Source organism: Sus scrofa, chromosome 13, assembly GCF_000003025.6.
Source record: "Sus scrofa isolate TJ Tabasco breed Duroc chromosome 13, Sscrofa11.1, whole genome shotgun sequence".
NCBI lineage: Eukaryota > Metazoa > Chordata > Mammalia > Artiodactyla > Suidae > Sus > Sus scrofa.
This window is the reverse complement of record NC_010455.5, coordinates 91,800,421-91,872,509: the sequence shown is the minus strand read 5'-3', so window position 1 is coordinate 91,872,509 and position 72,089 is coordinate 91,800,421. Positions and strand designations below refer to the sequence as shown.

General features: G+C 36.3%; 1 long non-coding RNA gene across 1 annotated transcript; it reads left to right on the top strand.

The window, feature by feature from the left end:
• LOC110256258 lies at window positions 40,366–46,974 on the top strand. The gene is made up of 3 exons (XR_002337606.1): window positions 40,366–40,989; window positions 42,907–43,005; window positions 46,918–46,974. It is a non-coding gene; the product is annotated as an uncharacterized LOC110256258 (long non-coding RNA).

Sequence of the window (72,089 nt, the reverse complement as noted above, 5' to 3'; positions counted from 1 at the left end):
ATTTTTGTTTTTTTACCATTTTCAGGGCTTCAGAACACTAAATCCATGTGGATTTAGTTTGGGTTTAGTAGAAATTTCAAGCTAAAGTGGTTTGTATGCTTCTGAGTTTTTTTCCTCCCTCCTTTTTTTCCTCCCCTCTCTAAGAATGACATTTGACTCTAATCCCTAACAACTGGAAACAGAGCTGACTTTCATTTGTCTCTTAAAATGATACTTTGGAGATAATTACAGAGCAACCCAGGACTGAGTAGTTTTAGAGAAAAGCAGTGTGAATGTTAAGTTACTCAGCAAAGTGTAGCAATATTATATCAATACATTTAGTGGGGCCTGGCACAGAGGTTCTCTAGGACTTCCAAGTGATGCTAAAGTATTTTAAAAACCTAAAGCCCAGGAGCTATGTGCACCGATCTCAATCTCACACAGAAGGCTGATAAAATAGCTCTTAAGATTGCAAATCAAAAAAAGATCAAAGATGCACTCTGAAGAGTCTAGAAACAATGTTTTCTTGAATCTTTGTAAATAAGACATACCTGAAAAAAACCCAAATTAATTTCAGCTCTCTCTTGTCTTGCCACTTCTCAACCTCCCTTACTATCCATGGAAAATTCACTCATTCCATAACACAAAAGACCTATTTAACTCCGACAAAATTGCCCATCTCCCATATGAAAATAATATTTTCCAAAACACCACTGTAAAGGGATAACACATGTCAAAGATAAAAACCTTTATTAATATTTAGAGACAGTGCAACAGAATAGTCCCAGGAAAGCAAAATACATATATGCTTATTATTGGTGGGTCTCTCTTAGTTTTGCCTTGTTATTTTTTTTTTCTGCTGTATAGCATGGGGACCAAGTCACACTTACATGTATACATTTTTTTTCCCACCCTTTGTTCTGTTGCGATATAAGTATCTAGACATAGTTCTCAATGCTACTCAGCAGGCTCTCATTGTAAGTCCATTCCAAGTTGCATCCAATAACCCCAAGCTCCCAATCCCTCCCACTCCCTCCCTCTCCCCCCAGGCAGCCACAAGTCTGTTCTCCAAGTCCATGATTTTCTTCTCTGTGGAAAGGTTCATTTGTGCTGTATATTAGATACCGGATATGGGTGACATCATATGGTATTTGTCTTGTCTTTCTGACTTATTTCACTCAGTATGAGAGTCTCTAGTTCCATCCATGTTGCTGCAGATGGCATTATGTCATCCTTTTTCGCGGCAGAGTAGTATTCCATTGTGTATATATACACCACATCTTCCTAATCCAATCATCTGTCGATGGACATTTGGGTTGTTTCCATGTCTTGGCTATTGTGAATAGTGCTGCAATGAACATATGGGTGCATGTGTCTTTTTCAAGGAAACTTTTGTCCATATATATGCCTAAGAGTGGGATTGTGGGGTCATATAGTAGCTCTATGTATAGATTTCTAAGGTATCTCCAAACTGTTCTCCATAATGGCTGTACCAGTTTACATTCCCACCAGCAGTGCAGGAGGGTTCCCTTTTCTCCACACCCTCTCCAGCACTTGTTATTTGTGGACTTATTAATGATGGCTGTTCTGACTGGTGTGAGGTGGTATCTCATGGTAGTTTTGATTTGCATTTCTCTTATAATCAGAGATGTTGAGCATTTTTTCATGTGCTTGTTGGCCATCTGTATATCTTCCTTGGAGAACACTCTATTCAGGTCTTTTCCATTGGGTGATTGGCTTTTTTGCTGTTGAGTTGTATAAGTTGCTTGTATATTCTAGACACTAAGCCCTTGTCCATTGCATCATTTGAAACTATTTTCTCCCATTCTGTAAGTTGTCTTTTTGTTTTCTTTTGGTTTCCTTTGCTGTGCCAGAGCTTGTCAGTTTGATTAGGTCCCATTGGTTTATTTTTGCTTTTATTTCTGTAGCCTTGGGAGACTGACCTGAAAAAAAATTTGTTGAAATTTTTTGTTTGTTTTTGTTTTTTTGTCTTTTCTAGGGCCTCACCCAATGGCATATAGAAGTTCCCAGGCTAGGAATAGACTTTCTTTTTCCCATATTATGCTCTTGCCTCCTTTGTCAAAGATTAATTGACCATAGGTGTTGGGGTTTATTTCTGGGTTCTCTATTCTGTTCCATTGGTCTGTCTGTTTTGATACCACACTGTTTTGATGACTGTGGCTTTGTAATATTGCTTGAAGTCTGGGAGAGTTATGCCCCTGCTTGGGTGTCTGTTTTTCAGGATTGCTTTGGTGATTCTGGGTCTTTTGTGGTTCCATATAAATGTTTGTATTGTTTGTTCTAGTTCTGTGAAAAATGTCATGGGTAATTTGATAGGGATTGCATTGAATCTGTAGATTGCTTTGGGTAATATGACCATTTTTACAATATTAATTTTTCCAATCCATGAACATGGAATATCTTTCCATTTCTTTACATCTTCTTTAATTTCTTTGATTAAAGTTTTATAGTTCTCGGCATATAAGTCCTTTACCTCCTTCGTCAGGTGTATTCTGAGGTATTTGATTTTTTGAGGTGCAATTTTAAAAGGTATTGTTTTTCTGCATTCCTTTTCTAATATTTCATTGTTGGTATATACAGAAATGTGACTGATTTCTGAATGTTAATCTTATATCCTGCAACTTTGCTGAATTTGTTAATCAGTTCAAATAGTTTTTGGTTGTGTCCTTAGGGTTTTCTATGTATAGTATCATGTTGTCTGCATACAGTGACAGTTTTATCCCTTCTCTTCCTATTTGGATGCCTTTTATCTCTTTTGTTTGTCTAATTGCTGTGGCTAGGACTTCCAAAACTATGTTGAAGAGCAGTGGTGAGAGTGGGCATCCCTGTCTTGTTCCAGATTTGAGTGAGAAGGCTTTCAGTTTTTCCCCATTGAGTATTATATTTGCTGTGGGTTTGTCATAAATGGCTTTGATTATATTCAGGAATGTTCCCTCTATACCCACTTTGGTGAGAGTTTTTGTCATGAATGGATGTTGGACTTTGTCAAATGCTTTTTTTGTGTCTATTGAGATGATCATATGGTTTTTGACTTTTCTTTTGTTAATGTGGTGTATGACGTTGATTGATTTGCATATGTTGAACCATCCTTGTGAACCTGGGATGAACCCTACCTGGTCATGGTGTATGATATTTTTGATATGTTGTTGGATTCGGTTGGCTAAGATTTTGTTGAGGATTTTTGCGTCTATATTCATCAAAGATATTGGCTGATAGTTTTCTTTTTTGGTGGTATTTTTGTCTGGTTTTGGAATTAGGGTGATGGTAGCATCATAGAATGTCTTTGGGAGTGTTCCTTCTTCTTCAACCTTTTGAAAAAGTTTAAGGAGGATGGGCACAAGATCCTCTTTATATGTTTGGTAGAATTTGCCTGTGAAGCCGTCTCGTCCTAGACTTTTATTTGAGGGAGTGTTTTTATGACCTCTTCAATTTCATTTCAAGTGATTGGTCTGTTCAGTTGGTTTGTTTCTTCTTGATTCAGTTTTGGCAGGCTGTAAGATTCTAGAAAATTGTCCATTTCTTCCAATTATCAAATTTGTTGCCGTATAGTTGTTCATAGTATTCTCTTATGGTTTTTTGTATTTCTGCAGTATCCATTGTGATTTCTCCTTTTTCATTTCTAATTTTGTTTATTTAGGTTCTTTCTCTCTTCTTAGTGAGTCTAGCCAGGGGTTTGTCAATTTTGTTTTCCTTTTCAAATAACCAGCTCTTGGTTTTATTAATTTTCTCTATTGTTTTTTGAATCTCTATTTTATTGATTTCTTCTTTGATCTTTATAATTTCCTTCCTTCTGCTGACTTTAGGTCTTTTTTTGTTCTTCTTTTTCTAATTTGTTTAGGTGGAGGGTTAAGTTGTCAATTTGAGATCTTTCTTCTTTTTTGAGAAAGGCCTGTATTGCTATAAATTTCCCTCTGAGCACTGCTTTCGCAGCATCCCATAGATTTTGAGAGGTTGTGTCTTCATTATCATTTGTCCAAGGTATTTTTTAATTTCCTTCTTGATTTCCTCATTGACCCATTGGTTTTTTACTAGCATGTTGTTTAGTCTCCATGTAGTAGGTTTTTTTCTCATTTCGTTTCTTGTGGTTGATTTCTAGTTTCATGCCATTGTGGACAAAGATACTTGAGATAATTTCTATGCTCCTAAATTTGTTGAGGTTAGCTTTATGTCCCAATATGTTGTCGATTCTTGAGGATGTTCCATGTACATTTGAGAAGAATGTGTATCCTGATTTTTTTGGATGTAGTGTCCTGACGATGTTAATTAAGTCTAACTTTTCTATTGTTTCCTTTAGGATCTCTGTTGCTTTGTTGGTTTTCATTGTCCATTGATGTGAGTGGGGTATTAAAGTCTCCTACTATGATTGTATTCCCATCAATTTCTCCCTTTATGTCTGCTAATATTTGTTGTATGTATCTGGGTGCTCCTGTGTTTGGGGCATATTTGTTGATGATAGAATATCCTCTTCTTAAATGGATCCCTTAATCATTAAATAGTGTCCTTCTTGCCTTGCTATTTTTGATATTTTTTTCCTCTGAGAGATATAACTAGGGTTCAAGAATATATTCATGACTTTTCTGGTCTGAGTTAAAAATCCTTAATGCCCTATAATTACCCTCTTTATAGCATTTTATATGCAAATATAAAATTGCATGGAGTTCCCATCGTGGCTCAGTGGTTAACGAATCCGACTAGGAACCATGAGGTTGCGGGTTCGGTCCCTGGCCTTGCTCAGTGGGTTAACGATCCGGCGTTGCCATGAGCTGTGGTGTGTGTTGCAGATGTGGCTCAGGTCCTGCGTTGCTGTGGCTCTGGCTCTGGCGTAGGCCGGTGGCTACGGCTCCGATTCGACCCCTAGCCTGGGAACCTCCATATGCCACAGGGGCGGCCCAAGAAAGAGCAAAAAGATTAAAAAAAATAATAATAATTAAAAAAAAATAAAATTGCAATTAGTCTCTTCCCTAGAAAGCAAGAATGGTAAATTTTATGGGCTTTAGAATAGGGAAAACAGGTGCAGAAATCAGAACATTTCTTGCTGAATAGGAAATTGTGCAATTGATTAAAAAACTATGTTTAAAGAGAAAATTTTAAAGGTTTTTTTAATACAAGAGAAACTGTACCAAAGCCAGCTGAGTGACCTAGATTTCCTTTTCTGTCACATAAAATTCATTTGTCAATATAAAAAGCCCATATTGTAGTCATTATAAATAAGTGAAAACAAGGTTAATAGAGCATGTGCTCTAGCCCTCATTTATTTCCATACCTCAAGGTTCCATTATTAGTTTTTCCCTTTTACAGGAAGGAGGGCGGAAAGGAGGTATGAAGCAAGGAATTAAGAAAGAAGGAAAGAGTAAACTGTTATGATTGTAATCCAGAATTTCGTGCCCATATTTAATGTTCAAAAAGCCATGAATTTCCTGTTTTACAGCTATCTCTAATATCAACTAGCTAGGACTTGGTATTTTTAGCAAATCTTTTCTTATTTTAGAATAGTACTTTTTGTCCTGGATAGGGCTGAGAATTACCTACAAAGCTATATAAAATGCAGATACTCAGAACCCACCCCAAGATTATTGAATCTCCAGAGATAGGAAAGAAGAATTTGTATGTATTTTTGGGGTTTTTTTTTTGTTTGTTTTTTTTGTAACAATTTTTAATTGAAGTGTCATTAATTTACAATGTTTCAGGAGTAGAGCAAAATTAATTCAGATATATACAATTCTTTTTCAGATTTTTTCCATTATAAGTTATTACAAGATATCAAATATAGTTCCTTGTACTATATGGTACATACTTGCTGTTTATGTATTTTATATATAGTAACACTGCTAATCTGTATCTGTAGTATCTGTTAATCCCACAGTCCCAAATTTATCCATTCTTCCTCCCTACAAGTTTGTTTTCTATGTCTAGTGTATGTATACATTTTAAAATAAAGATAAAAGCACAAGGGATTCAGATATATATCTTGGTTAAAAATGTAGCACTACTAAAAATCCAGAGAACCAAATTAAAAAGGATAACACATAAGAGAATTCAGCAAAGTAAGTGAATATAAAATTAATGTACAGAAATTTTTAAAAACCCATGGATAAAAACAACCAGTTAAGAAGATACAGTGTTAACAAAGTAGTCACAAATAAAATATCAGCAAAAATATAAAACATTTAGGAATAAAATTAAATAGAAGCCTTCAAGATCTCCCTAGAAGAAACTTTAAAATTCTCCTGCTGAACACAAGAGAAAACAAAAACAAAGAGAAAATCCGTGTCCTCAGGAAGGAAAAATCAACACCATGAAAACATCCAGCAGGCTATTTTAAAAATAAACAAGCTGATTATGAAGTTCATATAGAAAACTAACAAGAAAACATCACTAAAGAAATTCTGAAAAGGAAGAGTATTGAAGGATTATCAGATTTTCAGAAGTTAAAGCATATTATAAAATTATAATAGGAGTTTCTACTGTGGTGCAGTGGGTTAGGAATCTGACTACAGTGGCTTGAGTTGCTGTGGTGGCACAGGTCTAATCCCTAGCCCTGGCACAGTGGGTTAAAGTGTCCAGAGTTGTTGCAGCTGTGGCACAGGTCACAGCAGCAGCTCAAATTTAGTCTCTGGCCTAGGAACTTCCATATGCCATGGGTTAGGCCATTAAAAAAAAACAAGTGTAATAATTAAGCCAGGGGGTTCCCTTTGTTGTTCAGTGGTTAACGAACCTGACTAGGATCCATAAGGATATGGGTTCCATTCCTGGCCTTGCTCAGTGGGTTAAGGATCTGATGTTGCCATGAGCTGTGGTGTAGGTCACAGATGCAGCTCAGATCCTGTGTTGCTATGACTGTGGTGTAGGCTGGCAGCTACAGTTCTGATTCAACCCCCAGTCTGGGAACTTCCATATACCGCAAGTGTGGCCCTAAAAAGCAAAAAAAAAAAAAAAAAAGTATATGAATGTCATAAAGCTACAACAAAAAGCATATAATCATCTATGAATACTGACAGTGGGAAAGGAAATCCAATAATAGGTGAAACACACAAACAGATTTGATATACAATAAAAGTATTATTTCAAATCAGTGTAGAAAATACAGTTTATTCAGTAAATGCTGTATTCATCAACATTAAAAAAATGTAAACCCACTAGATGGACATATGGGAGGAACATTTAAAATAAACTTGAAGTAGGAGTTCCCGTCGTGGCGCAGTGGTTAACGAATCCGACTAGGAACCATGAGGTTGTGGGTTCGGTCCCTGCCCTTGCTCAGTGGGTTAACGATCCGGCGTTGCCGTGAGCTGTGGTGGATGTTGCAGACGCGGCTCGGATCCCGCGTTGCTGTGGCTCTGGCGTAGGCCGGTGGCTACAGCTCCGATTCAACCCCTAGCCTGGGAACCTCCATATGCTGCAGGAGCGGCCCAAGAAATAGCAACAACAACAACAACAACAACAAAAAGACAAAAAAAAAATAAAATAAACTTGAAGTAAAAATTTTCTTTCTAATTGTAACAAAACTAAGAAGTTAAATAAAAATTAATAAATTCAACTACCAAAAATTTTATCAAAGCTGAGAAAAAAATCTGTAGAAAGCAAAATAAAATGTCTACAATTCATGTCACAATGTGCTATCTTCATTAATAGATAATACAATGTTACAAATCAGTAAAAAAAAAAAAAAAATTCAACAACCCAAGTGGAATTTTTGGTGAACCACATGCAGAAGAAAAACAATTTAATAAAATAAAACCCCAGATAACTCTTAACCACATGCAGCTACGGATATTTTCCTCTTGCCAGACTAGCCAAGATTACAGTGTTATTTTCCAAAAAAACCCAAAAATTGCTGGCCAAGGTGTGAAAAAAACAGGCATTTTCATATATAACTAGTAGGAGTATAAGTTGAAACATCCACTGAGAAAGGTGATTTAACAATAGCAGTTTAAATAAAAAATGTGCATATCCTTTGGTCCAGAAATGCTACTTCTGTAAATATAACCTGATTTATATTGGGAACTTATATATGCAGAAGTTATTCATTGTAACATTGTTCTATAAGATCAGAAGTTTGAAAACAACCTAAATGTCTGTGACAAAGGGTCTAGCCAAATAAATTGTGGGTACACATCTATGCAAAGGAATAGTTAGCCACTATTTAAAAGAACAAGGTGCATCTATGTAAATTGTTATATGAAAAATCAAGGTGCCACACGTAGTGTTTATACTGCTAATGTATTTTCACATGGCATACATACTTTTTTTGTGAAATTGAATAGCTCCAAAATATACATGAAATTGGTACTAGTGATTTCCTCTTGGTAGAAGGATTAGGTGGCTACAGAGAAAGAGTTGGAGGAAGATTTACAGTTCATTGTATACAGTTTTGAATATTCTAGAACATTTATTCAATTTTTAAAAAATGAATCAGAACTCTCAAAATCAGTCTCCTGCCCAAGGGTTTACCAGTTTGTTTTTAAGACACAGACCCTTTAAAAAGAAGACAATACCCGAGGCAGAACTGCCCAGGAAAGGCCAAATTGGCCTGTTAAAACAGTAGTCTTGAATTACACACACTCAGCTACTGTGGTTGACTGCCTTCATTATTGTTGGCTGGTCTTCTTTCAGTTCTCCTGGATGAAATGATTTCCATTCCTCCTGGCTTTTTAACTACCTTAAGCAGGCATATCTGGAATCCCTAAGTCAGCTGGTTTACTCCCTCCAGTGATAACTTCATTCTCATCTACATCCATGAAGGACATAAACAGTACCTTATCCCACTATCTGCCTTGGATTTCTCTTCACAGTCCTTTCGGCCCAGCCCCAGCTCAGTTTCCCACCTTCTACTCCCCTTCCACCCACATCTACAGATTAATTAGGCACATCTGGAAGGCAATAACCTCCTCACCCCACCCTCTAATTTAGTTACTATCCCTGCAGCCTCCTTTTCTCTAGGGATAGATGTTAACTTCTCAGTTCAGAGGAGAAGAACTTCATGCAAGGCAATGATATGTGTACTGGTATGTACAGTATGAACAATGGATCAAAAAGGTGGGAGGTAGGAGAGGAGGTGGTGAAGGCAGTTTGAAGTCTTTTGCTAAGGTCTAGAGAATGGCAAACAAGTACTCAGAGAGTTGGGAGTGAAAACAAAGTGGGTGAATTTAAAAAAAATTTTTGAGACTAAGATTTTCTTACATCTGGAATAGTGGGGGCAAGGATGAAGGAGGACTATGATCCTTGGCTTCTGGCTTGAGAACTACATGGAAGTTGGTGCTTTAGTGATCAACGGGGCAAAGCAAGACACAAAAGGGCAGAAGGACAGCAGGGGTTTAAGATGCTTTGATCTGCAGAGAAGTAGGATATTTGGATATAATAGCCAATAGTATTGATGATTCATATGTACTCTAGATCTAAAAGCTTTACATATTGTTATGGACTAAATCTTTATGTCCCCCCCAAATTCATATACTGAAGTCCTAAGCCCCAATATAATGGTATTAGGAGTCGAAGCCTTTGGGAGGTAATTAGACCATGAGGGTGGAGTTATGAATGGGAATAGTGACATTATGAGAGACATGAGAGCTTGCCTTTCCTTTCTTGTCTGGAAGATACAGAAAGAAGTAAGCCATCTGCAAACCAGAAAGGGGTTCCTCATCAGACAATGGATTTGCTGGTATCTTGATCTTAGAATTTCCAACCTCAAAAGACATACCTTTCACCAGTACTGTAAGAAGGAAATGTTTGCTGTTTAAGCTACTCATTCTGTTAGAGCAGCCCAACCTAACTAAAACATAATTCAAGCTACATAATAACTCCTGGTGAAATAAGTGCATAAAAATGTAATCAAATGTAATATGCTTGTCATAATATGAGGGCAAGGGGTAGAATCTCAAGTCTTAAGTAATGAGTCAGAGTCTTATTTTTCAGATGAAAAGCTGTGTGTCTAGCATAAATCTAGTAACCATAGTTTCCAAAATATGGCTGAATTTATGAGAACTGAAGAGTATTCTAAAAACTTTAAAGCACAGAGTGGCCATCATCACATGGGGAATAATGAGTAGGTTCCTTTAAAGAAGGCGTTTCCCTTTTATTCCCAGAATCTGGAACATAGTAGACACTTAAAAAGGGCTTAATAACATTGAAAAAACGCACAGAAAGACTCATTTGGAAGGCAAGTAATTTTGAGGAAAAAAAAAAAGATACTACTTTCCTTTTATTTTTAATGTCACTAGGTTTACAAAGTTTGCAGTCTCAGAGTTAAGACCATTTTTAAAAAGTTTTCCTCACTAGCCCAATGCCAATACCAGTCAAACAAAACAAACCTTCAGTTCTGCTAACACTGCTTAAACCATGGGTTTAGGGCCTATTAACTAAGCAGAATTCAACTTTTGAACTACATCATGTAGTGACTACATGTAGTAATAAATGTGCAATAATGTTTGACATTTAGAATGGTAGTACACAGAGCTATAAATTTCAGATTTATAAGGGGAACATGAAGATTTTTAATTATAACAGCTTCATTAAATTCATGACGTGTATTCAACTACAAGGAACATTTCTTTCTTATAAATAGTTATTTGGAAACCAAACAAATATAATTATCACAATATTCTTTAAGAGGAAATGGATTCTCCAAGAGAAAGAATGCCATCTTTTATTTTTCAGGTACAGAAACACTTTACTGATTTTCCACAATATGTTTTCATTAGGGTCAGGAGAAGCTTGGATTTTAACCTGTTCTCTTCTAAAAAGAGATGGAAAAAATATTTAATGGAAAACTACAAAGACTTTTGTAAAAGACTTTCTCCACCAATGTTTAAAGTATTTTCAAAGTGTCATTTATATTTTGATAAAATTTGATAACATTCTTCTTTGACATGGGGAAAAAGGAAGTGGTAGAATGGAAAAAAAAAATGAAAACTAATGAAAATGAATAGACTGAATCTATGCTTAGCCCATCTCCAGGGTGTCAGGTTGAAATGAGACAACCCTCAATGAAATCCCCAAGTACTCCATGTCTCTGTGGATTCTCAGTATACTGCATGTGCCCAAGAGTGGAAAAAGAAAATAATATATACAAATAGAAAAATGTATAATTGGTAATTTTTTTCTTCTTGTGAAGGTAGCAAATAAAGGTATTTTCCTCCACTCCTTTTCTTGAGGCCCACTAAATAGATCAAAACAATGACAAATAAGGAAGGAAACATCATCTTCAATAAGTCAAGGAAATGGCCATGTTTTCAATGCTTGATTCAGGACACACATCTGCTAAATTGTGAAGGATAAGGAAAGAAATTGTCAGACTTGGAGCAGGATACAATTCTCCCTCAAAATAAGTGTCATGGCCCTGTAGGGCTTATCCAATAATTCTGTCATAGGAAAATGAGTGATAAAGGCATGACCATGGGGATTAAGAGTCACAGGGTGATACTATATCACATGGAGCAGAGCTGAAGGAGAAACCATACTGACACCCTTTTTTGTTCCTTTTAGATTGGAGAGAATGAGGGGAAGTAGGGTGGAATGGAATGGGTGGGGTGAGAAGGCATACAGAGAGCATGCAACTTTTGTTATGAGAACATCAACCTCTTAAATGGGAAGCTGTACTCCAGCATAAAGGAAGTAAAATATTTGATAAAAGATTGTTTGCTACTACACATCTAATGAGTAACCAAGAACTGGTTTAGTTATAGAATTAACTGCTCCATAAGAAAACAGGCTAACTTATGACAGGCCCCTGGAGAAAGCTACTTTTAATGCTATGAGAACATTTTTCTGATGTGAGTTTGGGGGTAATGGGGAGGAACAGGACATAAACAGGGGGTCAAGATATGCTGGTTTCCCCAAGACTCTCTAGGTTTCAGCACTGAGAGCCCTGCATCATAAAAAATCCTGGAAAGGCAGCTGCCACATCCCTATGTGGTGGCAGAGGAAACTTTGGCAGTGAAAGCATTGAATTTTATTAAAATGTCCAAAAATATTGTGCCTTGTGAAACTAATTTTATTACTCCATTAGCTGCCTCCCTAAAACTCTCCTCTGAAGAAGTATTAGTCATCATTAAATAAATAAAGCCCTGCTGCTCCTCCCCTGTACCCCATGAGTACGAGCAGCTCACATGACTGATAGCCCACGCCTGCATTTATATACTAATAGGGGTTCAGCCAAAACTGTAAACCACAGTTAAGCCGAGATATGTGCTTTCTTCAGCATATGTCAATCCAAGGAGAAAGAATTGTCCAGAAGGCTTTGAATTGAGGATCACAGTGGTGATGAGAAAGGGCTTGAGGAATTATTGGTAAGAAAGTTAAAATGATTGACTGCAGGGTCCCAGCTGGGGAGGGAAGGGCATTAGGAAGCTGAGAAAATGCAAGTGCAGGTAACAATCAAGAACACCAGGCAATGGAAGAGCAAATTAAGTGGGTTGAAAGTTTTGGTTAAAGGATGGAATGTCAAAGTTCAAGGTTTCAAAGATAAAAACAATTAAAATTGATGAAAGGGCTAAAGTATTCACATGAAATACCTTGCTAAAATTGAATGAAGAAAAATGTCCTTGAAGTAGGTAATTGAAATAATTCCTGAGAGATTGGATGTCATTGTGGGTGCTGAATTTTGCTCAGAATTATACCAAAAGACACCCTGAGTCATGAAGATCTCCATGGGATTTGAAGAACTATCAAGACAATTGTTTCTGACACAAACTCTCAATATGGTTCACACTAAAATTCTAATTAGAGCAACTCTTAAATTTGTATTGGGGGAACAAAGATGATATATACTGAGAATATAAATTTGGGAGCTGTTTTAACTTATTACTATATGCAGTACTCATAAAACTGCATTAAATATCAAATGCTGAAATAATCACTGTAACTCAATGTGCAAGATTTCCTGGCTTTGGGATGGTTGAGCAGAGGCCTCAAGGATAGGACAGCCAAAGAATTACTTAACTGCTTAAATATCAACAAACCTGATCTTGAAGTGAAGCCAGTCACTTCAGCCACAGGATAAAAGGAAGTTTATGGAAAAAATTGACTAAATGATTGCCATATGAACCATTTGGAAACAAAAGGCAGAAATATCTATGCGCATGTGTGTGTGTGTGCACATGTGCGAGCACGCCAGCGTGTGCAGACATGCACACACGTACATGTTGTTGTTGTTCTAATGTTGTCAGCATGAGCTGGGTGTGAGAAAAGAAACAAATTCATTTTATTTATACTTGAATCTTTCAACTTTTCTGTATAGACATTCCTGGATGTCTTTGTAGCTGCTTGTCCTCAAGTCTTGTTCCATTTGCCTTGTTTCATGCAATTTGTTCATATCTCTCATTATGCTCTCAGTGTAAAACATTAACCAGAAATTACAGACATTAAAAGAGAGCTTTTTCCAGAAACTGAGAATCACTGTAACTTTTTTCAAGAAAGTTGTCTTAATAAAGAATAGCAAGCATGTTTGCTGTGTACCAAACTCTGTTCTACTTCGTATTTATCAATTTATCTTAATTCTCACGGTTAACTTATGAGGTAGATATAATCATTACCATCATTATATCAATTTGGAAACCAGGCATGCAGAGTTAAAGTAACTTGCCCAAGATGAAGTCTTGATTTGAACCTGGGCAGTCTGGCTCCAGGGTACTTGTTCTTAACCACTAAACTAGTGATCCTCATAGTGTGGTCCCCAGGCATTTGAATTCCTGGATATCATATCAGATCTACTGATGCTTTGGAGGTGGGGCCTAGGAATCTGTATTTCAACAAAGTCTTCAGGGGACCCTGATGCAGGCTCATTTGAGAAACACAGCAACACACGACCCTGCTCAGAAGGAACAACATGTTAACAAATGTACATAGATCACAAAGGCTGTGCTGATGAATTTCCACTCATACCAGAGGCTCAGAATAACTGTTGTTTCAGAAATTCTGGATTGAATTTCTACCATCAGGCTCTGAGTTCTACTAAAAAGAATTTAGTTTAAAACCCACAACAGGGTAATGTTCATGGCGCAAGCTGTCAGTATGTGGCCTAGAGAGAAAAAATATACTTCCTTCTTGTCCAGCATGGTTTCCACATCTGCCCATTTTTAATTTTGATTGGAATGGTTTTGGCCAACTAGCAGTGTGTTTTAAATCAGAGTCTGGTCCAGGTAAAAAGTCACCCATCTTTTTCAGAATGGCCACAATAGACACAGCCAGATTCATCTGGCAGAACATCTGCATTGCAACCCCAGGTGACATTCTGCCAGTTCATTGCAATTTCTATCACTGTGAAAAAGTGACTCTTCATCATTTTCAGAGTTTCAACAAAGTCTTTCCAAATCAAATTAAGAGATAAAATGTCATTGCCTCTGGCTGAGGTCTATATTTTTTCTAATATTCTTTTTTTCTCAAATAATATTTCTGCAAAAAGACTGAGAAGTAAACCATCAGTTTACAGTCTGCTTCTGGCTAGTGGAAATATTGGAGTATTTTTTCTTCTTAAACTTTATATCTCATGTCTTGACCTCTGTCCTAAACTCCAGGCTTGTATATCTGTCTACTCAATATCTATTTAAATGTCTGATAAGCAACTCAAATGTAAATGTAATAAAACAACCACTTAATTTCTAGGCACTCTCAACAAAATCCTTCACCATTTTCCCCAATTTTAGTTAGAAAAACAAAACAAAACAAAAAAATCATCTTACAAATGGCAAATGATTGGACCAAAATCCTGTCTTCATTTTTCTTCCTTTCTCTCACAAACTATATCCAATCTGTCTGAAATGTTATTTGGCCAAATATATCCAGAATTGGACCACTTCTCATTCACATCACAAAATTACCCTGATCCAATCTATTTCCTTTTTCTCACCTGGATTGCTTGTTTCCTTGGTGGTTGTCATTCTCACTCTTGCCCCACAAGTCTATAGTCCATAAGGTAGTTAGAGTGACCCCTTTAAAACATGAGTCAGATCATGTCATTCTTATTTACTGAAACTTTGCAATGGCTGCCAAGAATTGGGAAGAGTCTAAGATCTGATTTTACAAGTTAATAAATTAGCCTATTACTGATTCATGGATACTGGCAGAAGACATAAGACTCCTGGGTCCAAAACAAGGATTTAATTACAGTTTAGCAAGCAGCATGAGTATCAGCATATTTGTATCAGTCCCACATATCCTCCAGGTTCCAAGTAGGCAACACAATGGGCCTAGATTACATGCACAGACAATGGATCTCATTGTAGCAGAGGAATACTGAGGTCAAGAAGCCCACCGTTTTATAGGAAGCATTGAGCAAAACTGCTTTTTGTCTTGGAGGAAGATATTGCTTCATCCTTCAAGGTTGGTTATTACAAACACAGCCCCGAGAAATGGCCTGGGTAAAGAGTGATCAGGGCCCTGCATTCTTGCTATACTTACCAAAACATATAGAAGCATAGGAGATCCATGGAAGACAATTTCCCCCAACAGTAACTTCATATGTTAATCAGAATGAAAGTCACAGTCTTTTTGTAAGGATCTGCAAGGCCCTACACTATTCCTCCACCCCCATGTCTTTCTGCCTTTGCAAAGTCCTATCTCTCTACTAAGCATTCACCCTATCTTAGTCATACCAGCTTCCATGCTGTTCCTCACACATGCCAGCTACATCTGCTCAGGACTCATGGACTTACTGTTCTTACTTACTAGAATGCTTTTCCTCTAGATATTTTTAGGACTTCGCTCGTATGTTACCTTCTCAGTGAGGCCTCCTTTCCTGACCACCACACTTATAACTGCTACTTTGGAACCTCCTGGAACTCCATATTCCCCACCCAGCTTTATTTTTTTTTTACATTGCACTTATCAGCACCTGACATATTATGACATGCGATATATAATTTATGTGTATTTGTGTGCATACGAATATATATATGCAACATATATAACCTGTGTATGTCTATTTTTATTAACATCTCTCCACTTCTGGATCACCAGTGTCTAAAACCAATACTAAACTCACAATAGATGCTTAATAAAGATTTATTGAATAAACTGTTTCTGTATATTTTAAATTTTTTCTAAAATAATCAGTTTTATAATCAGAGAAAAAATATTACTCTTTACATGCAAGAATTTCCTAAATGCAGGATTTTATTTATATTCCCAAACAACTCAGTCCCACCCCAGCTGTGTCCCTGGCTAAGGTAAGAATTGCTAATAATAGTCAACTTTACCAAGCATTTTCCATATGTTGGGTGCTTTATAAATTAGCTCATATAATTTTCTCACCTTTTTAAGGCATTATCCCCACTGTGCTTACGAGAAAACTGAGGCTCAGTTAAGTAATTTGTCTAAGATTACAGAGTTTATAAGGAGTGGAATTGGGATTATGAATGTAGACAGATCTGGTTAAGGAGGGCCCATACTTGAGGGCCTATGCTTGGTCATGCCTTCCTCAAAATGTTCTAACTTACCCTCAAGTGCCTGGGACCAATTGGGCCTGCAGTGCTGTCTGAGCAAAAAGCCCTGAGCCTGGATGGAGGACCACATGGATCCTGGATCTATTTCTTCTCTTCCAAATGCTCTCCAACTCTCTATCCTGCATTGAGATCAACTAGATCCTGAGGAGCTTCAGAACTCACACTTAGATGTAACAAGAGCATGGCCAAGAAGTGGGTTCCAGGACAGCAGTTGGACAAGAGGATCACTCCCCTGACTTTGATGAGATCTGGTGAGATTGGGCCACAAGAGTGGTTGACTTGGTGACTCTTACTGCACTCACAGGCCAAGTCCCAGGCTTAGGGCTACTGAGGGTCCATTGCTGACACTTGGCCTTGAGCCATATGTGTGATTCCTTGCATCATCATTTGCCTATCTGTGTTTGAACCATGGTGTCACTTAACTGTTTAGAGTACCTGAGGATGGTGGGGGCATCAGTCTTTTACCCTGTGTGTCCCTGCCATTGACACCCAGAAAGCTCACCCCATCCCTTCCTCAGTGTCAACATCATGTATCCAGCTTTCCTCTGGGAATTCTAGAGACTGTGGTTCCATAATGCCAGCTGGCCTTGTCATCACTGTCCTTGCTTGACTCTGATTGGTATAGATAGTGTTCTCTCCTGGATCAGTTTTAATCCATGCCAAATAAGGAATGGACATTTCTTGTGCAAGTGGGACTGCTCTGTCTGCCCTGCCCTTGGGATTCACATCTCTCCTCCCCAGGGGCAACAGCACATGGAAGGCATAGATGGGATCCACATTGACAAGGATGGTTTTCTCAGAATGCAGTAATTGCAACCAAAAAGTTAAAAGACATAGTTGGGTGATAGGTTGCTTTAGTTTACGCTGTAAAATTCCAATACACTTAACGTGAAGAGAAAATGAGCTTTGTTCTCACATTTTTCTGAATACTCTGGGCAAGACTTGTACTTGCATCACAAATACATGTGTGGCACCACACAGAGCAGGGTGATAATGCTTAAGAGTCATTGAAAGCCAATGTTTATGAGAGCCACAATACTAATGATGCTACATCATTCAGTGGCTTAACTAGTAATTAAATAAATGATATTAAGGAACACAAAAGCAAAATGATCTCTATTGTTTCAATGCAGACACATCCCAAAAAGCCATGGCATTTTGAGTAACAATAGCCTTGCTACTTTTTCTCATGGTCAGAGGATAGATATGAAGAGCTGGCCCCTAGAAATGGACAAGCAGAGATTGGTACCTGAACACAAACAAACCTTCTGCGGCCAACCTTTTATTTAATGTCCAAATAAAATTTCAGCACAATCTAGTCACACTCCTCTTTGTCATTGGTCACACTTCTTTAATATAAGTCAGAAAGAGAAAGACAAATACCATATGATATCACTTATATATGAAATCTAATATATGGCACAAATGAACCTTTCCACAGAAAAGAAAATCATGGACTTGGAGAACAGACTTGTTGTTGCCAAGGGGGAGGGGGAGGGAGTGGGATGGATGGGCTGCTTGGGGTTAACAGACGCAGACTCTTGCCTTTGAAATGGATTAGCAATGGGATCCTGCTGTGTAGCAATGGGAACTATGTCTGGTCACTTATGATGGAGCATTATAATGTGAGAGAAAGAATGTATACATGTATATGTAACTGGGTCACCATGCTGTATAGTGGAAAATTGACAGAACACTGTAAACCAGCTATAATGGAAAAAAATAAAAATAATTATATAAAAAATATATTTCTTAAAAATGATGTTTTTAATCTTAGTATTGCTGTAGCCTGTTACTCTGTTGAGATTTACACAGCAATAAATAATATGATTGCTATTTTATTTCAGTATGACGCTTCCTCTGTAAACCCCCCTAAAAGCTTCAAATAATTAGCTATGTATCTCCTAATATTTAGATCCCTGCTGGCCAACAGCTCTCAATTCCTCATCAAATAATCACCATCTTCATTTTCCTGTTCTCTTTTCTTTCTTTTTTTTTTTCTTTTTTTTTTTTCTTTTTTTTTGCTTTTTAGGACTGTACTCGCAGCATATGGAAGTTCCCAGGCTAGGGGTTGAATCAGAGCTACATGTGCTTGCCTATACCGCAGCCACAGCAATGTAGGGATCCAAGACACATCTGTGACCTGTACCACAGCTCACAGCAATGCTGGATCCCCGACCCACTAAGCAAGGCCAGGGACCAAACCCTCATCCTCATGGACACTAGTTAGATTTTTTTCAGCTGCACAATAATGGGAACTCCCCATTTTCCTATTTTCTACACTGTTTAGCAATCATTTATTTCCCTTATTTTCTCCTGTAAATAAAAAGCTAAATCAGAAACAAATTTTATCACTTTCTAACACCCTAATCTTCCAACTACTTTAGTCAAAATTACTAGAGGACTTTTAAAAATATAGGTCCTAGGCCCTACCCAGATCTCCTGAATCGGCCCCATTGGAAATATGGCCCAGGTTACACATTAAAAAAAAAAAACAAAACCAACCCAGGTTGATTCTTTCACATGTCAGTACTTGAGACCACCAACTCAACCACAAGGAAAAAACAAAACAGTAAGGATAGCAAAAACACCATCTGTGTCATCAAACTTTATGAATTTATAGGGTCAAGTATAAAGGCCACCACAACCATACAGTGTTACTCCAGCTGATGAAACAAAATTAGCTAAGTACAACTCTGCTACATACAGTTGTGTGCATTTGCTGTGATGTTACAACATGAAGTCTGTGCCCTGAAGCCTGAATATCTTTTGTGTTCTTGTCTAATTTCCATGTCCTTACCATCAGACTCCTCAGGAAAGACTTCTCTGGCTCCTCCTGCCTTTCCATCAAAGGCCTGGTCTCCTTTGGGGTCACCCTTTATTTATACCCCTTTTGATGGTGACAATGACACTGTATTTCTAATTATTACTTCATGAGACTGTCTTGCCCTCCAAACTGTGAAGGTTTTCAGAGCTATATTTGTATCTCCAACAATTTATCATTGTACGTGTTCCACACTAAATAACAAATATTTGTTGAATTAATGAATGAAAAAAAACCAAGAAGTACAGACTCTAGTGATTTGGCAAGGTTTTAAAATGAATAAATTCAAGTCATCTAAATGATGCTTTAGAACAAGAAATGTTATTTGAATCTACTCCCAAATTTTGTCAATTTCCTTATGGAAAACATGTGCTATGTTCAATGTCAAAGGAGCTTTAATGCAGGGTCATATCTTTCTTCCTAATCTTTTGAAGTACATTAACAATGAGAAGATGGTGAAATGTTGTTATATTACAAATAAGGCTAAAAATATATGTGCTTGGTCTTCTAAGAACAACAAAAACAACAAAAAATGTATGGCATTTAAACTTAATATCTGCCCTTTCTACCTGTTCAGTTGGGCTTTGTGAAACATTCTAATTTATTCTTTCAAAGTAATGTGAGAGGGAGTAAGATTCCTTTGTTGAGAGTACTTTTGGTTAGACCACAGAGGTATAGTTATCTGGGGAAATCAGATGATTGATGGCAGCACTGGAGAAGCACAGGTAGGTGGAGAGAATAATCTTGTTCACCTGTGACTTCTCCTTGTGCTGATCTTCCTTCTCCTGAGCTGAGAACCCATGGCATATCTTCTGGTTCCTCCTCCCCAGGCAGCTCACTCTTACTCTCCACTATTCCCTTCCCAAGTCCAACCACAGTAGCCATCTTTAACTGAAGAGAATTTTGGTTTAGGCATCCTAAAAATGAAGATGCCCTTCTAAATAAAACATCCTCCAAGTAACTGTCAAGGAAAACAATATTAAATCAAAGAAACAATGAAAACTTAAAACAACTGGAAATTTTACCATATGGAATTAATCATCTCTGAATTTGTTTCTAAATTATAAATTTTCTTCAGAGAAGTCCAGATCATCATCCTCTAGCATCAAGGCAAACTTTAGTGAGAAGCCTGACACTGTTTAAAGAAATTCTCTTTCAGCTAGCTCCTTCATGGCTAACATTCCACAATTAGATGTTCATTTGTTGGCTTAAAACTTACATCAGTTTTTTTTTTTTTTTTTTTAAAAATCTGTAATAGTGTTTACGTATCACAACCTAACAGAGATACCTCAGAGAGAAGACATTTGTCATATCTGTTTCTTAGACCTAAAGACATTGGCGGTGATAGGAGGGGAGTGAGTAGAGGATGGAGGATAAAAAGAATATGGGGTGGGGAAAGCTATCTGGGCTACTGGGAGTGGGCAATTAAGAGAAATCTTCAGGCCAGTTTCTTTTATCTCACAGTTTCCCCCAGTCCAGTCATACTAAGAATTTGTACAAAAAGGCACAGCTTTTCACCATATGTTCTTTGAGTCTCTTTGCTAACAATAGCCCCCAAATAGCAAAATGCTTTTGGTATTCTTTAAGATCTTAATGTTCTTTAGAGATTTTTTGTTAACTGTAGAAGATGAATCCAAGTTGAGACAGAGACCTAAATTCATGATGAGCATTCTCAGTGAATGCAGAACAGGATTGACAAGTGCAATAAAAATGGAAGAAAGAAAAAGATGCATCAATCACGTCACAAGCTGTACTCGGCTACATGTTTTTCCACAGAAATAAATTCTACTGACCATTATGTACCTACAAGCAGAGAAGGGAAGTATGAGTCAGAAATTCATTTTTATCAAATTGTTAATAGTTCCACCAAAAACTCCAGTGTGATTCAATTATCTACACTTCCCTATTCCTAATATACATTCAGCAAATTAAGACTGTGGAAATGTACTTCCTGCCCCTCTAAAGTCTTTTCATTCTTCCTCTCCTCTTTTCCAACCCTCTGGCTCTGCCCCAAATTCCTTCCTTTTGCCTATTCATTACTAAGGCTAGTGCTTTAATGTTCTATATTATCCATGAATTATCTGACAAAAAAAAAAAAAAAACACCTTGGATATGGTTAAAATTAAGTTCTGGTACAGTTTTAAAATACTGCACATAGAATTTAATTAGGCTAATAAATACTATCTACCATCTTTAAGATATTACAAATGAAGGACGCAGAAACTTATGATCTAGTGTAGAATTTACAATCTAGAAGGAAATGATAACTTAGTGAGAGAGGAATACAAAGCAGTGTGGTTTTGCTATGGAATGGGAACAAAGATGAAATGCTGTAGGAGCACCAAGGAGGGAGGTGCTATTTCTGTCAAAAAGGAGAAGGGACCTCATAAAGGGAACTTTATGTCCTCATAAAGGAGGGAGATGATGACTAATTGAAATAATCACTGGTTTTGAACACTTCTGCTTTGGGTATTAATTATAAAAAGTACTTATGAACTAGATTCTTCTCTACATAGAAGTTTTACCAAAAGATTAAATGTCAGGGAGGGAAGTTACCTGAACTAAATGAAGACTAATTTATTTTTGCTATGACCTCTGTTAATAACATAACACTTTTCTGAAAGGCAGTATCAAAATTAAATGCCCACAGAAGGTAGTTAAAAGGTAATAGTCAAGTAAACTTTGTAGACTTATATACCAGCATATTTGAAAAGACTGTTTCAATGTCAAAGTCAAGAGTCAAGGCTAGGAGAAGCAGCAGGTGTCCTGAAAGGCCACAGGTAAGCTTCACCAATGGAGGGACTTGAGTTCAGTCCCATTTCTGCCACATGTAAGTCCTATGACCTTTGATTCAGGTATTATTTTCTCAAAGTTTTTAATTCCTTTCTCCTAATAGGAAATGTTATATATACCTTACTATTGTACTTAGCTAAATACTTAAATACAGCTTCTGGGGGAAAAGTCACTGTTCAATCACAAATAACTTTGTTAATTTCTTTCATTATAAAAAAAATCAATCCCCTCTCACCTCATTGTAAAAACTGCAGTTATATGCACAGGAATTTTGGCTTGTAATCCTACCTAATAAAATTTTATAATAAATTTCTCACATAATTCATGGATAATAAGCAGTAGAGCACTACCCTTGGAAATGAAGGCACAGAAGGAAGTAATTGGTGCCAGGTCTGAGGGTTGGAGGAGAAAGGAGGAAATATGCATTTGAATTAGTAGGATGTTTACTTACACAGGAAGGAAGTAGGTAGCCTCCTTTTTATCTGCCAGTGAAATGAGAATGTGATGACTTAAAGTTCCTTTGATGCTCATTCTTATCAGTCTTTTAGGCTGTCCTTCCACTTAAGGAGGCAAGAACTAGTATGGCTAGGAATCGGCAGAAACTTCTAGATGGTTATATTTTTCAATCCTTATTATTTGATAAAGAAGATTAAAGTAACTCACAGTTGTAAAACTTTTTTACGGCCTTGAAGTCCTCTCAACCTTCATCAAATGAGTTCAGTCTCTCCTGTAGTTCTAAGGAAAATTCTGGTTAGGGCAGATCTTTTTCTCTGGATTCAATCTCCACATGTTTTTCTTCCATTAATATTCATAGGTGTCTACTGCTTTTCCTGGAAACTCAGAGTAGGAATGCCAAAGCCTCAGAGATGGCAAAAGTTCATTATTTGAACATCGTTTTTCAAGGGGAGGAAACAGACTCATGCTAACAGAGTATCCTCTATAATAAAGTTTCGAATGGTAAGTTTCAAAACAAAATGAAAAGTTCTCATTGTTTCCTGAAGAAATAAATAAGGTCATGGAACAAGCATCTTAATCTTTCTTTGGTCAGATGTATTTGAGGAGGTATATAAATTTGTCTCAAAATGCTTAGTAATCCTTAGGCACCAGAAAGAAACTTAGGATAATCTCTTGATGGGCTGACATTCAGGCTGTAATTCATGGTCTCAGACGAGCAGATCATCACAATGGATTTCTAACCTACATTAAATAAATATGATGGAGTCTAAAAATCTGGAGAAATATTTAGTGCTACTGTTCTTAAATGTCAGGATGTGCCCAATTCCCAACTCTGGAAATACAGGTGGAAATTCCATCAATGTTGTTCATGTTTGCTTCAGTGCCAAGAATATATAAGCACTCATTCATTCGGACAGTTCTCTTGGAGAAAAGGAAACTAACTTTGAATGGTTTGGTAATTACCTCGAAAGCATATCTGTCAAAGTGAATTAGGCTAGAGGTTTAGAAAAATGTCTGTCGTTATTGCTATTTCATACAATTTACCCCCAAAAATCCAAAAGGCTGGCTCCCTCACATCCTTGAAGCCTCTTCTAAAAGTCACCTTTCCAATGACACCTTATCCCATCACCCTATTTAAAGCTATAATCTTTCCCCAACCACCGTCTACTTTCTTCCCCTGTTTGCTTTTCTCAAAAGCCCTTATAACCAGATGACAAACCACATATTTAGTCCACTATTTATTTTAACTTGATCATAATCGAATTATATAGTACAGATTTTTCTGTGAAAGTTCTAAAATAATTGGAATCTATCTATTCATCCATCCCTGGATAAAAGTGACCCTAGAATTATAAATTGTAGTATATCCATGTCAAGAAATAGGAGAACCAACAATTCTAATAAATATGTTCACTGTTGACATTCCATGGTGGAAAATTTAGCCAATTCTGGTGGACAAATATTTTGGGTTTCCTGTCTTCAGGAGAACGGCTGGCTCTGAAAAACCTCAAAATGTGCTGGGGCTTTAAGACCCCTGCCTTCCAGCTTGGTTCTGCTATTAAAAAAATTAATGCCTGTGGTCTTGGCCAAACTGTATTCTCTAGGACTCAGTTTCTTTTTGTGTAGAACTAAAGGATGAATTATACTATCATAGAAGCATCAAAGAATATTTGAACTAAAGGAGATTTGGGGACCATTTAGTATAACATGTCTATGCTATAGAAGGAGCAAATTATGATGTGCCTGTATCTATTGGATATGACAATTCTATTGCTAATTTTCCCAGTTAAGATTTTTTTATAGTAACTTATCACTCCCTCCCAAAAAGTGAAATGAAATTATGCTTTCTGTTTTAAAAAGATGACAAAGAATATTATCCAAAATAAAAAATATTATCAGGCATAAATTTCTGACCTATGACCAGCAGTGTTTTTCTTATAATCCCCCCAATTTAAAATGTTTTTCACTGGCCTAAGAATGTGAAATGGGTAATATTAACATGTAATTATATATCATATATACTCCAATTAATATCATATATGCTCCAATTAATTCTTCTTGGGGAGCAAAAATTGATGACAAAATTTATTGAAATTCTACCAATTTGGGAACTATTTTACATTAATCATCTTATTTAGTCCTTTAGTCAATGATAGCTATCATTGCTCTATTTTGTAAATTCATTATCAAGGGAGTTAAATAATTTGTCCTAAAATAGTTTACCAAGGAAGTGAGTTGCAAAGCTGAGATTCAATATCAAGTCTTACTGGACTCAAAGCTCAGGGACTTTTCATTATTCCACATAGCCTAACTAAAGATTTTTTTTTTTCATAATTTAGGGGTAGACTACAGTTAACCCACCTTTGTATAAAAGCTTCTCAATATCTCTGTGACTTGATAATGCCCAGAGAGAACAGAATGCCTGGGTCAATATAGAGGAGTTATTCACTCAGATATCTTTCTTTCTACACCAAATATAAATAAGGGATACTTTAAAAAAAATTAAGAGGTATAGGACCACACTCAAAAATAGAAAGTGAAAATCTTCATGTTGTAGAAGCAGAAAGATCCCAGGGCAATAGCAAAGTATTACTATGCAGATGGAGCTGTAACCATATGTGTACTAGAAATGGTACTTCAGGGACTATAGGTATTCAAGTCAAATCTGCCTCACACGTAGCAGAGAATAGGAAATGGCTCCCCACGTGAGCCCAAGAAGTGCGACCATACTGCCTGCCCATTTGTAAGAGCTGAAATAGCTCTACCCACTCATACAGAATTTTAGAGACATTCCATTTGAGTACAGAAAGACTGTTTGAGATCTGCAACCATATTGATGCACAACTGCTATAGCTGCCAAAACAACATTCAATACAATTTAATATCTATTCTTGGTTTAAAACATTCATAAAAGAACAGATGAATATCATTGGAGGCTTGCTAGATAAGCATGTATACAGGCCATAGTGAATCAAAGAAACTAGATGGCACTTGAAGAATGATGCTAATCTAGGCTTGCAAAATATATAAGACTTTCCCAGACCCCTGGGGGAAAGGGAGTGAGACAGGAAATGTACATTGTACATTGTACATCATATGGTGGCTGCTTGAAAGCAAGTTGCCAAATACGCCAGATGTCGTGGATGGAAAGCCATTGACATTCTTGTTCTCATAACCAGAACCCTAAGGGAGTTGGAGGAAAGGGCGTAATAGACTTAAGCATAAACAATATAATCTTTCTCTGGAGGCTTAATCATTTATAGCATCTATGAATACAAGGGGTCTGTGACTTGCATATCTGTAGCCTTGATCAGTAACACTGTAAATTACATATGTGATTCTGTATGTACAAGGAAGTAGAAAATAACAGATAAACATCATGACTTGGCTCAGAGGGTTGCTATTGCCTGTCGAAGGCAGTACTCCCAGTCCCCATTCTTTCTTTGTCGCCTCTTTCTTAAATCTGCGGCACTGCTGACTTTGGGACCTGGGTTGACGAGAAGGTCTCGTCAGAATATTTTCCAGTTATTTATACATACAAAATCCATCAGCAAGCTTAAAAGGAAAATGCTAGAAAATAAAAACTGGCTTCTCCATAATTTCAAGATAACACAGACGAAAAAAGGAAACAAAAGGAATGTATATTGTAAAACTTGGAAGAAAAAGGTAAAATTAACATTACTTGTACATCATCACATTGTAGAACTTGAAAAGTCAAGAGACTCAAAATTAAAACTATTATAAGCTATATGAAGTTTAAGTGTACAAATATAAATAGCCTTAATAAAAAACATCCATTTAAAAAGCATAATACTAAACATATACAGTATGTTCAAAGATAATATAGCTATATAATGATTAGTAAGAAAAATGAAAAACTTCTAAGAAAACTTCAGAATGCTCCTTAGAGACTGAAGAATGCTTGATCAAAAGGAAAACCTACCTGTCCTTAAAAAGATTTTTAGCATAGGTTGTTAATTTCCCCAAATTAGTCTGCAAATTTAAGCATCCCAACAAAAATAATAACTGATTTTCAGTGGAATTAAACAAGCTGATTCAAAAAGTTCATATGAAGAAATAAACAAGCAGTAATAGTTGCTAAATCATAATAATTACGTTATGAAATTAACTGTATCCTTCCCAATTCTTGTTCACTGTGTTGAAGCCCTAACTACCTAGTACCCTAGAATGTGATGGATTTGGAGACAAGGCCTTTAAAGCAGTTATTAAATTCAAATGAGACCATTTGAATGGGTTCTAATCCAGTTTGACTGATGTTCTTATAAAAAAGATTACACATGTAGAGAGACACCAGGGATGTTCATGCATACTTTCATGAAAGGCCAGGTAAGGACAGAGCAAGAAGATGACCATCCACAAGAAAAGGAAAGGGGCCTTTGAAGAAACCAAACCTGTCCACACCTCAATCTTTGACTTCTAGGCTCCAGAATTTTTAGAAGATGAATTAGTTTTTAAGCTACACTTTCTGTGGCCTTTTGTTATGGCAGCCCCAGCAGACAAATACAATTGTGTTTAGCCCCATTGACCCACAAGCCCCTATGAGTTAAGTAACAATTTATTATACAAATATTTATTGAAAATCTAATAAAAATCATGTACTGGGATCATCCCACTAATGACTGCTTATCTCTGCAAGATTTTTAGGACCTGACAGTTCTTTAAAAATCTTCCATAAGGAGAAGTCTGGAGCTAGGAAGCCCAGAATTGGCTCCTAACTCAAAGTCATCAAAACCCAGCCTATTTATATCCTGAAACCTAGCTCCAGAGAGAAGAGGTCAACCAAATAAGTGAATAAAAGAATGGGAGTTTGACAATTTAAAAGGGAGAAATAATATAATAGCATAAGAACCAAGAGAATTAGAGAAGCACAGGAGTTGTTTGAGACCCCTTCATGATGAAGGTGTGAACTAGATCTAGAAGCAGGTTTATCCTAAAAGAAAAATATCTGTCTTTGTATAGTCTTTGAATGAATTTAAAGTTATTTGCAGTGAGGAATAAAATAATCATACTTTACTGCACTGGAGCTAAAAAATTTGAAGACTGAATATATTTTCCTGTTTCTGTGCTAAACCAAACTGGGACTGGGCAAAAGCAACTTAGCTGCTTGCTATAGGAAATACTTGCTTTGGGAGATAGATCTATGAACTAACCCAAATGGCTCAATTATAAAGACTAACAGCTTTATTAGGGCCCAAGTATTTATTGTTGGAAATGTACATTTCCTATGAGTGAATTCCCAAAACATAAAACTACTGCCTCATTTTAAAAATGTTTTAACCTAATGAATGTCCATGAAAAATATGCCATTACCATTCAATTACAAGATATTTACTGAAATTGTATATTTTATCATTTGCTTTACTACATTAAGTTATAACAGTTATCATCTCTGAAACCTATAATCCATGTTGGATGAATGAAACAAAAATGGAAAAATAGCAAAATAAGTGTTTGGTAAATAAATAAATGAATAAATGTATGCTTATAAACTGATGTAATTCCAAGAAGCCACAGCTGCCTGTTAAGTACTTAAATGTTTTGATATTTTAAGAATTACCACCTGCCAACATTTCTTTATCTTTTATCCTTCAGAAGCTTCATCCTCACCTTTATGTGCTATTTTAATCAATGTTTTTATAGCCCATATATTTTATTTCCCATTTTCCTTCATTGTTTCCTTTCAGCATTACTTATGTGCTCCCTTTTGTAGGTTTATTTGATCCATAAAGACCTTATAAAGTTTTTTTTTTTATTAATTCCACATTTCTAGGTTCTCATTAAGCTTATTTCATATGCTTAGCATAACTTCTTATTTATCCCTTAGTGCAAATTTCTTCACTTCCTTGGAGTTTGTGTAAGTAAAAAAAAAAAAAAGTAGAATAATTAAAACAGCATGAAACAATAAGGAAGAAATGCATTATTTTTACATACTAGTTATAAATAAGTGATAAAGAAACTTTTAAAAGGAAATTAGGCTCAACGATAGAATTAGATAAATTCATAGATGAGAGAAATATATGTAATTCAAAATAAAGTGACATGTGTACAAATGGAGATAAAGGAAATCTGATAAGAAGATATAAGTTAAAGGCTACAGTCTCCTTCAACAGAAGAAAGGGTGGGGGAAAAACTGTAATTGTAATGTATACATGTAAGGATAACCTGACCCCCTTGCTGTACAGTGGGAAAAAAAAAAAAAAAAAAGTCTACAGTCTCCAAAAGTGAGATTAGAAAAGCCTTCAGGATTTTCTAGTGCTGATTATTAGCATGTCAAATACAATTATGAGGAAAAGATGGGAGATATTTTAGGCTAAACAGAGACAAAGATGCCTGCAAATTCATGACTTGGTCAGAGATGGTGAAGATTATGGAATATGGAAAGAAATAATACAAAGAAAAACCTGGAAAGATGTGAGGAACCAAATTATGAAGGCCTTGAATATCATCCTAAGGATTTTGTATTCACACCCCTTTGCCCCCTCGTACATCCCAAGATCTTGGCTCTACTAGAAGTGCTTCAGGAAGTTCATACCCTCTAAGATTCATTTACCCCTTGATGCACTTCCCAAATATTGATTCTTAGTTGCTCATTCATGCTTTCAGTTTAAAAACAAATAAAAACTTTGTATTGAGCACATCTTTAATAGTCTGCTTTTTTAATTATTACTTATAGCTAAGCCTTTCTCCCACTGATTGAGTCACTGGAAATACAAACAATGTCTGGTTGACAATTTCCCCATCTCAGCCCTATGCATGAAATCTACATGTTTCTTATGAAAATTTTGTAGCATAAGCACTTTGCATTTATATAGTGTTTTATTGTTTGCTACTCATTTACAAATATATTGTGACTTTATCATATAGTGTAACATTTACTTTGCCCTTGTAATTTTACAAGCATTATGTCAGGCTCTTTATATTCAGTGCTATTTACCCATTTAAAAATGAGTGTATTAAAGCTTATAGACATCACAAGGTCACAAAACTAATAACTAGAAATAAGATCAGGGCTTACTCTAGACTCTCTATCTTAACTATCATGCTATACTATTTTCTTTAAAAACACACACATCCCAGAACTAATTATGACATGTTCATCAAGCCAACAAAATATATTTCATTATTTTAGATTTTAGAGTTCTAAACATATTTCATTATTTTAATACCAAGCAAAATTCTTAAAGATTAAACAAGTAAGTTTTCTGAGGTCAAATTTGGATGAAAATGTGTAATCTCTCAAGTATTATGCTATATCAAAACTGCATCTTCTGGATATTGTAGATCTGGCCTTGGGTGAGTTGGGGCTTTTATTCATAGATGAGTAAGGAAGGTACATTGGGGATGCCTTCTGAATTCTGCCACTAGTGTACTTCATTTCTGTTCAGCTAGCAGCATCAGCTTGGTTTCCCATCCCTGTATCCTCCCAAATGTAACAACAATTTCCTGCAGTGTTACTAGTTGGATCATCATTCTTGCCTCACCTGAAGAGTGTCATTGCCAACTGAAGAAAAAAAGTGAAGCCTAATGTGGGAGTTCCCTTTGTAGCTCAGCAGTTAATGAACCCAACTGGGATCCATGAGGATGCAGATTTGATCCCTTCCTGGCTCAGTGGGTTAAGGATCCAGAGTTGCTATGAACTATGATAAAGGTTGCAGATGCAGCTCAGATCCTGCATTGCTGTGACTGTGGTGTAGGCCAGCAGCTGTAGCTCCGATGTGACCCGTAGCCTGGGAACCTCCATATGCTGCAGGTGTGGCCCTAAAAAGAAAAAGAAAAACTAATAAAAACCAAATTGAATTTATTTATTTGTTTATTTATTTTTAAAGTGAATATTTATGTATTGCCCCTCCTTTCTTATAATGATTATTTTTTCCATAATAGCTGATTTATAGTGTTTTGTCAACTACTGTACAGCAAGGTGACCCAGTCACACATATATGTATATATTCTTTTTTCTCACATTATCATGCTCCATCATAAGTGACTAGATACAGTTCCCAGTGCTACACAGCAGGATCTCATTGCTAATCCATTCCAAAGGCAATAATTTGCATCAATTAACCCCAGACTCCTAGTCCATCCCACTCCCTCCTGCTCCCCCTTGGCAACCACAAGTCTGTTCTCCATGTCCATGATTTTCTTTTCTGTGGAAAGTTTCATTTGTGCTGTGTATTATTAGATTCCTGATATAAGTGATATCATCAAATTTAATTTAAATGAACATTTTATTAGAGAAAGATAAAAATTCTCTTCCCTATTTGCTAATGAAATACCATTTTGACATTGTATATAATAGAACAAAACAATAAATTTTAGCCCTAAAAGCAAATTACTTCATGGTAAGTTTCTTTCAGACAAAAGAGCAAAATCCTCTTTTAAGGAAAATTTATCATTAAATAAATTCTAAAAATGTCATAGTTATGAGAAGTTTAATGAAAGTTGAATATTTGGAAAACCACCCAGGAAGGAAAACCAAGTCATAATAATTTTTTAATTGAGTGAAAATCATTTGTTTGAGGCAAGTGTCCATCTCCTCCTTAGCAGAATTTGAAAGAAAACAAATACCTGGAGTCACTGAATGATCAAAGAGAAGTGAAGAACAATGTATTACATATAAACTATTAGTATTCTGGAGGCAGATAAAAGTGGTTTCTCTCTTGAAAGACAACCTGAGCCAAAATAAATTTATTTATTTATTTTAAGGCCGCATGTGCAGCATATGGAAGTTCCCAGGCTAGGGGTCAAAACAGAACCACAGCCACAGCAAAGCAGAATTTGAGCTGCGCCTGTGACCTACACCATAGAGTATGGCAATGCTGGCTAGTTAACCCCCTGAGCAAGACCAGGATCAAATACACATCCTCATGGATACTAGTGGAGCTCATTACTGCTGAGCCACAATGGGAAATCCCAAGCCAAAATAACTTAAATGGCCATTTGGGGAAACATGATTAACCAAGTAGCAGAGTAAAATATGTTTTCCAGAGGACTAAACAGGCCTTGGAAACCCAGTAAATAAAAGTGGTAATGATAATGATAACATCTACACTTTTTTTTATTACCTTAAGAATCTATTCAAGAAAATAGATGTGATCTCTCATAAGATAGAATTTATTTCAAAAGATTACTGGTATTAAATAAAACATTTATAATGTACAGGCATGTATGTTCCAACAATTATTAAGATGAAAACCCAAGCAAGATAATCTGAGAAATCTTATTCACTTTATTTATAGTTAGCACCCTGGTGATCAAATGGCTATATTTCTGATAAAAATGACTAATTTATATTTCACTTATATCAAAACAATAGTTTTATTGACTTTGTATTTTGAAATATTAACTTGTAAAAAAGTAAAAATAGGCATTTCTTATCTTTCATTATTTAATCCACTTTCAGTGTTTTCCTCTTTTTAATGTTTTTTTTTCTTCCTTTTTTCTTCCCTCCATTTCATTTTTTTAAAACAGGTATAAAGTTTATTGTTAGAAACACAGTACAACATGTGGGAGAGCACAGAGATGTAGTTTATGTATCTATGACAGAAGCAAAGCAGTAATACACACCCAAAAGAGGAGTGTGGGTGCAGGCATCCTCCTCAAAATGAGGCATGCTGTTCCCTCCATTCTTCACTCTCATTCATGCAGTTCCTTAGGATGATGACAGTCACAGACATATGAATATATGAATGTCAATAGTAAACTCACAGCACTGAAGTATTGTTATGATCCAGACACTTTATATTTTAATCCTCATTTGTCCTTTCAACTCCCGAGGAAAAATTGTCTCCGATTTCATTGTGTTTTAAATAATTCCCTTCCTATATAAACCATTTCATTGAACTTATTTTATATCCTTTTCTCCATTGGTCTAAACTTCTTGAGGGTGGGATCCTCTGCCTAGATTGGATTATAGAATTTAGAATTTATAGAGATTAAAAAAGGTTCACTGAGTAGGCCTGAACTCAAAATTCAGGAATGTACTACAAACATGTAACCCAAATTTCATCAAGACCCAAGAGCAAAATAATATCAACTCAAATTATACCAACTCTTGCCTGCTTTATCCATAATAGTATCCATGTTCTGCTGAGTAACTTGCAACCATTTCTGGGAGAACCCAGAGAATGATTTGCATGTACTTAAACTCCTTTGATAATCTCTACAACCACCTCCATTCACTCTTATTGTTTCCTTACAATTCCATGACATGCACTGGCATAGCCACTGCTCAACAAGCATAGCAGTCACTATGCTGAGACTACAGAATAAAATAAAGGATAGGAGTCATTAAAAACCATTAAAAGCTGGAAAAGTTGAGAAACAGATTTTTTTCTAGAGCCACGAAAAGGAATTCCTTCCAACACCTGATTTTAGCCAAGTAAGACTATTCCTGACTTCTTACCTCCAGAACCATAAGATAAATTTGCATGGGATTAAGCCATTAGATTTGTGATAATTTTTACACCAGCAATAGGAATCTAATAAAGCAAAGAAATTAATCTTCCCTGGTTCAATTCAAATCTTCCTTCCCTTTATTGATTGTGTGTGACTTCCTTATCCTCTATTATGTTCTGCACTGGTCCTGAGCATCTATTCCAGAATTTCTATTTCCTCTTTGTGCTTTTTAGGGCCACACCTGCAGCATATGGAAATTCCCAGGCTTGGGATCGAATTGGAGCTACAGCTTCCACCCTATGCCACAGCCACAGAAATACGGGACCCAAGCCATGTTTGCAACCTATACCACAGCTCACAGCAATGCCAGGTCCTTACCCCAATGAGCAAGACCAGGGATTGAACCCTCATGGATAATAGTTGGATTAATTTCCATTGAGCCACAACAGGAACTCCAGAATTTCTGTTTCTTTATATCAGTTCTTAAATACTCATTGCAGAAAAATTTCAGTCTTTCACTTATATGTCCATATCTCCAGATGTTGGGTTTTGTTGTTGTTGTTTGTATCTGTATCTCCTTCAATCAAATTCTCAGCAAAGTATTGGATGCAGATAACTTTTATCTGGAAATAGTTTTTTGGGAGAAGGGGATCCTTCCTTTCCACTTTTTTATACCCTTTATTTCTCTTTTCTTCTGGTTCATGTTGGAAGAGAAAAACTTGAAGATTAACCACCACCTGAAAAAGCATTTCCCAAGATGCTGAAATCACTGGTTCTGTAGTATGTGGGTATCACATCATTGAACATCCTCTATGAATAGAGCCACCTAAGATTGTGCTGTGAAATCATCTTATTCACACTGTGTGTGGGCCGCACCAAAGGGAGTTGAATGAGAATGGAAGTGTTTATCAATTCATTTCCAGGGCTTCTCTTTGTGAAAGAGAAAGGAGATGCTTTTAGAGCTTTATAAGAAGTAAATACTGGGTAAAGGACCAAATGACAAGAAAATGGAAGATGGAGTTCAGAACAAAAGAACCATAAGACACTCATTAGGGGATGAGGAAAGAAGTCTAAAGGAGTGGAGAATAAGAAAAGAAACAGTCCTATAATCAATGCTATTGATATCCCTATTGTATCAACATTTATTTAAAGTATCTGAGCTTATATAACTTTTGACTTCTGACCAATGTTCCTATTCACTAGCAGAATAATCTTAATACTGAAGGTCAGTGGCTCAGCCTAGAAGGGAATTCCTGCACAGTATTTTGTTAACTAGTGAGTATTCTTTCTCCAGTCTAGTACCTATCATTGTTATTGAAGTAATGAATCTTAATTTTTTGAAAAAGGAAGGAAGGCAGAATTCAGGTTAAAATACTAGTGGCTAAATGAAGGTGTGATTTAATCTGCTTTTCTACAAGTTTTAGAGGTAGAGTTTGTTATTGTTGGGTTAGTACATATCGTGTCAGGAGGTCTTAATAATTTTGGCAAGCAAGAAAGATGATGGAAAGTTTCTCTGGCTAACAAAAATCCTTTTTAAGGACTCATGGAAAGAATCCATTACAGAGAAATGAGAAATCCATGAGCACAAGGAAACATTAAAACACACTATTTTTGTTCTGGCTTTTATGTTTTCTCTATCCCTCTTTATAGAACCAAAATCAAGAAATTCTTATTTTATAGGTCAGTGAATCAAGATATTAGACCTATGCAGGCACAAAACGTGTGTTTTGCCCATGTGGTCACATGCAAAAGTAATAGACCTTTACATTCAAAATGTATGAATAATAAACACCCAAAGACAGATAGTACTCTTATTTTGGGAACTTAAGGTAAACATTTGGTAAATTTTCATTGAGAACATTAAGATACTTTTTCCAGGTGTTAATTTTTCACTAGAAATTTTAAGACTGTTTCTGATATTTTTATAGAGATATTCTGGTTTTCAATATTTCTTTGAACATAGGTGAATTTTTACATATGACAAGCTACATTAGAATATATTCTTAATTTTTCTCAAACTAGATTTATGACAACCTAACAATAACATTTTTTTTTTCTTTATAACCAATCTACTGTGTGTTTTTTGGTTGTTTTTTAGACAAAGTCACAGTTTAGCAGGACAACCAGAGGCCAGCGGAATGGAAAACACCTTGCCTTGAAAATATGCATGTCTTACCTGAGTTTGATTAAAATACATTTGCACACACCTTTGTGTAAGAAGTTCAGTGTTTTCATAATTTATGTATTTGATCATGTCATTCACTGAAGACAAATATTATTAAAAAATGATCATAAAGGGAAATTTAAGAAAGTCAGAAAATATCATACCTATAATAACCCCTCTCCAAATAAAGCTCTTCCTTCTGTATGAATTAATTTGCCCTGTCCCACATGAGCTGCATTGTGGCCCATGACTCATTTGAGCTCCAGATACTGAGACAACCAACCATTGATTGACACATAGAAAACCAATAGCCTGTAAGACGACATGGTGCCCTGTAATGGAAATGGAGTGGTTCTATCAAATTAGAGACTGACTCACTACTCTGATTTTCTTTCTTAGGGATTAGGTAAGATATATATACATAGTAAGTCCTACCAGTTCCTCTTCCAAATATTTTCTTTGTCCTTCCACTCCATTGCCATCAGGGTATCCAAGACACCATCTTCTCTACTGGCCTAAGGCGATAGTCTCCTTACCTGGTCTCTCCACCATGACCATTGCCTTCTTCTATGGATCAGTCAGTATATTCTTTTAAAAAATACTTATGATCATGTCATTCACCTGATTATAATTCTCCAGTGACTTCTCATTTCATTTCAATGTCAAACATATAAAACACATAAAATCCATACTCTGGCATGAACTACTTTCTGCCTTCCTCTTTACATCTCCATTCTCTCTCTCACCTACTATGCTCCAGCTGCGCTGCCCTCCCTTGTCTTCCTCAGGCACACACCAAAGTCTCTAGTACCTCAAGGCCTTTGCATCTGCCCTTTCTTCTCTATGGAACAATCTCCTCCCCTCCCCCCACCCCCAGCTGGCTATCTTTTCTTCCTTCAGGCCACAGCTCAAACATCTTAAGAAGTCCTCCTCTAAAACAGCAGTTCTCAGTCCTCGCTATGTAACATAATCACCTAGGAAACTTCTAAAAACTTCAGCTGACCAGGTCCCACACCTATGAATTAATCTAAGTAGGACCCTGGTATCAGAGTTAAAACAAGCCCCTACAGGTGATTCTAATTGCAGTCAATTTGTCAATCTGCAAACTAAAGAATCTAACCATCTCCTCCCCCACCATATCCATCTATTAGTGTGCCTCTTCATACGTATCCTACTCAGTAACTCTTGTTTACTTGTTCTCCTGTTAATTATCTTTTTTTCCACTGACATGCTAATTCTGTGAGAGCAGGGAAATTTCCTATCTATTCACTGCTGTAAACCCAAAGCCCACATACAGTAGTAGGTCAATGAAGGAAGGATTGAAGATCCTTCAGGTCAATAGAGATGTTTTAAGCATATGAAAGACAGCATGGAAAATACATCAAGAAGAGAGGATCTAGAAAGAGAGAAAGTGGTGAAAATAGATGAGGAAACCAGAGAGAAGCTAAATGATGAGAGCAAAGCATGAGCATAAACCATGGACCACAAAAAGCTCTCTTTGGCCACTGTCTCTTCCAATGAAACCTGAACGTTCAAAGATTAAATCCTTTTTTGTGAGTCTCTGACATGCTCTGAAATTATCTTAGTTATATACAAACTCAGTTCCATGCAAACAATGCTTACTTTGTTGACACACTTAGATGAGGGCTATCTCACTATTGATTTTTAATATGGAGAGGTCTTACCTTAGATTTTGAAGCATTTTTTTTTTTTTTTTTGGTCTTTTTAGGGCAGCATCTGAGGCATATGGAGGTTCCCAGGCTAGGGGTCAAATAGGAGCTGTAGCCACTGGCCTCCACCACAATCACAGCAATGCCATATCCAAGCCGCTTCTGGCGACCTACACCACAGCTCACTTGTGGCAATGCTGAGACAGAATAATAACTCAGATAGTTAGTTTAGAAGCATGGGCTCAGATACATTCTTTGATATGGATATTAACATTTGGGATTTAAGGGCTCCAGGAAGTAACACCCCCACAGACCTTGTTTTATTATAGGAAATGACCATTCCCCACAGGTTTTGTTTACTGTAGGAAATGCAAATCTCTAGCCCACTCCTCAACTGACAGAAAAGGAATGAGAAGATTGGTGACATAGTCTAAGGAAAGAGAAGGACAAAGAAACCATAAAACATTTCCAACCCTAAAACCCCTATTGGACAAGGACTGATACTGATAGAGGTAATTGAGCAAGGCCAATGGGAGAAAACCACATCTTTCTGGACCCCATGTTGGTGACGCTCTCCACATTTAAGAGACAAATATCCCTATAGGACAGTAAAGAAGGGGGCTCTTCTCCCTTCTTCCAGCCGCCCTGGGAGCTATTTGTGCTTTCCTTTAATAAAGACTTTGCTTGCTTGCTGCCTGTGTGTTCTTGGAGTTCATTCTTTGTTTGCCAGGAACAAGAACCCAGATTCTGGTATCAATGCTGGATCCTTAACTCACTGAGCAAGGCCAGGGGTTGAACCTGCGTCCTCATGGATACTAGTCAGATTTGTTTCCACTGAGCCATGATGGGAACTCTCCTATTTTTTATTCAAACTATTTTTAATAGAAGCCTTCTTAAAAATATATTACATTTTCTTAGGTGGAAACTAAAATGAAGGCCTGAAAAAGAATGTCCGCATGACCCTTTGACCCACACAGATCATTGACCCACCCAGACTCAGACTTGCAGTTCTAACCTATCAGACCTCCACAGGTAAAAACTAAGCCCATGAAATGGTTGACTTCCCAAGGATGAAGACGGTCCCAAGGAGAAAGTTAAATTTTATACCACGATCTAAAAGGCCATCTCAGACCTATAGAACTTAGCACTTGGCCCCCTGCCTATACAACCTGATTCTCTCCCAGTGGTGGGGGAGCTGTGAGTTCCTCTTGCCTGGTGCTCCCAGCCACTCTGCTGGTCAATAAATCTTGCTTAAGATCACACTGCTCCAGTCAACTGCTTTTCTTTCCCTAGTGCTCTAACACATTTAGTTTCTTTTAAAATATGTGAAGGAGAAAAACTGGCATTGTCTTGATAACTCTGACTTTCAAAGTTAGGTATTTTGCTATCTATATTACCTTGGTGTTCTTAAAAAATCTTTTTTTTTTTTAACCATTGTTACTATTTCCTTTTTTTTTTTTTTTTTTTTTTGGTCTTTTTGTCTTTTTACCATTTCTTGGGCCGCTCCCACGGCATAAGGGATGTTCCCAGGCTAGGAGTCCAATGGGAGCTGTAGCTGCCTGCCTGCGCCAGAGCCACAGCAACACGGGATCCAAGCCGCGTCTGCAACCTACACCACAGCTCATGACAACGCCAGATCATCAAACTACTGAGCAAGGGCAGGGATCGAACCCGCAACCTCATGGTTCCTAGTCGGATTTGTTAACCACTGCGCCATGACGGGAACTCCGCCTTAAAAAAATCTTTAAACATATAGGCCATATGACAAAATCTTTGGAACAGAGAATTTTATGACTCTCAACTCTTTTTAAAGTTTCTTTTTCACATTGATAGCAACTCTGCTTTTACCTGAGTGCCTTCAGTACTTATCCTGCTTATATTCATCTGTGACCTGTTAAAGTCAACAAACATGCATGTAAATTTACAGTGGTTCCCAATCTTGGGTATGACTTGTAGTCACCTGGAGAGCTTTAACATCATGAATGCCTGCCTCCCTGTTTAGAACATAGAGTTCATGATTTAATTGGCCAAGAATGTGGCAAAACATTATTTTTGTTTTTATTTTTCGGTTCCCAGGTGATCCTATAAGTACTTCATGTTGAAACCCTGCACAAAGTCTTAAGAAGTTTGGAATTGTCAACTTTAAAAAATGCACAACCTGAAAGTCAAGAGTTAAGTTTTATTTGGGGAAAATTAGGACTTAAACCCAGGAGACAGCATCTCAGGTAGCCCTGAGAAAACCGGCCCAAGGAAGTGATGGGGCAGCTAGGATATATAGGAGTTTTTGCAACACAAAGCAGGTAGTAGGAACAAAAGAGGCCTGGGCTCACTGAAAACATTCCTTTGGTATTCGCCTCAGCTATGGGGCCAGTATCCTGTGTTTTCACAACCTGAGTTTCCTCAGGGCTCATTGTTAGGAGTGCCTTCTGTCTGATGCCTGTTAGATGGCAGGGATTTTTTGTTTCTTTCCCGAGTTCCCTCAGAGCACACCAGCTCACACTTGGAGATGGCTGCATTTGCAGAATTTTGTGACATCATTTGTTTTGTGGACTTTAACTACAGCCCAGGTGGTGGTATTTCAGATAGCTTTGAAATACCATTCCAAAGAGGCAGGGGGAAATGTGGAAAGTAACATAATGTCTTTTCCATCAAAGGAAATCTTGGTTACTCCATTTTGCTCTGGTTTTGGCTGAAACACCTTCCTGTGACACCCCTCCTCTTTCCCTCTTCTCCCAGTAACAATTTGTTTCAAATTAGCCAACAGAGAAGAATGTGTGCCCTGACCTGACCAATAAGAAGGAGACAGGTACATCACCTGCATTAGGGATAAATAGGGAGGGTCTTTTCTTCTTTGCACATGCTTTTTGAGCACCTGTGCCCTTCTGCAGAAGTAAAGAGCCTTGCTGAGATCTCCTTGTGTTCATGTGTCTAATTCTTTGACACTGACGATCCAAGCCATGTCCCCAACAGAAATAATATCAGCGTATGTGTTAAAGGTAAAAGGGGAGGTACATGCATCCATGCACACATTTTACAAATTTTGTTGCTGGTCTCGTGAAGGTAGGAGCAGACATCACCATGAAGGATTTTAGCTTTTTCTATTTTTTTTAATTATTATTTTTTAGGGCTGCACCTGCAGCTTGTGGAAGTTCCCAGGCTAGGTGTTGAATCAGAGCTATAGCTGCCGGCCTACACCACAGCCCACAGCAATGTGGGATCCGAGCAGCATCTGTGACCTACACCCCAGCTCATGGCAACGCCAGATCCTTAACCCACTGAGTGAGGCCAGGGATCGAACCTGCATCCTCATGGATCCTAGTTGGGTTTGTTACTGCTAACCCATGATGGGAGCTTCCTTAGCTTTTTTCTAGATATGAGGAGATGCAAGAATTGGGCACATAAAATCTTCTGAAAATACCTATTTGAAGACCTGTTATTCCAGTTTTTCCGGAGCACAGAGTGCCTTACTCCTTGTCTCTATGCTGAGCTCTGCTCAAGGGGTGCTGTGGATCAGCAGCTGCAGTGGCTCATGATTTAATCCATGTAGCGGTAGATAGCAAGTGATTGCAAGTGCTAAACTCCTGTTCACAGAGTGATCCAAACTTTCTCCGAATTTTTAGTGGTAATTGTTTAAGCCCCCTTGACTCCTCTTATTTTGGTTCTCCCTTTAGAGTCCTTCACATGATCTCTGCTGCCCCCACCCAAACTCAGCCCCAAGGGTATGTGGCTTCCATTTAAAATTCCACACCAAGGATGTGCAGCCTCCATTTTCTTTGTTTTCCTTTAACATGAGAATAATAGAGCTAGGAGGACTCTTTTAAAAAAGATTTAAATTAACTCTCCTCTAATTACAGTTGACAGATTTGAGGTAGTAAGTAATGTTCCTGAGGTCAAGTAACTAGATCTTCCCAGAGGCGGCACTGTTGATTCTCTATCCTTTGCAAATTACAACACTATTCCTAAGGAAAGGTGGTGCTAAAGGAAGAACGTATCTTTAGCAAACTCTCTTAGGCTGTGATAGAGGGCAAAACCAAAAACTCATTCAGCCCAGCAAAAATCAGAGTCTCAGAAGGAATCAGGGGCATCTTAGATATATCCCATTAGGCCTCCTTAGGAATAAAAACCTGCAATCAGAGAAGGAGCAAGAACCCAACCGTCATTCTCTGCCCCTCTGGGTGGATGTGTGTATGTGTCTCAGGCTATTTTCTCTGCTTCACTTTGCACATGAAGGTAAGTACATAAAAACCCCTGTTCCTGCATATACATGTCCTTCAGTTTCTAGAAATAAATGAATCTAACAAACCCCTCAGTTTCAAAGTCCCAGGGCAGGACTCTGATCAGCCGTTTGGCTCAGGCATCCTCCCATTCCCTTCCAGGAATGAGAAAGGAGCAAAGTTGGGTGGTAGGAACAAACATGGGTACAGGGTTACCTTACAGTTGGTCAGAAATCTGGGGAGAAAGACTCAGAAATTCGGCATGTGGTGTCTACATACATAATCCTAAACAACAAACTTACCCTTGCTCAGTACAGCAATGAAACTTCTAAAATTTGCATAATAAAATCTTAGCTGTTAGTTCCACTTTGACTCATTATATCATGAGACTGATATCCTACCCAGTCCCACACTGAAAGCTCTTTGCCAGAAACACTGATATTTTTTTCTCAAATGATTTTTAAGAATTAAATTGCTCAAAGCTGAGCTGAATTAAGGATACTGTCACAGAGAAAGTAGTTCCACATGAATGCTTATACAGGTGGCAGAACTTAGTAAATGCAGCAGAGTAGCAAGCCCAACCTGTCTTCTTTCACCAGCCTCACTGGGTGTTTTCCAGTAAAACTGGTTCAAGTAGCAAAGTGAGAGTGGCTGCAGACCAGCCTGAAGAGTCTCAGGATCCACACCAGACCTACAGAATCAGAAACTCATGGGTGGGACCCAGAAATATGTGTTTTTAACAACCCTCTAGCTAATTCTGACCGTGTGTGTGTGTGTGTGTGTGTGTAAAGAATTTTTGGAGTTCTTGCTATGGCAAAATGAGATTGGCAGCATCTCTCCAGCACTGGGACACTGGTTCAATCCCCAGCCTGGCACGGTGAGTTAAGAATCTGGCCTTGCCTTAGCTGAGCTTGAATCTGATTCCTGGCCCAGGAGTTCCATATGGTGTGGGGTGGGCAAAAAAGAAAAACAAAAACAAGAATTGTTAAAGATAGGATTCTTGCTGAAAGTGGGAAGACATTTAAAGTCTAAAATTATGTAATGATGTTATTTTTAAACTTTTATGTCCTAGCTAAATTGTATATATAAATATACTGACTAAGCCAAGTAGAGTATTTACCAAAGTAAAAACTAACTTGTTTATATCCATTTTGTCAAAGGATATAAATAACAGATTGAGTTTAAAGTGCATGATTCTTTTACCAACAAACATCAGCACATTCTGCTACGGGCTTATCATCAAGGCAGTTTGGGGATCAGACTCAAATCTGTGATTTGATTAAATCACAGAGCCTGTGATGAAGATTAAATAGTTCCAATTAGTATAAGTAGGATGATATTGGCTTTTATTTAGTCTACTTAACTATACCTCAAAGTATTTTGTTTGATACTTATCAGAAATGGAGAAGGCTTTAATAGGCTATAAAATAATAATACAACAAAAATTTATTAAAAGCCAATTATAGGCCAGGCACTGTGATAAGTACTAGAGATACAATGGAAAACAAGGTATTCACATCCCTGTGCTCAGAGACCTTAGAGTCATAGCAAGCTTCTCCAGAAGTATGACTTTAACCTGGGACTTAAAAGATGTAATGATTAATTGTATATGCCATCTTTACTGGGCCAATGGGTATTTAGATATTTGGGTGTGTCTGTGAGGGTGTTTTTAGGTAACATTTATATCATTAGCCTGAGTAAAGCAAATTGTCCTCCCTATTGTGGTGGGCCTCATATCATCAGTTGAAGGCCTGAATAAAACAAAAAGGCTGACCCTTCCTGAGAAAAGGAAAATTCCTTCTGCCTGATTGCCTTCAAACTGAGGCATTAGCTTTTTTCCTGCCTTCAGACTCAAATTAAATCTACAACACTTCCTGGATCTCAAGTCTGCTGTCTCTTAATAGGACCTACACCATAACTCTCCTCTTTTTAGGCCTCTGGACTCAGACTGGGACTAAACATCAGCTCTTCTGGGCCTCCAGTTTGCCAAACCACCCTGCTGATCTTGGATGTTGCCAGCCTCCATAATCAGGTGAGCCAATCCATATATGTACATATATTTCCTATTGGTTCTCTTTCTCTTGTGAAACTCAGACTAATAAATAGGAGTGAAACTCATACAAATAGTGATAAGAATTAAAGAAAAAAAGTTCCAGGAAGAAAGAAAAGCAGGTACAGAGACCCAGAAGCAAAGGGCATCTTAAAAAAATGAAATAAAAATTACATCAAATAGTCAATACTTACTGTATGTCAGAAAGTGATTTAAGTTCTTTTCAAATGTTACCTCATTGAATCTTCATAAAAACCTATGAAGTAGGTTCAGTTATTATCTCAAAATGAAAATGAGAAAATTGAGGCACAGAGAGGTTAAGTAACTCACTCAAGGTCATAGGGATGGAATGGGAAGAACCAAGTTCCATGGCCAAGTGTTCTGTCTCCAGAGTCCATGCTTTCAACCACGACTCCTCTGCTTCTCCATGAGGCTGGTGAGAATAAGGAATTGGTAAAGAGAAATGTCAGATCACAGGGAACCTTGGATGCCCTGTTAAGGCATTTGAGCTTTTTCTTAAAAGCAGTAGGAACCACAGAAAGGTCTAAAGCAGAAGAGTGGCAGATGAGATTTTAAATAGATATAAAATAATTGTAAGAAGGAAAATGGAATGGAGGTAGTAAGACAGGTGATTTTCATTTTGATACCAGATTTTCTTTTTTAATCACTTTAATTAAATTTTTAGGAATAGTTTAAATTCTTCCAGAAAATATCAAAAACAAAAACTCAAAGAATATAAACAACTTTAACACAATGTCTTCTTTTTTATCGAAGTATAGTTAATTTACAATGTTTCGTTAGTTTCAAGTATACAGCAAAGTGATTTGGTTATACAATGTATATATGTATGTATATATATTTCATATATATATTCTTTTTCAGATTATTTTCCATTATAGATTATTATAAGATATTGAATATAGTTCTTTGTTCTATATATTAGGTCCTTGTTCTTTACTATATTATACATAGTAGTATGTATATGTTAATCTCAAACTCCTAATTGGTCTTTCACCCCCACCCCTCTTCACTATCCCCTTTTGTAACCATAAGTTTGTTTTCTATGTCTGTGAGTCTCTTTCTGTTTTATAAATACGTTTATTTGCTGCAAATGGAATTATTCCATTCCTTTTTATGCTAAGTAATATTTCATTCATACACACACACACACACACACACACACACACCACATCTTCTTCATCTATTCATCTGTCGATGAACATTTAGATTGCTCCCATGTCTTGGCTATTGTAAATAGTGCTACTGTGGACATTGGGGTACATGTATCTTTTTGAATTAGAGTTTTCTTTGGATATATGCCCAGAAGTGGGATTGTAAGATCATATGGTAACTATCTTTAGTATTTTAAGGAACTTACATACTATCCTTTATAGTGGTTGCATCAATTTACATTCTCACTGGCAGTATATAAATGTTCCTTTTTGTCCACACCCTCTTCAGCATTTATTATTTGCAGACTTTTAAATGATGGCCATTCTGACAACTGGAAGTGGTACCTCATTGTAGTTTTGATTTGCGTTTCTCTAAAAATTCGTGCTATTAAGCATCTTTTCATTGGCCATCTCTGTCTCTTTTTTATTTTTTGTCTTTTCTAGGGCTGCTTCCTATGGCATATGGAGGTTCCCAGGCTAGGGCTCTAATCAGAGTTGTAGCCACCGGCCTTCACCAGAGCCACAGCAACGCGGGATCTGAGCCACGTCCACAACCTACACCACAGCTCACGGCAATGCCAGATCCTTAACCTACTGAGCAAGGCCAGGGATCGAACCTGTAACTTCATGGTTCCTAGTTGGATTTGTTAACCACTGTGCCATGACAGGAACTCCTCTGTCTCTTTTTTAAGGAAATATCTCTTCTGCCCATTTTTGATTGGGTTGTTTTGTTTTGAATTGTCTGAGCTATTTGTACATTTTGGAAATAAATTTCTGGTTAGTAGCATCATTTGCAAATATTTTCTCCCAGTCTGTGGGTTGTCTTTTTGTTTTATGGTTTCCTTTGCAAAAACATTTAAGTTAGGTCCCATTCTTTTATTTTTGTTTTTATTTCCATTGCTCAAAGAGATGAATCCAAAAAGATATTGGTGTGGGAGTTCCTGCCATGGTTCAGTGGTTAATGAATCCGACTAGGAACCATGAGGTTGCAGGTTTGATTCCTGGCCTTGCTAAGTGGGTTAAGGATCCAGCATTGCTGTGTGATGTGGAGTAGGTTGCAGATGCGGCTCAGATCCTGCATTGTTGTGGCTCTGGCATTGGCCATAGGCTACAGCTTCGATTGGACCCCTAACCTGAGAACTTCCATGTGCCACAGGAGCGGCCCAAAAAATGGCAAGAAGAAGAAGAACAACAACAAAAAAAACCCCAAAACCCAAAAAAGATATTGCTGCAATTTATGTCAGAGTGTTCTGCCTATGTTTTCCTCTAGGAGTCTTATAGTAATCAATCTCATATTTGGGTCTTTAATCCATTTTTTAATGTCTTTTGAGGGCTGTACCTGCAACATATTGAAATTCCCAGGATAGGGGTCAAATCAAAGCTGCAGCTGCTGGCTTACGCCAGAGCCACAGCAACATCAGGTCCAAGCTGGATCTGCAACCTACACTACAGCTCACAGCAGTGTTGGATTCTTAACCTACTGAGCAGGGCCAGGGATCCAAACCTGCCTCCTCATGGATCCTAGTCAGGTTCATTACCACTGAGCCACAGCAGAAACCCCCTTTAATCCATTTTGAGTTTATTTTTGTGTATGGTGTTAGAGAATGCTCTAATTTCATTGTCTTACATATGGCTGTCCAGTTTTCCTTGTGCCACCAGTTGAAGAGACTGTCTATCCTCCATTGCACATTATTGCCTCCTTTATCATAGAGTAATTGACCAAAGTGTGTGGACTAATTTCTAGGCTTTCTATCCTGTTCTATTGATCTGTTTGTCTGCTTTTGTGCTAGTGCCATACAGTTTTGATGACCGAGGCCTTATAGTATAGTCTTAAGCCAGGAAGCCTGATTCCTCCAGCTCCATTCTTCTTTCTGAAGATTGTTTTAGCTATTCAAAGTCTTTTGTGTTTTCATATAAATTTTGGAATTTTTTGTCCTAGTTCTCTGAAAAATGCCATTGGTAATTTGACAGGGGTTGCACTGGATCTATAGATTGCCTTGGGTAGTACAGATATTTAACAATATTGATTCCTCCAATCTAAGAACATGATACTTTTCCATCTGTTTATGTCATCTTTATTTTCTTTCATCAGTGTCTTATAGCTTTCAGAGTACAGGTTTTTTATCTCCTTTGGTGGTTTAATCCTACGTATTTTATTATTTTGGATGCAGTAGTAATTGGGGTTATTTCCTTAATTTACCTTTCTGAAATTGTGTTGTTAGTGTATAAAAATTCTATATATTTCTGTGTATTAATTTTGAATCCAACAACTGTACTGAATTCACTGATCAGCTCTAACAGTTTTCTGGTAGCATCTTTAGGATTTTCTATGTATAACATCATGTCATCTGCAAATAGTCACAGTTTTACTTCTTTTCCAGTTTGGATTCCTTTAATTTTTTTCTCCCCTAATTTCTATGGCTAGGACTTCCAAGCCATAGCAATAAATAAAAGTGGTGAGAGTGGACAAGCTTGTCTCATTTCTGATCCTAGAGGAAATACTTTCAGTTTTTCATCCTTGAGTGTGATGTTAACTGTCGGTTTTTCATATATGGTCTTTGTTATGTTGAGGCAAGTTCCTACTATGCCCAGTTTCTGGAGTGTTTTTTTATCATAAATGGGTGTTGAATGTTATCAAAAGCTTTTTTCTACATCTATTGAGATGATTTTATGGTTTTTATTCTTCAATTTTTAAATGTGTATCACATTGATTGATTTACAGATATTGAAAATCCTTGCATCCCTGGGATGAATATCACTTGATCATGGTATGTGACCCTTTTAATGTATTATTGGAATCAGCTTGCTAATATTTTGTTGAATATTTTTGCATCTATACTAATCAGTGATATTGGCCTGTAACTTGTTTTTTTGTGGTATCTTTGTCTACTTTTGGTACAAGGGTAGTGGTGGCCTCATTGAATGACTTCAGAAGTATTTCTTCCTCTGCAATTTTTTGAAGTAGTTTCAGAAGGATAGATGTTAACTTTTCTCTAAATGTTTGGTAAAACATCTGTTCTTTGACTTTTGCTTTTGGGGAGTTTTTAAATTACTGATTCAATTTCAGTACTAGTAATTGGCCTATTTAATATAATGTCTTTTTTACTTTTTTTATTAAAGTGTAGTTGATTTACAATATTCTTTCAATTTATGTTGAACAGCAAAATGACCCAGTCATACATATATATACATTCTTTGTCTTATATTATCTTCCATCATGTTCTATCACAAGTGAATCTGTTTCTGTTCTATAGATAGGCTCATTTGTGCCATATTTTAGATACCACAAATCAGTGATATCAGATGGTATTTTTCTTTCTATTTCTGACTTACTTCACTTAGTATGAGAATCTCTAGTTGTATCCATGTTGCTGCAAATGGCATTATTTCATTCTTTTTTATCTCTGTGTAGTATTCCATTGTACATGTGTATGTACATCTTCTGAATCCATTCATCTGTAGATCAACCTATAGGTTGTTTCCATGTATTGACTGTTGTGAGTACTGCTGCTACTATGAACACATGGGTGCATGCATCTTTTTGAATTGCAGTTTTGTCCAGATATGTGCCTAGGAATGGGATTGATGGATCACTTAGTAGTTCTGTATTTAATTTCCTGAGGAACCTCGATACTGTTTTCCATGGCGGTTGTGCAAATTTACATTCCCACCAACAGTGTTAAAGGGTTCCCTTTTCTCCACACCCTCTCAGCATTTGTTATTTGTAGACTTATATAAAGTCTTAAATGGATAATTACAATGCCATGAACTTCAGTTATCCAGGATGCTGTCACAATAATGTTCAGAAGTTCCTGGTCACTTAAAAGAGCGAAGATGGGGGGAAATGGTGTGTGAAGGTGTGTGGGGTGGACAAGAAATAGGCAGGAGGGTGGCAGGGAACCACCTTGCTCAGGAAAAGATGATTAGAGGATGATGAAAAATGAAGTAGATGGTGAAAAGTGGAAAGAGGAGATAGGAGAGCATGAAATAAACTGTTAGGTAAGTATGATAAGCCAACATCGTGGATGTGATAAACCAACTAAAATCCATCACTTATTTGGAAATTTTAAAAGAAATAGAATTTAAATATGACAGAATTTCATTTCTGATCTGGAATCTTTCAAAGGCCACACATGAAGTGTTGGGCCATTTGGAATAGCAGTTTGCCAAGGAAAATTTAGTTTCTTAGACTCAGCATTGAATGATTAAGCACAGGAAACGAAGTGGTGGGTTGATGCCAAATTTACATGAGCATCAAGTATAAACCATTAAAGGAGTCTGAACCAATATATGTTTTTATTTTAAAATGCATAAATGGATTACCCAATAAATTCTCCATATGTAGTTAATGATATCAAATTTCTATTATGGGGAAAATATCAGAATAACCACTCCTATTCTTAAATGAAAACATCAAAAAATTTCACAATAAATCCTGCCTTACCAGAGAAAGTCACAATACATGTGCCCCTAGTCTGCCTCCAGTTTTGTTTTCATTTTTAAGTGTTGCTAGTTAAATGCCACTGATAAAAGTAGGAAATTCTTTCCAAGGCTTTAACTTGATTTATAACAATGCTCCTTGGGTGATGACATGTGTTTGACATTCATGATTCCTCAAGAAAGATATTTGAGAGGGTATTTAGCCACCTTTTCCTGTAGGAAGAAAACTTCTCAAGACTGTGGTTAACTGCCCTAAGGGAACATATGCCAGAACTTGGATCTGAGCTTCTCTTAAGGGTCTTCCTGATGTAAGCACAGAATCCAGAGCTCATTTAGTTCAATGCCCTCATGTTCCTGGGTGTCTTGTTACTTATTCTCTGTCTATGGAGGTACATATATATATTTAGATCTCTGTAATTTTCAATAACTTATTGACCGAAAGAAACAGTTATTTATCGTAGCATCTATGTTGGATGTTGAGCTCAAACTCGCCCCTCTGGGGAACTTTATTTTGGATTTTAGCCTATTTGTTAAACCTCATGAAATTTTATACATAGGCAGAGAACACAGGTCTCCAAAAAGCAGTCTGATCATTAAACCTCCATCTCATTTAACACAGGTTCTTTGAGCCAAGGCAACAGCTTTTTATTTGGTAAGCATCTTTTCCCAAGGCAATGTGAGACGACTGAAATTTACTCAAATAAATTTGTGTGCATATGTACTTTAATTCCAAATTCCATTCTTCTTTCAGATGTATTTTTTGCATAATTTTCAACTGTTCTGCATGAATTAAAATTGGCTAGTCTCTTCTGATTACTATTCCAGTCCTCTTGGTGGCTCTGTTATATTAAAAGGATTTTTACTTAACTTTTTCTTTACCTTGGATCTTTATTTCTCAAGTTACTCATTTAGACTTTGGTTCATTGCTTCACTATAGAGGCAATGTCACAAAAAATATTGATTATAGATCGCTAGATTTGTGTGGCTCTCTCACAGAATGTGATATAAAAGTAAGCTAACTGGGACAATTCTTGTTTTCTGGTAAAGTAATTGAAATCTTTGAACAAAATGGGTTTTTTCCGTCTATGAAGGTTGGCCTGAATGGGATTTCTTTCTTTGACAAAGTACTTTTAAGAATAGTTTTATTTGTAAAACAGAAAATGATTCATAGAAGAATAAGCCAAGAACATGAACAGACAATTCGAAGAAAAGGAAATGACACTTCGGTGCATGAAAAGATGTTCCACTTCATGATCATATGAGAAATGTACTTGAGGATTTCAAGGGAATGCTTTGTTTTTTTCAGCTATAAATCTGGCAAAGATTTAAAAGTTGACTATTACTCTATTTTGACAAAGAGATAAGAAAACATACAATGATGATATTTAGTTGGGATGGTGTAAATTAGTTCAACTTTTGAAAGTCAATTTGACAATAGTTACCAGTTTAAAATACAAATATCCTCTGCACTGAAATTCTAGGAGTTTTTCTTCTTTTTTCTTTTTTTTTAGTTAAAGTATAATTGATTTACAATGTTGTGCCAATTTCTGCTGTACAGTAAAATAACCCAGTCATACATATAAATACATTCTCAGAAGTTTTTAAAATAGAAACCCTGTAATACATGCATGCCGAGACCAGCTCAGCAGGATGGGGCTGAAGAAAGGGTGCGGTGAAACTTAAGGAAAAAAGTTAACATAAAACAAAACACAGAGACGTTAAGTCTTAAGTAAAGGTGGGAACCAACCGGGGGAGTCAAGGTCTCAGGGACCAAGAGCACTGCCTTAAGAAACCACACTGCTTTTATTGTGCTCTTTAGGATTATGTCAAGTGAGGAGGGGGCTATAGGCAGAGAATATAGTTTTTTTTTTTTAATTATTTTATAAATTCTTTTGTTATTTTAAAAGTCACATAGCTGGTAGATGGTTAAGCTTTTACCCTGACTTTTAGGCATTTAACAATCATTAGCATTTGAGTTAGCTATCTATGCATAGCATTTCAGAGAATCCTCACTGTGCTTCTGCAAACAGCATGCCTATTTGCGGAACCCTATGTGCCTAGGTTTGCACCTTGGTTCTCTTTGCTAATGCATATTCTGCTAAGGACCCCGCTCAAAAACCATTTGGCTATGAGGTTCCTCTTTCTTTTATTCTTTAGAGGACATATCATGCTTGTTCAAACTGCATGCCAATCTGCACAGGTCTGGAGTGCCTAGACCAATGCATTATGTCTTCATTCAGCTGACCCTATGAATAACTTATGCCTTTAGGTCTTTGTTCTTAAGCTTAAGTCATTTACCATCACTGTGACTGTTTTTCAAGCAGGAAGATGGGATAAAGTAAAGCAGGACAAGATGGAGTTTTCAGCAAAGAGGCTAAGAAAACATTGTAGAAACATGTCTCGCTACACATGCATAGAGCTGTTTGTACACAGTTATTTACTTTAGCATCCATGGCATCCATGTGTTGGAATACTATGTACCTGTTAATAAGGGATAGCTATAGAAATTGATATGAAATCAACTCTAAGTTATATTAATTAGGAAAAGAAAGATACATGGTATTTCCTGACATTGCTCAGTGGTAACAAAACTTACTAGTATCCATGAGGTTTGGGGTTCAATCCCTGGTCTCACTCAGTGGGTTAAGGATCCAGCACTGCTGTTGCTGTGGTATATGCCAGCAGCTACAGCTCCAATTAGACCCCTAGCCTGGGAACTTCCATATGCCACACCTGCAGCTGTAAAAAGACAAAAAAAAAAAAAAAAAAAAAAGAAAGATAAAGTCAGCATGTAGAGTGCATTATTGTATGAATAAAAGAAAATTGAATTATATACACATACATGTCACATATGCATGAATATGAAGTGTAAGAAACTGGCAAAAAGAACTGCCTCTAATGAAAACTGCCTACCTGAGGAACTAGGTAATCTAAAGTGTAATGAGTAAATTCTATCTACCTGCTTTAAACATAATAAAAATGATATAAATCCCTTTTTAAAATGCACAATTATTGATCTTAAGTTGCAACTTCATGATACTACAACTGATTGAAAATAATGAATTCAGTCAACTAATTGTTCTGTATACATGGCAAAAACATAATTTTTACATGCTTGTGTTTTCCAAATCAACCAATGCGTAGTCAGAAAATTAATATTCTCTTACAGGGACTCACACCTGGATGGCCCTAACTGTCTGGTCCATTTCCTCCTGTCCTTTCATACTATCTTCATTATTTCTCATTTAGACTAGGAGCTAGCCAGCTTATTCTGGAAAGAGTAAGATGGTAAACATTCTAGGCATTGTGAGCCAAGAGGAAAATTTGAGGATGTTACCTTATGTGCTTATATGACAAAACAGAAAACAAATTTTTCTCACTTTTATTAAGTTAAAGATACAATAATGATTGAGAAAAAATTATTACAGAGATCTACTAATGAGAAAAATAGAATTATTTTCAGGGACAAAAATTTTGCATAATTGGGGTTGAAGATTAGTGTTCCCTATCATCAAGTCAATTGAAAATGTTTATCTGTAAAAACCTTTCTTATCTCCTGGGCCCAATAAAAAGAGGTGGTGAGTCAGACTTGGCCTAAGGGCAATAGTTTTCCACCCCTAATTTTAAAATCAGTGTTCTCACATACCAATCTACCTTCTATTCTCTAGTGTTTTGACAACAGACTCCATTCTGCCTGAGGAATACTGCTAATCTCTAATGTGCTATCCACTTCTCTGCTTAAATCTTGCAACAATTTCCAACCACTCAGACTAAAGAACAAACCTATGTTCTCTGGCCCATCATGCCAGGTCCTTTCAGCATGCCCCTTGCCTGGTCTCAGCCTCATTTCCTTCCTTTCTAGCCTTCAGCCCCTCTCTCATCCCAGACACATAGGTAGTTTTTGCTCTGTGATGGACTATGTTCTGACACACTGCAAGCCTTTTTTTTTTTTTTTTTTATGTTGAGTCAGTAGTGTTATTGGAAAAACCCTTATGTGGTATAGTTGAGTATTTAAATCCCACTTTTTTATTAAGATATAGTTTATTAATAGTGTTGTACCATTTTTGCTGTACAGCATAGGGACTCAGGCATACATATATATACATTCTTTTTCTCCTACTGTCTTCCATCATGTTCTAACCTTAGAGATTAGGTATTGTTCCCTGTGCTGTACAGTAGGATATCACTGCTTATCCCTTCTAAGTGTAATAGTTTGTATCTATCAATTCCAAATTCCCTCTCCACCCTATTCCTCCCCCCTGCTCCTTCTTGGCAACCAAAATCTTTTCTCTATGTCTACTTGCTGCTTTCCTTCCTGGAGCACATCCCTTTCTTTTCTGCTTGATGAGATCACAGCTACAAACTGCTCAGCATACATCCTTTCTAGAAAGCCTGGCTGCTCCTTCCCCCACCCAATAGACATCAGAATAACCAGTTTACCACTTCTGTAATTTACCTGAACTTTCCTTCTTGAATAGTCAACATTTATTGTATGTAGCTTTTTTTTTTTTTTTTTTTTTTTTTTTGCCTTTTCTAGGGCCGCTCCCGCGGCATATGGAGGTTCCCAGGCTAGGGGTCCAATTGGAGCTGTAGCTGCCAAGCCTACGCCAGAGCCACAGCAGTGCGGGATCTGAGCCTCGTCTGCAACCTACACCACAGCTCACGGCAACACCGGATCCCTGACCCACTGAGCAAGGCCAGGGATTGAACCCGAAACCTCGTGGTTCCTAGTCAGGTTCGTTAACCTCTGAGCCACGACGGGAACTCCCTATTGTATTTATTAGTACTAGATTTCTATTGCCTTTCATATGTGAAATTTATCTATGTCTAGCCTCTAGAATATGCCTAGAACACAGCAGTTAATCAATAATTTTTGTTAAACTGAGATTTTATCAATGACATAGCAATTTTGATGATGAATACAAATGAATCCACCATCCACCCAGTTAGCAAATATTGTGTTAATAATGTCCCAAACTTGTATTTTTGGATCAAATAATTAGGCAAATCATTCAGCATTAGCATGTCAATCATGTTCAAACAATTGAGTTCTCCCTTTAGATTACAATGCAAGCACTATTTTACCTAAAGGCTAAAACTTGTTTACAGATATAGTCCCAAAAGTCAGCAATCTATGATGAGAATTTTCTCATAAAAATGTATAATACTTGCAGGAAGATTTTAAGCTTTAGTACCCCAGCACTGCTATACAATTTACTCTAAACCCAGATGTGGGGAAGAAAAGGTTAAGAATAATTTTTTTTTAATTATTGATGTATAATTGGCATATAACAATATATTGGCTTCACGTCTATAACATAATGATTCAATACTTGGATACATTGCAAAATAATTACCATAATAACTTTAGTTATTGTCTGTCACCATACAAATTTGACTTTTAGGATGTGCTTTCTTAGCACCTTTCAAGTATGCTCTATAATATTATTGACTATAATCACCATGCTGTACATTACAGCCTTTGGCTTATTTATTTTATAACTGGAAGTTATACTTTTTATAACGGAAGTTTTTACTTCTTGACCCCCTTCACATATTTTGCCCACCTCTGAATACCCCTCTCTGGCAACTACCATTATGTTCTCAGGACCTATAATTTTGATATTTTTTGTGTTGCTTTTTAGGGCTGAACCCATGGCACATGGAATTTCCCAGCCTAGGGGGTCAAATCAGAGCTGCAGGTGCCAGCCTATGCCGCAGCCACAGCAATGCCAGATCCAAGCCACATCTGCAACCTATACTACAGCTGGATCATTAAAAACTGAGCAAGGCCAGGGATCAAACCTGCATCTCATGGATACAAGTTAGGTTTGTTACTGCTGAACCACAGTGGGAACTCCTGATTTGTTTTTTCAACACCACATATAGGTGAAATTATACAGTATTTGTATTTGTCTCACTTATTTCATTTAGTATGATTCCCTTAAGGTCCATCCATGTTGTTGCAAATGGCATGATTTTATTCTTTTTTATAGCTGATTAGTATTCATATGTATGAATATATGTATATGTGTGTATATACATATATAAATATAGAAGTGTATATATCTCTTTATATTAATGTTTTAATTTTCTTCAGATAAATATCCTGAGGTAGAATTTCTGGGTCATATAGCAGTTCTATTTTTAACTTTTTGAAGAATCTCCATACTATTTTCCATAGTATCTATACCAATTTACACTGCTAACAAGGGTCTCCTCTTCTCCAAATCCTCGCCAACACTTGTTATTTCTTGTCTTTTGATTGTTGCCCTTCTAACAGGCATGAGAGAATATCTCATTATGGTTTTGAATTGCATTTACCTAATAATGTGTGATGTTGAACTTCTTTACATATGTCTGTTGGCCACCAGTATGGCTCTTCAGATTCGCTGTCCATTTTTTCCATCAGATATGTTATTATTGTTGTGTTGTATGGGATCTTTATGTATTTTGGATATTAAACTCTTAACAGATACATGATTTACAAATATTTTTTCCCATTCAATAGGTTGACATTTCTCTTTGCTGTACAGATGCTTGTGAAAAACTAAAGTTTAATGTAGTCTCATTTGTCTACTTTTGCTTTTGTTACCTTTGAATTTGGAGTCAGATCTAAGACCTCATCACCAAGTCTGATGTCAAGTAGCTTACCACCTATATTTTCTTCTAGGAGTCTTGTAGCTTTAGGTCTTACGTTCAAGTCTTTAATCCATTAGGAGTTATTTTCGCATAAGACAGTAGTCTAGTTTCATCCTTTGAGAATAAATGTTTTTAAAGTGCTAAAGAATTCATCTACCCTCCAAAAAAGAATCACTTCTCATTTGCACCAGTAAAATTTTTTATTATTGCTATTGTTCTCTTCATGGGTTCCAGGAAGAACTTTTCACCAAAATACTTTAGTTTGTGCCTTCATATAGATAAAGTCACTACTATGTATAATTTGGGGGACTCTGGCATGCCAGAGTCTTTCCTGTCAGTTGTAGGTTTCTGTGTGTCAGCCTAAAACAAAACAGCATGCAATGAAAGTTTCCAAGTAATTATATTTTCTAATTATGACTGTTAAGAAGTTCCATGGCCTTTGCCAAAGCTGGACCTTGTGCCTTGGGTGTTCTTCTTCCTTGGGTGTTCTTTACATACTTTCCTTCAACTCTCGGTGCTTGCTTTGCACGTTACTTTTTCAGGGAAGCTGCCTTGGACCTTACACCAGAGCAACCAAGCCCTCTGTTAGATCCTGTCCCAAATCTCCATCCGTATTCTTTACAACACTTACTAAAGCTTTAAATTACATATTTGAATGATTATTTGATTAATGTGCCTAATTTATAAGGTCGATGAAGGCAGAATATGTATCCATTTTCCTCATTGTGTCCATAACACTGTGCCTAAAGGTGTATAAACTCAAAAAATACTTGTCAAATGAGTGAATGAAGCCAATGGTTCATTTTGTTACTGATTCCCAACAGGAAGACTACTATTTCTAAAATAGTTTGTATTGAAGACAATCTTGTCATTGGAGGGCAGAATTAGCAACATGAAGGAACCACAGAGATCCTCAGTTTCAACTCATTTATTTTACTGAAGAAAAAAAAAAATACAACCCAAAACTAGAAACTCAGAGTAGTTACACAACTTATCTGGGGTTCTGTAAAGAACCACTGGCAGTCTGGAAGTGCATCTCTACCTTTCAATCAGTAAGAGCTTATTCAAACTACCCAGCTTTCCACATGATTTCAAACCTTACATGTGGTTTCAAATTCCCCATCTGTTCTGCCTTGCATGTCATGGCATCTAAACCAGCATTCACTCTAATATGTTCATTTAGTTTACATGCCTAATGTCCTCTCATTGTCAGCTTTTCAGTGACCCATTCCAGTTCTTGGAAGGGAAAGAAAACCTGGTCAGCATAACTTGGGTCTATTATCCAATTCTGGTCTAGACAGCTGTGGCCTGAGGGAGGGGTACAACACAAGGTACACTCAGTGTTGTGAACATATGTCTTCTAAGATACTAATGCAATAGAGGATGGAGATTATGAGAAATGCATAGGCAACTGTGGCAAGGCCTAAGTGTAAGGGGGCTTACGCAGAAAACAGACACACACATAGACCCCATGATTTCTTTGTTTTGAATTAATTTAGCCTGAGCCTCTTTATATGGGAAACATTATTATCATTTTGTCTTTTGTTTATCCTTTATCAAGAGCAGAAATAAAAGTTTTTCAAGTACACAGCCCTGTCTTGTCCAAGGTATCCAAAAATAAGTAAACTTAATAAGTGTTTTACACTGGAGCTACCAGGCATCTAGTAAATGAGTTTTCGATGGTGTGCCCTCTCCCATGAAAACATTGTTTGGCCTATTGATTTATAGTACTGTTTCTTAAAAACCAACGATAGCAAGCTCATTGTCACTCATGGCTCAGCTAAATAAAATAGAATGGCACTAAAACAAAACAGGGAAGAAAGTGCAAGTACTGTGTAAAACCTACTGAACCATGGATGGAATCACATGGTTGGCATGGCCAGTTCTCTAGTTTGATACTCATAATACCTCCCAAGTTTACATGGAAATGGTGAATGGAATTTTTTACGTAGTTACATGGTGGAACCTTAGAAACTCAACTCAGAGTTCCCTTTAAAAAAATAGTCTTTGTGACATTATACTCACAGACTGTCTTCTGTAGCTTAGCCAGCAAGACTTAAAATCAATCTGGGCATGTTATTGGGATTTTTCAGTTCCAGTACAAGGCTTCCAAATAGTGTTATTAATGGTGAATCAATTCAACACGTAACATGGTACAGACCACATAGAAGCCACTTAAATTTAACCACAGGACAGAACTGAAACCACAGAGCAGACTGGAGGCAAAGTATAGTTGACCCAGTTGAAGGTAGCCTGTAAGAAGCAGTCTCATCTGATATGCCGAATTAATTCCCCAACCTATTTGTTCCTCAGTTTTTTCTCTGAGATGAAATTTATCTGGAATTTCTATTTATTGTTAATATTATCAACTTTTTCATCAAAGTCTGTGCAAACAGACTTTCTCTTTTCAAGTTTTTTAAAAACAAGTTCTCTTTAAGAAATATTTTAATAGTCTTTCATAGTTATAGTTTTCAACTTTGAGTTAAAATCTTTGAGTTAAAACAGTCTTTTCTGTTAAAATCTCCCTTATATCATTCCTTTCTAGGATTTAATAGCTGAAACACTCAATATTCTAAAATTGTTCCTTTACCAATATTACATTTACTTGCCATTTTTTCCTTTTTCATCTTTCCTAAGTGGTCAGGGACTTTCTTTTGCTTTCCAAATATTTGTTGGAACTATGTCTTTGTCCTATTCTAGGCAAAATATATATTTTTTTCCTGATGATTTTCCATGTCTACATATGTGCAAGCATTTGTGAAATAGTTTAAAAATCTAAAGTCCTAAGCAACATAATAATCAAAAGAAAAACTCCAGACATAATTTGCTGTGTATAAATGGTGATAATATCCTCTAGCTCTCTCACAAAAAGCTATCATAACATTAATTAATCATTTTTACATTCTGATTGTTATACTTTGGGTTAATTAATAAAATGTTGACAGAGTGTTTAAACTTCTGTCAAACTGACAAATGAACCCAAAGCAGGTAAGTGCTACCAGTCAGAAACAAAATTTCAAATTTTTCTAAATTTTTCCACTTCTGAGAAATACATGTTAATATGAAACACATTTCTATGTAATTCTTTTTACCTGAATGTATACCTATACCTAAATATTGCAATACTCAAACTTTTAATTAAAGTTTGATTATTTCATAGTAGTTGGGCTTTCAAAGAACTACATTTTAGGATATATAGACTATTCTTCAGTAAGATAATAGTGTATATTCACTGAGTCTTTTTTTAAATTTATTTTTGTATTTATGTATAGTTGATTTACAATGTTAAGTTAGTCTCAAGGGTACAGCAAAGTGATTTAGTTATATATATAATATATATAATGGAATAGAATAATTTCATTATATATATTATATGGAAATAATATATAATGGAAAATAATGAGAATATGAGAAAGAATCTAACCCATCTTCGCTGTGTTGCTTCTCTTAACAGTTTGGTCAGGAATACTGCCTCCATTCTCACATTTTTCCCTGTGGTACTATGCTAGATATACTTTATTCTGTGTTACCCTTTTTACTTGAGGTGTGATAGAAAAAGGTGTATAATGGAATATATAATAGAAAAGAATATGAGAAAGAATATTCATATTCTTTTTCATTATTATAGGTTATTACAAGATATTGAATATAGTTTCCTGTACTATACAGTAGGTCCTTGTTGTTTATCGAGGCTTTAATATTTACACAGTTGAGAGAGATAGTCCTTCATGAGTTTTTCATGCTCCTACATACCTTGCTAGGTTAGCCAATAATGTAAGGCCTTAATAGGCCATTACCCAAGCCATTTCTCAAGGTTGTATTTGCAGCAAGTAATGCTGAGGAATGAGATAATATCTCCCATTAGGACCAAGAGCAAGCCCACTTACTGGTTGTTTTAACACAGGTGGATTCCCTAAGCTCAGGGTTCCCTGGCTACAACATAAACCCACTGTGTGCATAATGTCTACTTGGATCCTCTGCATCACCTCCCTTGGAATTGGAGGACAGGGAGCTGATACAAACCTTGTACCTATGCTGCTTGCTGACCATCAATGGTGAAGTCCTTTGTCTCAGACCCAGGAATCTTATATGTTTTGCCAACACCCATGAAACAATAACTGTAACTTATCAGCTTGTAAGTAGGTTAAAATCAAATTCCAGACCCTTATATAATCAAATCCCAGCCCCTTATGTGTGATATGTGTGTGTATAATTTAATCTCAAAATATTTTACAAGGTAAACACTATTCTAAACCCCTTTTTACATATAGTAAAACCAAGACACACATAAAAAGTTCAATCATTTTGGCAAAGTCACACAGCTGGTAAGGGCTGGAGCTAGGATTTGAACCCAGGCTATTTGTCCCCAGAGTTCATGCTTTTAACCTCTATGCTTTGTTACCACTTTAGGAAATATATTATTTAATTTATCTTTACATATTAAAAGACCTTTAATTCCTTCACATAGCGATATAAACTATATTAAAAGTGTATTAAAATTTTTATATTAAAGCAGTGTTCCCAATGTAATGAAACAGAATGACATATTTGCATAGCCAGTGGAAGGATTTTTACCCCTGCCAAAACATTCCCAGAACTTTTGCATCTTTCAACAAACAGTAAATAAAAAGAAATATGCAAAGCAATATTCTTCCTCTCTTCGGAGCTTCATTCTTACAGGCCAATCTTCAGTGCGATTTCCCCAACAAGTCTTCCTAAATAAATACGTATGTTCTTTCCTGTCTGTTTAGCATTTTCTGTCTAGCTGGAACTCAGCAACTTAGCCCTTGAATTATCCTTACCTGGTATAATTCATCTCTTCTTCTAGAGAATCAGTTCCTTAGACTTAATTTCTACTTATGTTTCCTTTTTTCTTCCTCACAACTTTGAGCATGATGCTTTGCAGCTGTTAATAAGTACTAGTTAAGAAACCATTTTTAGTATTTGATAAAAAAATATTTTTCAATAATAAAATGCAACATGAAATTTTTAATATTTTAACAAAGAATATTTGGAGCATACTAAGACATTCATATTTTTTAAATCTCTGCTGTGACTGCCTGACAGTGGAATTAATGATTTCCCACAATAAATAAATTACAGGAAAATTTTCTGAACTATTATATATTTCCTGGTATATTATTCCTTTATATTCCTATATAGGATGCATATATATAAATCTAAAGATATACACAGTATATATATATACTGACCTATGAATGTTCTGACATTTTAGGGGTGAGAAATGTATATTTTCATTATTTTTTCCCACTCAACAGCACATGATAGCCATCACAAGAGAGATTTTTATCACATCACAATCTTTTCTGCCTTTAGAGTCCACACCTGGCATCCCTCTCTCCAATCCATTCCATTACCAGATGACTCTTCCTAATAGCCTACATTCTCTACACCAGAATTCTACTGAAAACCTTCAATAACTCTCCGCTGACCATAATATAAATCAGAACTCCTCGAGATCCTGACACTCAAGTCCAAATTTAATGCTATATAACCAATGACACCTATTTGCTGCTTCTTTTCTACATGAAAAATTACTTCAGGCAAATTAACCTACTCCCTGTTTCATAAATCTCCCTTGCATTTCTTTGCTTCTTTTTCCATCCATGAAGTGGAATACAGTTCCTTTTCTATACATCTAAATCTAACGTATTCTTTAAGAGCAAAATCTAACCCATCTTGGCCATGATGCTTCTCTTAACAATCTATCAGGAATACTGCTTTCAATCTCACATTTTTTTCCCTGTGGTACTATGCTAGATTTACTTTATTCTGTTACCCTTTTTACTTGAGGCGTGATTGTGATGCATATTGAAATGTTTGCACTGTACTGAATGTCATCTTTCAAAGGTTTCCCTCAGGGTCTGTTCCAATAATATTCACATTGCTTGAAATATTTCAGGGGCTCTTTCCTGGTAACAGTTGCCCCTAACTCTAACCCTAGCCCCAGCTGCACTAGAAAGCTAGCCACTTTATTTTACAAGCTCTTATGGTTTTTATAAAAGAAAAAACCTTGTCCAACATGATCATGCTCTTTCTCAAAATCAGCTTCCAAGGTATTGTTCTTTTTTCTTCTTTTTTGAAGTGTCTTCTTTCCAAGGGAAAAAGTTGATCACCATTGAGGATATTCTAGAAAATGCATCATGAGTTCTAAAAAATACTCCTTGCCATGATTAAAAAAGAAAATCCTTCCCTTAGATTAATTGATAAAGGGATAACTAGGGTCAGGTCTATGGCCATTTACTTTAATAACTAGAAGTTCCAATCATGGTGCAGAGTCCTCTGGGGTTCATTTGCATCACTTCTGGCAATGATTTAGGCAGTGATTTTCCCATTAAAAAACCTTTTTTCCAACTGGCATGACATGAAAAGGTGAAATATTTTGTCATATTTCAGACTGTGTAATAATAGAGAGCACACTCTGCTGCCTACAACTGCAGACAAATGTGCCTGTGAATCCTTCCTCTGTAGCCAAAAGAGCAATGGAGATTTTTACTATGGAAAGATCGACTATGAATTTCCTTAGTATTTCAGCCACTTCTAAAGGAAACACAGGCTTCTGTGGTCAGCTGAGTTAAATATATTACTGCTATATATCTGTGTATATATGCATGTAAGACCACTGTCAAGTACATCCTCAGCAGAAAATTAGTGATGATATGTTTGCATTAAATAAAACCAAACTTCATTGCCTTTCTCAGAAGGTCTGTGGAAAGACAGTATGCTTCTACCACCATTTCCATTTGGTTTCATTTGTGGAAACTGAGTCTCTTCCAGCTTTAGATGATCTCTAACTCTGTAGAAGCCAAAAGTACAATGAGCCGAGGAGACTTTCAGCAAGTGTTCACTGAATTTTCCATGAAATTTTACTGAATAAAATCTAGCAAAAATTTTTTTGGATTACTTTTGATTTTCTCAGGAAAATATGTTACTTTTACCCGTTATTTCTTTTTTCTTTTTTAAAGAAAAATCTTTAATGAAAGATTTTGTTGTGATTTCTGCATCTTATATTCCCAATATTACTGATATAAAGATATAAAAGTTTAGAAAAAATAGTTTAAAAATTATTAAGGAAACACAAGTTATTGCATTTGTTTTATTTCACATGATTTTTTCCCATAACATGCTGTCACTCTCTACCCGCCGTACCATATTTTGTAATTTCTCCATTATGCTTACTTGATTTTATATTATATAATTGTTTTGTTTTATTTGCTTATAGTTCTCTGTCTCTTCACTAGGATATAAACCCCATGAGGACAGGGAGTTTGTTTTCCTCATCATATTTTTAGCACTGAGGTCAATGCATGTAGGTCCTCAGTAAATATTTACTAAATGCATGGATGATTAACTTACAGAAGTCCTAACTGACATAAACTTGTACATCATATCAGAAACAGGGTTATAATCTTGTAATAAGGTCTCACAGTGAGGTTCCTTATGTTGCAACATAAGTTTCACACACTGTTGTTAGACTCTGTGAATAGCTCATAAATCCTCAAGGGGAGAGATGGTTGTTGTAGGGGAAAAAAAGTGAGAAAGTACAGCTAACCCAGGAAACATATGGAATTAAGACAGTGGGGAGGATCAACCACAGAGCCACAGAACATAGGAAAGAACACTGTTGCACCCTGTTCTGAATACTCCCCAGTGATGTTTTCTGGAGATTCAGTATCAGAACAGAAAACACCATCTTGATGGAGACATATATAGAAGTAAATTACAAAATTCCAAAATAGTTTTATATGCTCAAATTAATTCCCTTTATTTGTCTCTGACACGTGTCTAACTGAAACACTAACGATAGCTGATACATTATGATCTGAAGCCCCAAATCCTCAATTTTTAGAATCTCAAAAATTAGTTTACATTAACTATGTATCTATTTCACACCACATTATAATTCATTTAGTGTTTTCTGGGATTTATGACCTTAGGTCTTTAGAGATTGAAATTTGGGAGGACAATAGGCCACTAGAGGAGTTTTGGCAAATGTTAACAGGAAAACTAATGCATAAAGTGTCAATTTGAAAACAAACCTATAATCCTATATAAGCCTACAAAAACTGAAAAAAAGAAAATCTGATTCAATGCCCATAAAACAAATCACCCATCCAAGTAGTGAAAGTAGTGAAAGTTAGCTATTCTTTTTAAGCAAATTAAAGCATCACATTAGTTCAATTCAAACCAAAATTACACAGTTCAGACCAAAATTCACTTCTATTCCACAAAACTGTTAAAATTCTCTCAATGACTTTTTTTACTTAAATTCCCTCAATGAACTAATAAGCACTTTGGTACTTTTTTCCTTCCTAATGCATTCATATTTTAATTCAGTTAACCACTCCCTGTAAATTACCCCAGTGCACACTGAACCCTTGCTCTGGGAAATACAGAGCCTGATTTATTCAAATATTATCTCATTTCCTTTGCCAATAATTTCACTGGGTTTACTACTTTTTAAAAAAAATTTCCTTTATAATGTCATTTCATTGGATATTTGGGCAAATAACAGAAGCCTCTTAAATCAGATTTAAATAACAACACATTTTATTTCACCTTTTATTTACCGAATAGGTAGGGCAGGCTTCATGCTTGGTTGATTAAGCTCTTCAACAGGGTTATCAAAAACCTAGGTATTTTGTATCATTTTACAATGAAATCATAAGCATCAGCTCAGCAAAATATCCAGGGTAGTTACAAATGCTATATGCAAGCAGGATAATTTCAGGAGGAGATAAGAATGATATGAATAGAAACTTTTCCAAAATTACTGACAGCAGGCTTATCCTGATGATTCATTGGCCCTGCTTAAATCGTATTCTGATCTAATTATATGCTGTCTTCTCCTTTTTTCCCCTTATTGTCAGTTTTTCCTCAGTCAAGATTTGATTTCTTTTTTCTTTCCTTTTTTTTTTTCTTTGATCTTTTGTCTTTTTAGGGCCACAACTGTGGTATATGGATGTTCCCAAGCTAGGGGTCGAATTGGAGCTATAGCTGCTGGCCTATGCCAGAACCACAGCAACATGGGATCTGAGCCGCATCTGCAACCTACACCACAGCTCATGGCAATGCTGAATCCTTAACCCATTGAGTGAGACCAGGGGTTGAACCTATGTCTTTATGGATACTAGTCAGGTTCATTAACCACTGAGTCATGCCGGGAACTCCAAGTTTTAATTTCTTAATGCTAATTAGTAAAACGATAATACTTAGCCTTAAAACTGTAGACCTTTAGACTTTTCTAATGTTTGTGAAGAAATGCCAGCAAGATTTAAAAAAAATATATGTATATCCTCTCTCACTAAAGCTATAGAAAAGCAGCATTATTTTGCATCATGTCCATGTTAAATTTAATTCTAATAAAGAGACTTTGTACAATAGTCTCAGCAATGACTAATATTAAAAAAAAAAAACAACAACCACACTTTCACCTCCAAAGTGCTTGTAATTCTGATTGATTGGTTTATTCCATAACTTGTTGTCCTGGTAAAGGTATTAAATTGACATCACTGTGTTCTAAAACATATCAAATTTCATGAGTTTTGGAGTCACAAAATGTTAAATGACACTTTCTTCTCCCACATGCATGGAGGCAAAAAGAAATAAAAGATATGGGTCTTTGGATATCTTATTTAAAAAAGAGAGAGAAACAATTGCCAGGTAAACAAAAACTGGAAGAATTTATTAACAAAAAAACTCAAATAAAGTAAATACTAAAGGGAATTCTTCACACAGAAGAAAAAATCATCCCAGAACAAATAGGAATATGCAGAAGGAATGGATACCGATGGAAAGATAAATAAAATCAGGGGCAAATAGAAATGAATAATGACCATTTTATTTATTTATTTATTTATTTATATATTTTATTTTTATTTTTTTGCTTTTTAGGGCCACACCAGTGGTGTATGTAAGTTCCCAATCTAGGGGTCAAATCAGAGCTACAGCTGATGGCCTACGCCATAGCCACAGCAACGCAAGATCCGAGCCACATCTGTGACCTACACCACAGCTCATGGCAACACCAGATCCTTAACCCACTGTGCAAGGCCAGGGATCAAACATGCAACCTCATGGTTCTTAGTCTTATTCATTTCCGCTGCACCACAACGGGAACTCCATCAACCATATTTTTAAAAAAGCAATGATATGTATGGGGTTTAAATATATAGAAAATTTTAAATGTGTACAACATTGGAGTTCCCATTGTGGCTCAGCAGGTTACAAACACAACCAGTATCCATGAGGATGTAGGTTTGATTCCTGGCCTTGCTCAGTGGGTTAAGGATCTGGGGTTGCTGTGATCTGTAGTGTAGATCACAGATACATCTCGGATCCTGTGTTGCTATGGTGTAGTCTGGCAGCTACAGCTCTTATTCAACACCTAGCCTGGGAATTTTCATATGCCACAGGTACAGCCCTAAAAGTAGAATAAAATAAAATAAAATTACATTAACAAAATGTAAGAGGAAATAAAAAATTGTAAGGTTATAGTATTGTTTGGGAAGTAGTAAAAGCACCAGTTTATTTCAAACAGAATTGTCCTATCATATATAATGCAAGCTACATATATAATTTTAAATTTTCTAGTGGCCACAGTAGAAAGAATAAAATAGGTAATATCAATTTTAATGTTTTTAATTTTATTTTATTTTTTTTTTTCTTTTTGCTATTTCTTTGGGCCGCTCCCGCGGCATATGGAGGTTCCCAGGCTAGGGGTCGAATCGGAGCTGTAGCCACCGGCCTACGCCAGAGCCACAGCAACTCGGGATCCGAGCCGCGTCTGCAACCTACACCACAGCTCACGGCAACGCCGGATCCTTAACCCACTGAGCAAGGGCAGGGACCGAACCCGCAACCTCATGGTTCCTAGTCGGATTCGTTAACCACTGCGCCACGACGGGAACTCCAATTTTAATGTTTTTTATCCAACCAAAAATATGAAAGTTTCAACATACAGTCAATTTTTAATATTAATGATATATTTTACTTACCTTTTAAATACTAAATTTTCAGTATTCAGTATTTTATACTTACAGCAAATCTCAACTCAAACTATCCACAGTCTAAGTGCTCAAAAGCCACAAGTAGTGGCTACCATGTTGGACAGAACAATATTAGGCCTAATAAGTCTAGGAAATATCTTTCGATCTTTACAGTAATCACTAAAATACTAAAAGTAGAAAATATAGTCGTCAAGTGTAAAAATGTAAAAAAAAATAGATTAAATAAAATTAGAGTAACAAATACTGATGGTACCCTGGACAGATCCCATTTAATTGACCAGTGCACCTGCACTCCAGCTGTTTGTTTCCTTCTAATGGCTCACAGCTTCCCTTATCTAAAGAATTATCCTTAATCAACTAGGGAACCTGCTCCACCTAGAGGTTATGTTCCCAGCCCCAACAGGAACTCAAAGGCAATGACTGACTTGACACTGGGCAAAAAGGCCTGGCACCCTTGGCAAAAGTTTGAACCAAAGGAATCTAAAACTAAGGAAATAAATAAAACAAATAATAATATAGTAGATATAAACCCAAGTATATCAAATAAATTAAAATATAAATCACCTAAATATTCTAGTTAAAAGATAGACGATAAAAATATTTTTTAAGAAAGCTTAACCATATGCTCATGAGAAAGAAATACGTCTTATATATAAAAGGACCCGGAAAGATATACAATACAAACACTTACCAAAAGAGAATTGATTTTGCTATACTAATGTCACGTAAGATCTACTTTAAAGCAGGAAATATTTCCTGATAATAAAAGTATCTATCTACCTGGAAGATATAAAAATTTGATTGTATAAACCTACTGACAGAACTTCACAATATGTAAAGCATATCATGAAGGGGGTTTAAAAGGAAGGATATACAAATCTCCAATTAGAGAAGAAGAACTTAACACATCTTTTGGATAACTGATTAAAAAAAAATCTAGAAAAGTAATAAGGCTATAGATAATCTGAGCAACACCATTAACAAAATAAATACATTATTTTGTTAGAATTCACCAAAGAATGACAGTATATACAATTTTGGCTAGTGTATGTGGAATATTTAGAAATAGACCATATTTTGGATCAAAAAGACAAATTCAACAAATTTTAAAGGACTCCAACAATTCAAATGCATTACTCAGTCATAGAATAAAAACAGAAATCAATAAAAAAGAACATTGTCAAACATCTAGAAATTAAGCAACGTGATTCTACATAACTAATGATTTGAAGATGAAACTATAATGTATATTAAAATACTTGAACTGAATAATAACTGAAATATATTGAGATGTAATTGAGCTATAACTGTGCTTGGAGGGAAATCTATAACTTAAATTAATATATTAGGAAATAAAACATGAATATCAATTGTTCAGGTATTTCTCAAGAAGGAAAAAAGATACCAAATTAAATTCAAGAAACAGTAAAGAAGGAAAAATAAAGATAAGTATTTATAAAGATAATAAAAAATAAAAGGACAAAATAAATGACAGACATGCAAGAGAAGATCAGTAAATGAAAAGTTGATTACTTGCAAAATCTAAAAAATTGATGTTGATCTCCTAGCAAGATTAAACAGTAAAAAGCAGAAAAATCACAAATAACATATCTCAAGATTGAAGAAGGAAATATTACTATAGGTCTAAATAGATGTAAAAAGAAAATTTGAAAAATGTTAAGACAACAGGGGGAAAACAAACTTCTAAGCAAACTAGGAATAAAAGGATTTTTTATAGAAAAATATTTCTAAAAAATGCAAACTAACAAAAGAAGGGAATTACCATAAACTAGAAAAAAAACTTATTCGCATTTTTTCTATTATAGTTGATTTACAGTGTTGTGTCAATTTCTGCTGTATAGCAGTGACCCAGTCGTATACATATAATTTTTCTCACATTATCCTCCTTCATGTTCCATCACAAGTGATTGCATATAGTTCCTTGTGCTACACAGAAAAATCTCATTGTTTATCCACTCCAAATGAAATAATTTGCATCTATTAACCCCAGACTCCCAGTCCATCCCACTCCCTCCCCCTCCCCCTTGGTAACCACAAGTCTGTTCTCCAAGTACATGAGTTTTTTTATTTTCTGTGAATAGGTTCATTTGTACCATTTATTAGACTCTAGGTATGGGATGTCATACCTTCATTTAGAATGAGAGTCTCTAGTTCCATCCATGTTGCTGCTAATGGCATTATTTTGTTCTTTTTATGACTGAGTAGTATTCCATTGCGTATTTGTACAATCTCTTCTTAATCCATTCATCTGTTGATCAACATTTAGGTTGTATCCATGTCTTGGCTATTGAAAATACTGCTTCAGTGAACATACGGATGCATGTATCTTTTTCAATGAAAGCTTTGTCTGGATACATGCCCAGGCATGGAATTGCTTGGCCATATGGTAGTTCTATATTTAGTTTTCTGAGGTACCTCCATATTGTCTTCTGTAGTGGTTGTACCAACTTACATTCCCACCAAGAGTGAAGGAGGGTTCCCTTTATGCCACACCCAGCCCAGCATTTATTATTTGTTTACTTGTTAATGATGGCCATTCTGACTAGTGTGATGTGGTACCTCATTGTAGCTTTGATTTGCGTTTCTCTAATAATTAGTGATGTTGAGCATTTTTTCATGTGCCTTTTGGAAAATGTCTATTCAGGTCTTCTGCCCATTTTTCAATTGGGTTGTTGGGGTTTTGCTGTTGAGTTGTTTATGTTGTTTGTATATTTTGGAGAATAAGCACTTGTTGCTTGCATCTTTTTAAACTATTTTCTCCCATTCTGTAGGTTGCCTTTTTTTTAACCATGATTTCCTTTACCATAAAAAACTTGTAAGTTTGATTAGGTCCCATCGGTTTATTATTGTTTTTATTTCTGTTGCCTTGGGAGACTGACCTAAGAAAATATTTTTACTGTTGATATCAGAGGATGTTTTGCCTATGTTCTCTTCTAGAATTTTGATGGTGTCTTATGTTTAAGTCTTTAATCTATTTTGAGTTTATTTTTGTGCATGGTGTGAGGGTTTGTTCTAGTTTCATTGATTTACATGCAGCTGTCCAGTTTACCCAGCACCACTTGGTTAAGAGACTTTTTCTCATTTCATATTCTCACTTCTTTTTGTCAAAGATTATTTGACCATAGGTAGTGGGTTTATTTCTGAGTTCTTTATTCTGATTTATTGGTCTGTATGTCTGTTTTAGTACCAGTACCACATTGTCTTGATTACTGTAGCTTTCTAATATTATCTAAAGTCTGGGAGAATTATGCTTCCTGCTTGTTTTTTCCCCCTCCGGATTGCTTTAGCAATTCTGGGTCTTTTGTGGTTCTATATAAATTTTTGGATTATTTGTTCTAGTTCTGTGAAAAATGTCATGCATAATTTGATTTGATAGGGATTGCATTGAATGTGTAGATTGCTTTGGGTAGGATGGGCATTTTTGCAGTATTAATTTTTCCAATCCAGGAGCATGGAATAGCTTTCCATTTCTTTGAGCCCTCTTTAATTTCCTTGATTAATGTTTTATAGCTCTCAGTATATAAATCTTTTACATCCTTAGGTTTATTCCTAGATATTTAACTTTTGGGGGTATGATTTTAAAAGATATTGTATTTTTGTATTCCATTTCTAATATTTCATTGTTAGTATACAGAAATGCAACCAATTTCTGAATGTTAATCTTGTATCCTGCTGCTTTACTGAATTCATTGGTAAGTTCAAGAAGTTTTTTTTATGGAGTCCTTAGGGTTTTCTATGTATAGTATCATGTAATCTGCGTAGAAGGACAATTTTAACTCTTCTCTTCCAATTTGGATACCTTTTATTTCTTTTGTTTGTCTGATTGCTTTGGCTGTGACTTCCAATACTACGTTGAATAAAAGTGGTGAGAGTGGGTATCCTTGTCTTGTTCCAGATTTTAGTGGGAAGGCTTTCAGCTTTTCTCCATTGAGTATTATATTGGCGGTGGTGTTGTCATTAATGGCTGTTATTAGGTTAAGGTATATTCCCTCTATACCCACTTTGGTAAGAGTATTTAACATAAATAGATGTTGGACTTTATCAAATGCTTTTTCTTTATCTATTGAGATGATCATGTGGTTTTTGACTTTTTTTATTAATATGGTATATGACTTTGATTTATTTGCATATGTTGAACCATCCTTGTGAACTTCGGATAAGTCCCATTTGGTCTTGGTGTGTGATATTTTTTATATGTTATAGGATTCTGTTGGATAAAATTTTGTTGATAATTTTTGTGTCTATATTAATCACATATTTGCCTATAATTTTCTTTTTTGGTATTGTCTGTCTGGTTTTGGTATTAGGGTGATGGTGGCTTCATAGATTATCTTGGGAGTATTCCTTATTCAGTCTTTTAGAATAATTTAGAAGGGTGTGTATAAGTTCTTTGTATGTTTGGTAGAATTTTCCTGTGAAGCCATCTGGTCTTGGACTTTTGTTTGTAGGGAGTGTTTTTATTATATATTCAATTTTATTTCTAGTGATTGATCTGTTCAAATGATCTATTTCTTCTTGATTCAGTTTTGGCAGGCTGTACATCTCTATAAAATTGTCCATTTTTTCTAGGTTGTCAAATTTGTTGGCATACAATTATTCATAGCATTCTTTTATGGCTTCTTGTATTTCTACTGTATTTGTTGAGATTTCTAATTTTGTTTATTTAAATTCTTTCTCTACTTTTCTTGGTGAATCTGGCCAGAGGTTTGTCAATTTTATTAACCCTTTCAAAGAATCAGCTCTTGGTTTTATTGATTTTTTTTTATAGTTACTTTAATCTCTATTTTATTGATTTCCTTTCTGATTTTTATGATTTTATTCCTTCTGCTGACTTTATATATTTTATTTGTTCTTTTTTTATAAATCTTTTAGGTGGTGGGTTAAGTTGTTGATTTGAGAATTTTCTTTTTTGAGGAAGGCTTGTATTGCTCTGAAGTTACCTCTAAGCACTGTTTTTGTTTGTTTGTTTTTTCTATGGTCTCACCCGTGGATGTGGAGGTACAGGTCTAGTCCGAGCTGTAGCTGCTGGCCTACACCAGAACCACAGCAATGAGGGATATGAGTCACGTATGCAACCTACACCACAGCTCACGGCAATGCCAGATCCTTAACCCACTGAGCAAGGCCAAGGATCAAACCCACAACCTCATGGTTCCTAGTCAGCTTCGTTAACCACTGAGCCATGATGGGAACTCCTAAGCACTGTTTTTGCAGCATCCCATAGATTTTTTTTTTTTTTTTGGTCTTTTTTCTTTTTTCTTTTTCTACGGCTGCACCTGCGCCGTATGGAGACTCCCAGGCTGGGGGTCTAATTGGAGCTGTTGCTGCTGGCCTACGCCAGAGCCACAGCAACACCAGATCCAAGCCATGTCTGCGACCTACACCACAGCTCACTGCAATAGCAGATCTTTGACCCACTGAGCCAGGCCAGAGATTGAACCTGCAACCTCATGGTTCCTGGTCGGATTTGTTAACCACTGAGCCATAACAGGAACTCTGAGCATCCCATAGATTTTGAATGGTATGTTTTCATTATCATTTTTCTTAAGGTATTTTTTAACTTTCCCTTTTGATTTTCTCATTGACCCATTGGTTTTTCAGTAGCATATTTTTTAGTCTCCATGTAGTTAGTTTTTTCTCATTTTTTTCCTGTGGTTGATTTCTAGTTTCATGCCATGGTGCTCAGAGGAGATACTCAAAATATTTCTATACTATTAAATTTATTGAGGTTAGATTTGTGTCCCAGTGTGTGGTCGTTCCT